This window comes from Rhipicephalus microplus, chromosome 1 (assembly GCF_043290135.1).
Source record: "Rhipicephalus microplus isolate Deutch F79 chromosome 1, USDA_Rmic, whole genome shotgun sequence".
Classification (NCBI taxonomy): Eukaryota; Metazoa; Arthropoda; class Arachnida; order Ixodida; family Ixodidae; genus Rhipicephalus; species Rhipicephalus microplus.
In genome coordinates this window covers 141,925,660-141,989,949 of record NC_134700.1, presented here as the reverse complement: position 1 = coordinate 141,989,949, position 64,290 = coordinate 141,925,660, and the positions used below count along the sequence as shown (strand labels likewise).

At 44.7% G+C, this 64,290-nt stretch overlaps 2 protein-coding genes across 2 annotated transcripts; one reads left to right on the top strand and one right to left on the bottom strand.

Annotated features, from left to right (window-relative positions):
- The first annotated feature begins 5,076 nt into the window (after positions 1 to 5,076).
- LOC119177831 (uncharacterized) lies at positions 5,077 to 36,231 on the top strand. The gene is made up of 7 exons (XM_075887448.1): positions 5,077 to 5,405; positions 7,029 to 7,191; positions 15,589 to 15,707; positions 25,544 to 25,691; positions 30,109 to 30,276; positions 33,608 to 33,766; positions 35,789 to 36,231. The coding sequence occupies exons 1-7, from the start codon at positions 5,206 to 5,208 to the stop codon at positions 35,966 to 35,968; spliced, it is 1,137 nt and encodes a 378-aa protein (XP_075743563.1). The 5' UTR covers positions 5,077 to 5,205; the 3' UTR covers positions 35,969 to 36,231.
- LOC142799707 (uncharacterized) lies at positions 18,179 to 19,351 on the bottom strand. Its single transcript, XM_075887449.1, has 2 exons — positions 19,200 to 19,351; positions 18,179 to 18,748 (listed from the first exon to the last, which is right to left on the bottom strand). The coding sequence occupies exons 1-2, from the start codon at positions 19,236 to 19,238 to the stop codon at positions 18,317 to 18,319; spliced, it is 471 nt and encodes a 156-aa protein (XP_075743564.1). The 5' UTR covers positions 19,239 to 19,351; the 3' UTR covers positions 18,179 to 18,316.
- Positions 36,232 to 64,290: the final 28,059 nt, after the last annotated feature.

Sequence of the window (64,290 nt, the reverse complement as noted above, 5' to 3'; positions counted from 1 at the left end):
TGCTATGGGAGAAGGTAATAAACAGATCCCGACGGACGCCTGACATAGCCCCGAACAAGGAATGTATTCGCAGTTAAAAACATAAAATTTCTTTAGATGATTACGATACCGCCTGATGCGAATTCTGTACGTTCCTTCGTGTCGGAACAAGGGCAATGGATTGGAAGTATTGTCTTTCAGCGAGGTATGCACTACTCTATAAATCATCATTAATCATAAGTACTGCAGCACCTCGTACGCTATTATTTGTCATTAGGCAGATAGGGGATGTACCCACTACACATCTTTAATTTAGTATGTGTATTTTTTTATGTGGCAGGTTGCTGATGATAACGAAAGTTTATGGCTGAGCACTTCGCAGTGGGTGAATACTGTAAACAACACACTCGTTTGGGATTGCGTGATCAGTGCTCGTTATTTGACTCTTCGGCCACTCTATATTACAAACTTCAACGCTATTTTTAGCCCTACATGACTCTTACGGGGAGCATAATTGGAAACTAATTTGACAGACAAGTGTGCCTTTGTGTTGGAACACTCCACTGCTACGCAGAAGCTCTTGGTTCAAATTGAATTTTTTATACTGGGTGTTTTTTCTCTTTTTTTATTTATATATATCGGCTATGCCACCAACGGTGACAGCAACATACAGCAACAGCGACGGCGACGCCCCTTAAAACAGGCTTGACCAGCTAAGAGCTACACTCTCGAAAAAAAAAAATGGCACCACATCCACGGAGTGAATGATGGAGAGTGACGCGAAGCATTCGTCTGTTCATGCGTCCGTCTGTGTGACCGTCCATGAGTCTGTTCGTGCGCCCGTCCCTGCGTTCGTTCATGCATCCACCCCTGCGTCCGTTCATGCGTCCATCCATGCATCTGTCTGTGTGTCCGTTCGTCCATCTATTGAACACTCCAAGTCCCACCATCTTACATCTATTTATCATATATTCCCCATATAGAAGCACCGCCATTCAGTGGACATTCCAAGGACTAAACGAGAGGTGGCACACGCACAGTTTCTTACGGCTTGCGCTTCGGATCTACTTCCCACCTTCAACCACCTTGAGTTCATGGTATATACTACTTCCTGTATTCATGGCACTGCGGCCCAATGCTCGCTAAACCTTTCTAAAACCAAGGAGGTTACGCCCAGCGAGTATAACGTAGCAACCTTTTCCTGTAAGATAGTGCTCAATGTACATGCCAGTGGCTGCTAATGTGAAATGAGAGACAGGAGGATTCAGCTTCTAATTTCTTACGGCTTGCGCTTCGTATCTGCTTCCCCCTTTAACCACCTCGAATTAATTCACGGTATATACTAGTTTATTGTATTCATGGCCCTGCGGCTCAACGCTCGCTCAACCTTTCTAAAACTAAGGAGGTTACACCCAGCGAGTATAATGTAGCAACCCTTTCTTGTCCGATAGTGCTCAATGTACATGCCAATGGCTGCTAATGGCGATCGGGGCGTGCGCGTTGACTAAAAGCCGAATGCTCCTGTCTCTCATTCTCCATTAGCAGCCATTGGCATGTACATTGAGCACTCTTTTTTATTGTTAAACAACGCACAGAAGAAATCTCTCACCGGCACCACCTTTGAGGTCAAATGTTATACCTATTTCGGGTATGTGCCACTGGTGGTTACGTACTACCAGGGACGCAAGAGCCACGCCATAAGGAGCTTCGCCCCTAAAAAAAAACACAATGAAGGCGCGCCGCCCTGTTGTCCACTCGCGTCCCTTGTGTTATTATGTTTAGGTATACATTATCAAAAAGAATTTACCACTCACAATGTTGAGGAGGAGGAGGAAACAACTTTAGTGACGCCAAAAATAGGTCAGGTGAGGGAGGGGGATAGGGACAGAGAAAAAGTAGACAAAGAGACCTCAGGCCGCTCTAGGTGGCCGAAAGTTCATGCGCTTTGGCGACCACGTTGAAGAATTCATACAGCGTTGAGAATTGATACAAATACTATCTCTATACGCTTGTTTTAGGAAGTTTTAAAGTATGAGAAAAGGTTTATTTACAATGTTACACATCGAAACTAAAAACTCGGCTTTATTTAGCATATATGTAATGTTGCCGAGGACGTAGGCTCTAAAGTTTTATGAAAGATATATATCTCGCTTGGTATAGACTTTGCTTTGTACTGTTGTAGATCTGCCTCATATTTTGGCCTATATCACATTCTTACATTTGCAGGTTCGTTCACTCTCATCTGTGTGTTCGAGTACCTCGAGAACATTATACCGCGGAATACGCCACAGTGCACAGATTATGTGTACATCCGGTTCTTCGTTTATTCCTATCGAGTGAACCAGGAGCCACTGGTCTTCGAACACAAGAAGTGAATGGGTGAGCGGTTGATATATTTTTCCAGCATTTTCACATACATACATACATACATACATACATACATACATACATACATACATACATACATACATACGTACATACATACATACATACATACATACATACATACATACATACATACATACATACATACATACATACATACACACATACATACATACGCACTCACAGGTTTTGCCATAATATCTTAAAGGAGTACTGACACAAAGCATTGCCGCTGAGGTAGCCCGTGGGATGGATTCTTGTAAACCTACTTGTAACGTCTACCAAATCTCAACAGCGAATAATACATAAAGATAATTATATATTTTTTGAAGTTCGCGTGCGTATTCTAGTTCAATACGCTGCGCCTCTCGACTTTGACATTATCTAAAGTGACCTGAAGGAAACCTTAGAGCCAGGACCATGTCAAAGATGTTTGGGCGCAACCATGAGGCAGTCTTTGTCGACACAGCACGCTACCAGGAACGTCACCACTTCGAGGCTGCTGTCGTAGACCACACACAACAATGCAAAAGCAGCGCGTCAATCATCACACGGAACGTAGAAACGGCAGAGGAAGTGGCTATCGCGATGGCCATAGCCCACACTAACGCCTCATGCGTAATCAGCGACTCGCAGACAGCCGTTCGAAACTACACCAGCGGCAGAATCTCCCCCGAGGCATTGCGGATTCTTAATACAGGTGAAATTCACGAGGCGGACAAATACGTACACATCGTGTGGTTTCCTGCCCACACACCACTGGGTAACGCGGAGGCCAATCCGAATGAAGTGGCGCACAATGTGGCTCGAGGTCTTACGTTCCGAGTCACGTCAGACGAAGCGGCCACCCAAACGGACCTTTCTGCGTGGGTGTGGGAATGGGACGATCGGCTCACTAAATTTAATGACATAATTCAACACTATCGGCTGCAAAGGCGGGAGTACCCTCCGCCTCACTCTAAGCTAAATCGGGCCCAGTCCGTTCAGTGGCGACAGCTACAAACACGCACATACACGAACCCTGTCATCATGCACCACATATATCCTGACGTCTATAGTTCTAATCTATGCCAGTACTGTACCACCAGAGCCACTCTCGACCATATACTATGGGAATGTCCAGCATTAGTCAGAAATTCTGGGATTGCGGCCTCCAATGAAGACCTTCGGGCGCGTTGGCGGACTGCGCTGCTCAGTTCGGGCCTGGACAAACAACTTTGGGCGATCCAGCAGGCCAAGGAAGCTGCCCGGAGACACGGTCTCTCCGTTGGCCCCTAGGTGGGAGCCCATCCCAGCAATCTGCCGGAAATTAATAAAGTCTATCTATCTCTCTCTCTGAAGGAAACCTGAAAGGTTCCTCGACGTAACCATTGCGGCTGAGCCCCAGATGCGCAGCTAAATTGTGACGTCGACATCATTGCATGTCGGCCACACTTGCACTAGCAGGCTACTTTTCGGCGGCTGCTCACGAGTCCGTAATCCACGGCGAACTTGTCGAAGCCACAAGAAAGTGTTTGGCGATGATGACGACGGCAGTACTAACGTCGTGGTGCACATGCTGCGTGCGAAAGTCCATTCAGGTATTGCGAAAGTGCGTCATAGTTTTCACTGTCCTTCAGCCGTGCCGATGACTTCCCGTTCTCGCAACTCCATCAAAATCATCTGACAGTAGTCGGTAATCAACAGAATGATTTTTTCTCCGTGGCACACTACAGCAAGCGTTGTGTCACGTTATGACTAAAGCATCTACAGAAACATAGCAAGAAAAAAAAGTGAAACAAAAATTGCTGTGTGATTACCCCTTGAAAGCAACCCTGTGCTCAAGGACACATTAAGTTAATGGGAAATGGGGAAATAGAGGAGTTTGAAGTATAAAAAATACATGGAGCGTCAGAACATACAGCCGAACTTTCGTAACAGAAAGTAATGGCAAGCAGTATTCAAAGCTGCTTGAAGCTATACAAAGATACACAGTATCAGTGGATAAAATACGCGATGTCTATGTCCACCGCAGTGTTGTATCCGATATACGGCAATCAACTGTTTACTCGCAGGTCGTGGCTTTGATCCCAGCCACTACGGTAACATTTCGTTGAATTTGAAATGGTATAAGCTCGTGTGCTGCGTGCTATCAGTGCACGTGAAAGAGCAGATGGTCAAAACTTCCGGAGCCCTCTACTACGTAGTCTCTCGTATTCACTTCGTGGTTTAGGGACACGAATTGTCCGTTTTAATTTTTACGAGAATTCAGCCACAACTCTCACCACTTAATATGAAGAAAGCCAGGTTAAGGGTATGATGTGAAAAAGAAATTAAACTATTCTGGAAGTATCAATGAGGATTGTAATGAAAGTAGTCAACATATTTAGAGGCTTCAATATATAAAAAATAGGCGCATAGTTGCCCTTCACAGATTTTCTATGTTTTGAAGGAATTCAGTATTTTTACAAATTTTCGCCAAAAGGTTAAAACAATATCTTAGAAGTAACTTTATGGAATAACGGTGTTTACGGGTGAAGGTCTCAGTTTTTCAGCAACTTTCCTATCAAAAATAGATGTCGTCTTCTATTCAAGGAAAATGATGTCTCCTTTAGCCCGTTGTATTTGGGAACAATTGAAGGCAATCGAACTGCGCTGATGACAGTAGCTATTTTGTATATTTTACTGCCAGAAACACTGACTGGAAATCTGCCGTTAAATATGTTAGGAAAACTTACAAGTGTTTAACGCTGCTGTTCACAACATCCCCGTCTACAGTTTTATCATTGAGCGTTTTCTAATTCTTTTTCTTATTCACCCAGCCTGAGTTAACTGGGGCACTTGAGATACGCATAATATTTCATGCTGGTAGTTTGCATGCTTCTCTGCTTGTGGCACTTTACAGATGGTGCCGCCAGACTGTACTATGATGATACACCCGCGGTGTGGCGCAAGCTCGGCTCGTACAGAGCCCTGGACAACTACGTCAAAAACAGCAAACGTTTTTTTCCTCTCTCGCGCTGGTTCCTCGGCATCTGGGGCAGTACGTTAAGCCGGCTCATGTGAGTTTTGAAAGACCATGTCCTTAAACAGCAGTAGATTGTAGGCTGCCAGAACCTCACAATTTCAGCGAACTTTCAAGATTGCCAGAAAGGCGGCAGTCATGATCCTTGCGAGAGGCTCAGCAAACCTTAAATGAGAAAACAATTCAGCCGCTGCGCGGTATCTGTTAACACAGAGTAGCTGGAAGCCTTCCCTTCATTAGGTTATCGCATTTGCTCTTTTTCAAGTCTTTCAGATATATCACTGCTCTTCGTTAAACTTCGTTAACCTTTTAAGTAGGAATATCGCCACCACCTTTCAGAACTTCCGATTGAGATCTTACATTGACGTGACTACAGTAATGCGCCCACCATTTCTTGGGGTAATGTTGCTTTAGTGCGTTTTTTTTGCAAGTTGTGTATAATAAGAGTTTCTTACTTTCTGTTGAACGTACTCGTTTTGATTCTTATAGTTTTCTAATAAGTTGCACTGATTTATGTGGCTCATACTCGTTTTCTGGGCCACTTTTCCCTATCATTTCGAGTGGACGAGTGGTTAGTTAGTATGTCAAGATCTGTCCAACATCTGTGCCTCACACCACTTTATGATGCCCAGCTGCGTAAGAACGAAATCCCGGGTATATATATAAATGTATCGAAAACGAGCAGCTTCGCGTTAAAAGGTGCAAGAGACTGGTCATAATGCCTGCCGTACAGTTTATATTCATTGGTGGCGGTTGCATGCGTTAGCACGTTGTGTGAATAAATGCAGGTTTTATTCATGTTATCAAAAATAATTATGTGGTGTCATATAAAAAAATAAAGGTTCATCTTTCACAATTTCAGCTGCTATGGCACAAAAATGCTTCAGCTGAGACATGTGGCTCCAGGATATTATTGAAAAACGTGGGTCTTGCTTGCCACTATTTACTGATTCGTCGGCGCTGATTGTAAGCTTGACATATATTGAAAGTGTTCGGGTTGTAGTGTACGCAACATTCGTGGGACTAACGTAAAAAATTAACACTGGAGACATTTACCATCGAGTAGATTGTAGTTTTAGAAATTTTATGGACCTGCAGGTCACGGCATAGAATACCGGTGTGGCGGCTGCCTTCTCGATGAAAGGGAAAATGCTTGAGGCCCGTGGGAATAAACATAGGCGCATGTTAAAGAATCATCGGTAGTCAAAATTTCAGGAGCACTCCACCAGCGTGTCTCAAAATCATGTGGTAGTTTTGGGACGTTGAAAACCAATAATTGTTATTATTATTATCAGCAATTTTGTGATAATCTTTTGTTTGGAATGTTCAAAGTTTCCTTCATTGACAGCATTTGGAAGAGTAGGAAAACCAGCTGCACAGATAGCTTGTGTATTCAGGGGCACAAATAGCGGCAATATAATCGCCGCGAGGTGCCCGATTAACTAACCTATGATAATGCACTTTTTAGCGACTACCTTCAAAACCAACTACCCTTTCTCTAGAGCAGGGTAGCACATTGAAAATTTTCTTTTCGTTAACCCCCCAGAATCCCGAATGCTGGTCCACTAACGTGGTTGCTTTACAGGGCCAGTTTTTGGGATGGTGACGTGTTAACCACCAGAATCTAGTATGCTGGTTCACTAACGTGGTTGCTTTACAGGGCCAGTTTATGGGATGGCGACGTGTTCCGCAGGGCACTTCGTGCCACCTTGCGGAGTAACTTCAGCGAGAGGCTGACAATGAGCGACTTCATTGGCTTCGCCGTAATTAACACCATCATTCAGGACACCAGGATACTGGGTCGGGCAAAATCATTCGGGGAGGTACGTGCACATTGGACATATCTAGTAGGGGTTGTAATAGACAAAACGCTTCGTTGATCGCTCAAGTATGTGTCATATTTGGTAGCCATTTCTTATTTTGTTAATCAGATAGTAGCGGCGTATTGTTATCGTCGTAGAAAAATTGAGCGAAATATGAGCTGCTAAATTTTGTTTCAAATAATAAGTAATGTCATTTCGCAAACTTTAATAAAGAAAAATGTCTTTTCAAAGATAAACTTTTCTCACCATAGTCGGAATTCAGTAACTTCCAAAAGCAATATATGTATTTGTTTAAGCATATGCTAAATGGTTTCCTAAATATTGAGGATCTGCGTAAATTGAAACGTATACAGAAAAGTTACTGTCAACGTGCGTGGTAAATTGGTTAAAATACAGCCCCACAACAAAAGAGAAAGACTAATTTATTTGATCATGTACAATGTTTCTCGAATACAAATAGTTGTTTTAGGTGAAGTACCAGTGGATACGTTTCAGTGAAGCTTGAACAAAAGTACCTCTATGAGTGCAACACGGTTCGTGCGTTAAAAGTGCAACGCATTGCAAACTTTCACATTATTATCCCTAGATGGTGCTATCACTTGTTATCATTATCATCTATACACACACTAATCAGTTGTACGATGATACCTTCCCTATACATCGAGATCAATTAAAATACGACTGATGCATGCAAGTAGTGAGTCTTCTTGGTCTAAAAAGCAAGCACTTAACAAGTTTGGTGTTTCAAAATTAGCTGGACTGTTTTTTTAGAGCTAATGCATAAGTCTTGCATGCTACTGCAATATTAATAACCATGTTAGTGTGGCGATATTCGCCAAGCAAGCGTCTGGTAGGCCAATAAGTACGCAGCCGGACAACTTGATGGTGCTCGATCGCCGATCTCATGCCTTCGACTCGTGGTGGTGATAGTGGAGGTCATCATATCAGCGTCTTCCTTTCTTATAATTGCCCCCGTCGAAATAAATGAAGCCATTCTGCTAAAGAAAGTCACAGCTTGGCCAGAAAGGCAAAGCAATGAACGCGATAGCAACGAATGGAATGGTCAAGCGCCTAATTGAAAGTAGATCAAAACATGCCCCGCGTTGCTCACGCAAAAAACGTACTCACAGATACGGGTGCACGCAAATAAGCGTCTAGTTTGTTACTTTGCTGTGTCTGAAAAGCACGCTTTTTCAAACGGAGACTGCAATGGTTGCAGTTACGTTTGTGTGCCAGGTAACTACAACAGAATCGTTCCTGGTAAAGCCCGAGGCCAGCCAAGGCATACGACCTTCCCCTTCTCGCCGCGCGAGATACGGGCGCGTGAGGGAGCGCCGCTTCTCACGCGCCCCTTGCTGGGCGAAATACGCGTAAGAGATTAGAGCGGGCGTCGCTGCGCGATGTGGCGACGCACGCTCTTGGCGCCATCTTGCTGGTAAGGCTCAAAACACAACTCCCTCTGAGATACTCGAGAGCAGCGGTAAGTGGTAGGTATAAGTAGCTTGCCCTTTGAATTTCGAAGGATGTGTTCCGGGGTGGCTCAAGGATTCTGCTTTCGGCCACGATAGCGAATGGACGCAGGATGCAGGGCTCCGTCGGAGTGGCTTCAGCGGCCCTTGAGGGCCGCGGTAACAGGTCAACTGAAGAGTACCAAGTGATTCTGCCTCATCTGCATCAGGACGCGTCGCCTTAAATACTGTGTTTTTGCAATGAGACGTTCGAGCGAGACCCTACAGGGTTGAAGACTTCAGAGACCCGTTGGGCCCCACTTGAGTGCTAACGGACATCATAGCACTCGGAGCGTACCAGATTAACCACGTCTGGGCGGTTACACTGAACGGAGAAGACGCGATGAAGAAACTGCTGGCCGTCAAGAAACTTCAGGTGAAGGGACACCGGTGTCTCATCGTTGATCCCCAGGACCAGCAGATAAAACTGCGGCTTCATTGGATGCTTTACGGAGTCGCTGATGAGGATGTGCGGACGGCGTTCGCGGCCTTCGGCAATGTTGTCCAAGTGAATCGAGAGCGCTGGAGAGTCCACGGCGTCAGCGACAAAGCGTCGACGACGAGAACCATGCTACTGAAGTTAAAGAGTGGAGTTACGGTGGAGGACCTTCCGCACAAAGTGCGCGTTGCAGGGAAATTGGCCCTAGTTGGGGCGCCGGGCAGGCATATGCAATACTTGCGGGCAAAGGGGACTGGTCATGTACGGCGAGACTGCAGGATGCCACGGTGTTGAATTTCTCGGCGATTTGGACATCGAGACGCTCAGTGCGTCTGGTCATACGCAGCAGTTACGAGCACTGCAACGTGCGATGAGATCGAAGAGCAGACAATGGACGTCGCTGGGGCGGAAGACGTGGCTAAGGAGCAGGAGACGCGGCTAGTTCTCTGGTTGAACGTGGGCCGGTTTCACCTGAAGATTATGATACAGTGTCGGAACCCGAGAAGAAAGAAACGACTAAGGTGGACACCAGCCAAGAGAATTCCCTTGAAGACGCAAAAAGCCAATTGGTGGGCATGTCGACGCAAGCGGCGAGAGGACGCGACATGCCAGCGCACGGAATGACCCGCGGGATCAACACGAGCTCGGCGGTCGAGCGTTCGCTGGAGCAATCTGCGGGCACTGCTCACGAAAGCAAAGTTGAGGGACCACCAGCGAAGGCGACACCGGGGCGGCACTCGGGCCTGAGAGCGAGGTCCAATCTATCTGTGGACTGACCTGTTGGCACTCCGAGGGACCAGCAGATAACTGATGCCGGACCACCGGATGACCCCGGAGACGTCTAGCAGGGAGCTAGACGTACACGGTAAGCACCATGCTCCGGGCCTACCCCCTCCTCTCTTTAGTGAGTAACGATGGCTAGTCACTGGGCATTGAGCTTTGCAACCTTAAATGTCCGAGGTTTGGCCTCCATGAAAAAGCAGGCTCAAGTGTATCACTTGTTAATTGACCAAGATATTGACGTGTTAGCCGTGCAGGAGACAAAAGTGGAAGGTGAGGAGGAGACCCGGAGCATGATGCTGCGATTTGCGTGTAAATAATATGCAATAGTTAGTCACGCAAATGAAACTTCGGCTGATTGTGTGCTTTTTGTTAAAAATATTCCGGGATTAATTGTTGAAAGTCACTTTTCTTGTGACTCTGGTAGAACAGTGACTTGTGATTTTAGTACTTGCGAAATTGAAGGGCGCGTCATTTGTGTCTATGCGCCGAACCTGGAGGGAGACCAAGAAACTTTCTTTTAGTTAATTAAGCAACATTTACGGACACCAAAACAGCTTGTTTTATTGGGGGATTTCAATTGTGTATTGAGAGCAAAGGATAGAATTAATAACCGCCATGTGCGAGACAGAAGTGTTGAAATGCTCTATGACTTGCTGAATGAATCTGACCTGGATGATGTTTTGGAGTGCCTCGAAGCAGGTCGCGAAGTTCGATTTACGCATTTTCAGAGAACCAGTCACGCACGTCTTGATAGGATATGCATGGCAGGGGAGACGCTAGCTAAAAGCAATTGTTACAGAGTCTTACCTGTCTCTTTCTCTTACCATTGTCTTGTACAATGCAACGTGGTACCTAAGCAAAAAGAAAACAAATTTATATCGAATTTATGGAAGTTTAACGCTAAACTACTTCGGGATGACATTTTAATCACTTTGTGATTGAGAGAATTAAGAACAATAAAGTGATCGGTGCCTGTAATGTTGGCGAGGAATGGGAGCTTTTAAAGCAAAGCGTTAAAATGAAAGCCATATCGAGATCTAGTACTTTAAAATATCAAGAAAGAATGAAAGAAAAGGAACTCAGAACAACGCTTTAGAAATTGATAGCATTAAAATGCAAGGAGCCCGGTGCATATCAGGACGATATTCGAACGGTGAAACGACAAATTGAGCTAGTAGAGTAGGAACGCTACAGAGGAGCCCTTATTCGAGCGAGAGCGGAGGCATGGGCTATGTGGGAGACTCCTACCAAGCGCGCACTTGGAGTTGAGAAATCACGAGCGCGTCGTAATCACATCGACGAAATATAGGAAAATGGAATTCTGCTAAATACTAACAGCACTATCGCTGAAGCTTTCTTTCGGTATTTCAAGGGCCTCTTCGCTGCCGCATTAGTAGATGTTACGAAGTTCAAGGACACTTTCTTGAGCCGGATGCCGCAATCATCCCTCGAAACGAAAGAAGCGTTAGAGAGGCCTATAACCGTTTCTGAAATTGAATATGCAATAGATAGTCTCACCACTGGGAAGTCGCCGGGGCCTGACGGTCTCGGTGCGATGTGGTATAAAGCTTTTAAAACAGAAGTTTCACCAGTGTTACAAGCTGTGTTCAAGGAAGCCTACGCAATCAAAGCGTTACCACCTTCATTTTCCGAGACGCACACTATTCTAATACCTAAGACGGATGACAAAGCAAAATTAAAACCAGTTTCGTCATATAGGCCCATTTCGCTAACGAACACTGACTACAAAATACTCATGAAAGTATTGGCAGGTAGATTGCAGTCCGTGATCACCGGAATAGTTGGGGAGCACCAAACGTGTGGCATCAAGGGGCACTCAATATTGATGAACACACACACAATGCGATGTGTCCTTGAGAGTTACGATGCTTTTAATTCTCATGTTGTGATCCTCCAGCTTGATTTGGAAAAGGCTTTTGACTGCGTCCCGCAAGATGTGTTATTCTCCATACTTGAACATGTCAATGTCGGATCGGTGATTACAGAGGGCATAGTTTTGGCGTATAAGAACTCTACTACACGACTAATTATCAACAAGATCCCGGGGTCTCAAACTAGGCTGGAACGTTCTGTACGCCAGGGATGTCCGGCAAGTCCACTCTTGTTTGCCTTGTACATAGAGAGCTTATGCTTGGCCATAATAGAAAACGAGACCATCCGTGGTTGCAGACTGCTTGACGCCCAGGTAAAGGTTTTGGCATACGCTGATGATGTAGCAGTGTGTTGCACCACCAAAGAGAGTGTACAAGAGACAGTTACCGTTGTTAAAAAATTTTGGAGAAATTACAGGAAGTCGGGTTAATTGGGGAAAGTGTCTGGGGTTGTGACATGGAGACTGGACATCAACCCCAGATACCTATGCTAACGTTCACTGGTTTAATGCTACAGTAAATTTTTAGGCGTGCCTTTCTAGAACTACAAACACACCAATGATTACTGGACTGAACAAATAAAAGAAACGCGCGAAAGGACAGCGCAGTGGAATGGCAACTGCCCCTCAATGTTTGCCAGAGTCACTGTATGCAACAAATTTTTAATGAGCAAATTATGGTATGTCATGCAGGTTTTGTGTTGCTCACGGGTGCACGTGCAAAAGCTGCATAGGATATTTGCTGTGTTTATATGGGGGTCTACTTGGGAAAAATGTAGTAGGACAAATCTGTTCCAAACAGTAAAACAGGGGGGACTAAGCCTGTCGCATCTGTTCGTGCGACAACTAGTTAATTGTTTTATTTTCTTTCGAGATGTTCAACACCCCTTCTTAAGAACGGTATGCCAGTTACGCCTTTGTCGTGTTCTGCCTAACTTTGTGGTTAGCACCGTAAGCATGCCGAAAGCTACGCGAGGTTGCTTTAAGGAAGTTGCGGACAGTGTCCGGTTCTTGTCAGTTCGGTTTTCCAATGAATACCTTTTTTCGGTCGGGCGAAAGAACTTGAATGAAGACATATGCGGCCTGATTTTTCCAGTTCCTATGTATAGTATAATTAATAGCGGGGGAGAAGGCAATCATGTTCTTAGGCGTGTTAAGAAAATGCAAATTCAGCATGGAGCAAAAAGCTTCTTCCTTAAATTACACTCCGGAACCTTACCGGTAAAGACTTTTTTAGATGATAGAGGAGTTTATATGCCGTGGGGTTCGAACTGTTTGATCTGCCGAAAGCCGGACACAAAAGATCACGTTTTTTTGCATTGTTGGTAAGGGGTTCACTTCTGGGATGGTTTACAGAGAACTCTAAAAAAGGAACGTCCCTTACATTCACTGGGTATCAGGTTTTTAACAGTAGAAAAAAAGGAGGGACTGCCTTTTGATCTTATAATGCTGCTTGGCCTCCATTGTCTATGGCGTGCAAGAATGGCTGGTTACTACTGTGACTCTGACAGGCGCCCGGCCCGTATGCTTTTCCGCGAAAGCATTGCTCAGTACATTGATCTACTCAAACAACAAGATTTTCTTCCGGAATGGCTCCCCAGGGTTGAACCCCTGGTGAACTTGAAGGAATTTTAGCACTGTAATCACTAATAGTTCCGCGACTGTTTTGTCATCACTTCTGTTTCTATGTAACTGTTTACAGTGACTTATATTGATGTGTGTACCTTGTGCAAAACCGGTAATAAAGAAAAAAAAAATTTCGGGGTGGCTCCGTGGTTAACGCCTCGCCTTGACGACGCAGAGGTCCCACGCTCGATTCCGCGCGCAAGAGTGTTTTTTTTTCTGAATTTTTTCTTTCTTGCATTTTCATATATATAGATACGTATACATAAACGGTGAATGACATTGACGCCGACGCTGGCGGAAAAATTCAGCCGAAAGTGTCCATAAAATTGCTATCGCAATAATATGCAGGTGGGGATAAGCGAGTTGAAGTACGGCTTGAGGCTGTTTACATGAGCGAAATCATGCCAATGCCTACGGAGGACACTCGTTGGCGTAAGATGTTAAGTGGCGTAGTTCGCTGGTGCTGTATGCTCAACCATGACTTAACCACGTGGCAAGCGCCATGGTTGAGCGTACAGCACCAGTGCGAAAGGCCACCGGCATAGCCGTGGCATTCTAGTCTTGAATCACATGCCGGAGTGAGAGCCGACGGAGTCGGTGGAAACAGTTGCTTCATTATAACAATAATACATTGAAAATATACTCCTTGTTCTTGATATTGTGGACATTTATAAGAGGCTTCTTCATCTTCTTTATATAACCATCATCACATAGTGTTCTTCATCTTCATCGTTTGTGGGGACATCTCTTAAGTCTGTTCTGTGCCTCAGGTCTGACTGGTTTTGGTGAGGTCTTACAGGCATAATAGAGCCGTGTAAAGCACTACACCGCAAGTGTCTGGAGGTGCGAATTATAGGTATATGGAAGTATAGTGCGTCCTATTTGGCTCTTTTTGTCGCTATTCAGCAACCTACCGAGTGATAACCTCAGAAAACCTTATTTACTCTTGCTATGGTTCTCTAAATGAATGCATTGTGGCAGTCTGACTGTTACGAGGTGTCCCAGCAAATAAACAAAAAATATAAAAAACGTACTCTAGGTACGACCTTGTATTTCTTCCGCGACTAAGCGGTAACTTATCAATGAACTGTATTTCGCCAAGTTCCTAACCATCGCTCGAATGGGTAAAATAATTATTTTATCGGTACCTGGCTTCAAATAACTGCAGAATCAAGCAGCGATGTTTTGCGAAAATTTTCTAGGTTCTGTTTTCCGTGAATAAACAAATGGTCATGAAACACGCGAAATATAAAATAAACGCGTTCTCGCGCGCCACAACTTGAGCACTCCCAAGCGTTCCTTAGCTGATACATGGCTGTGTTCGTTCGTCACCGCATTGTACAAGGCTTCACGCTCGGAGATGGAAGCCCTCGAGTAGCGACGCGCTCTATTTTATGTTTCGTGTACTTTTTTCTCGGAAGAAACAACCACAGGAATTTCAGCAAAAAAATGAATGTTTTATTGTAAAGTTATTTGTGACTAAGGAAAACATCAATTCAAAATTTTAAGGATTTGAGCAAGAACAAAAAGTTTGTTATTTCAAATAATAATAATTGTCGCTTATTCAATTAAGAAGCAGGACTTCCCTGGAGCATATATTTTTTATCGTGGTACTAGATAGTACGAACTCCCTGTATGTTTTCCCAGGTTGTTGGGACGTTGAAAATGTAGCACTCTGCATGTTCAAGACACTATGTTTGGGCGAACCTGTGCCCATAAAACTGAAACTACAGGAATACAAGCCGTACACTGATAGCAGCAAACGAGGCGTCACCATCGACAACCTGATCTGTTGTAAGGTGCGTCAGCAATTGTAGATATCCCATCCAAGGTTCTAGCGTAATCTCCAACACTTGTGATAGCTCTAAAAAAATTGACTTCACATCTTGCGCGCTTTCCTGGCATACTGATCTCATACAGTTGTGAAACTTCCGGAATACTGCGGTTCTGCCTGTGCCATGCGTTGCAAACAGAGTTTTTGGGTGAGCTATGAAAACATAAAAAAAGAAGCGGGCGTGGTAACATGTATATATATAAAAACCACCCCTTCAAAGACAAGATGGCACAGCGAAAATATCATAGGTGATGTATAAAGTCACCACTTTCGAAAAGCTTCAAGCTTCTTAGTTTCCACCACTCTCGGCGCGCAGGCCTTCCGGGCGGCGAATGAGCCCATCCTGGAACCCGACTGGGTGTACATTCACACGGCAGCCATTTGGCCTGGTAGCAAGGCAGGCGTACCCGAGTCGATGGTGGTCGATGTCCTGAGGTATGTCATCTTGCTTCAGCCTTTGTATGGTTAAGATTTTTGCTTCGTCGATACACAGAATGTGGTTGCCAAGCAGCATCGAAATAATAAAATACGCAGTGTAATGACTTCCGCTTGTGTCTTTTCGAGTAACAGTGGCTCGCGCACAGAAATCATTAAGTTTTTTTAACACGAAAGTGTTTTCAAGCAGGCTTCACCAACACTTCAGTGATGTGTTTCTGTCACGGAAATGACATCGAAAAAATACGCATAATCAGAAGGCGACCCTATTGAAAAAAAACAATGATGAGTATGGTGTGAATCACCACCCACCAATATAGTGGATTAATGCAGTGGGTTAATGCTGGAAAAAGTGCACCATGGTGTATGGTGGAATATGGTGGCTGCTGCAGTGCCGGCAACGCTGGAGCGCGAAATTTCAGAATCACCAAGACGAGCTGCCACAAAAAAAAAATAAGAATAATTTTATAAAAAACGATCTAAAAAACACCCGTAAAAGTAAACAAGCAGGCCATCACTCAGATTTGAACATGCAACCAGCGGATTCTCCTTCGAAGACACTAACAACTGCACTATGCCAACATGACAAAACGTGTGTGTTATATAGCTAGTTCACATACGAGCTGACGGTTTCACTTGAAATTTGTTTGTCGCGTACTCGACATAGGCGGGATCTGCACCTTCTACAACAATTCGCAAATTTATTAAACACAAGCAACTGCTGCCTGTAACGATTGCCACTGCGATAATATCACCAGCGCAAATTTTTTGTTATAATTCACAAGCGCAAGAAAAAAAACCAAGTGGACTGGGGAGCAAGTACACTTTACCGGCGGGGTCTGCCAAGTGTAATATCCGTTTCTCGGTCGTTCTGAAGGTTGACATCTGCTCAGGCTTCACCACGCCTCTAGGCTCATTCCATAGATACGCCCACCCTACTGACTGAGTATTGGGATGCTTTTCGCACAACGTAGAGTGCAGTCGTTCCAGCGCACTGCTGTAGCCCTATCGTTAGCAACAACTACATAACCGCTTGCCTAAAACGAATGCAGTGTGCAGGAAACACTATGCTATCATATTTGTTTAGAAAGCATAGGAATTTCCAAGTATGTATTCTCGCATGAGAGCCAGAGAAGTGCCGGCGCGTGCGACCAGCGGCTGTCGGTGAGGGGAGACGTACGTTCTCTGGAAGTGCTGAAATCACGTTGCAAAGATGTTTGTTGCTTCTTGCGTGGACACCGTACACAATAAAAAGTGTTTTATTTAGGTTATTTGATCCCATGGCTGCACCGTATTGTCATTCTTACTCGTCGAAATTGTGTATTATGAAACGTAGAAGCGCGGATAACACAAGTGTGCGGGCTTGGTCGGTAGGCCTAACCTTTGATGGAAATCATGCTGGTAGAACACAGATTCTAGCTTGGTACATCATATATATTGCCCGCCATTATAAGCCCACCCATCATCTGCTCACTGCTTTCCAGTAATATCGTAATAGTGGGCAGAGCTTCTCAGCTTGGTACACCATGTGGGCCGCCATAATAAGCACCACCCATCATCTGGTTCGTGCTTCCAGCATTATCGCAATGGTGGGAAGAGCTTCACAGCTTGGTACACTGTGTGGCCCACCATAATAAGCACCACCACCACCTGCTTTGTGCTTCCCAGCATTAGCGCAATGGTGGGCAGAGCCTCCCATGATTGCCCACTATCTAGCCGCTACTTCCCACCATAGTTTCCACTTTACCCTTCTTCTGTACATCATGCCAGCCAGTATGTCCCGGCATATCCGTCATAATTTCCACTACTTCCCGCCATATCCACCATAACTTCCACTATACCCACTGTTATCACAACGTCAACACAACTTCGAACTCCAACGTCACAACGTCATCACAACGTCAACACAACGTCAAACCCCAGCCTGTAAGACATGACCCACAGCCCCTTTACTGACAGCCACAATTCTTCAAAGTAACTGCGGAATCTTTCGTTTTTCCAATACTCAGAGTCAATAAGGACTTCAACCGCCTTGTCAAAGTCATGCTGATTTGAAGCACTGGCTACGTGTTTCATGAGTCTCAGGGCCTTATCTGGATCGGATATGTTGTTTTCCTTTCTGTGAAGCCACCTCTGCCATGCCTGTAGTCTATGGAAGTCACAGATAGAGCTTTGACTCTCTGGAAACACTTGCTTGATGGCACTTATTTCTGCCTTGCTATAATCCACCATCCAGTATTGTAGGGACCAGTTGTCACACCACTGCTTGAAAACGTCTAAAACCTCAGCGATACAGTGGGCCGTCTCGAACTGTATGATAAACACACCAGCTGGTGTGTATCTCGACGGTGTTTTCACGACAAGCAAGAAAAGTGGTAGGGCATAGTCAATCGTCTTGTGCGTTGCGTCGAGGCAAACTACTGAGCCTCCGCACTTTTTAAGCATGCTACTCATGAATTTTGTTTGGAAGCAAAACAGCAACGTGTCTTCACACTCGCTGGCAACGCCCTCTTCCACGTTGTCCGAGTCGCTGCTACCCACGAAGCTGCGTGCTGCATACGGCCGATAAACAACGAAGGATTCGGGTTGCTCACCCCTGATCTTTTCAATTAGGATTCTAGCATTCTCTTGATCAACTGTGCTGTGGCGGTCTTTCTTAAGCACAGCTTGGATCTGGTTGCTGATGTCACGAAGTGTTGGGAAAACGGCCCTGCAGCTGCCATCAGGCTTCTCCTTGTTCGCAAAAAGTACGTCGTGCACATAATAGTGAAGGCACTTTTCACATCTGATACAGAAGTAATGCCTTCTCTTGCCAACATCTGAATTCGCTCAGCAACGCTCTTGTCCATGTTTTGGCTGAAAGCTTCCATGTTCTCGAAACCATAGTTTTGATGGGAACTGCAGTCGGCAATCGTAACATATACTCGCGTCTCTTTGGCCACAGTCTGCTGCTCTGCGTCAAGTGCCTCCTGCAGCTCCTTGGCTTTGTCGGCTTTCAGACGACCCTCTCTTAATTTGCCGCATGGCTGGGGCACATCCACCTAGAAAGCAGGCACTGTTAAGTACACAGATCATATTTTATGGTTTCAAAAAGTGCGACAAGATGAGGGCGAAGTCAAGATGAGACATAAAACAGCGCTGAACTAATAGCTGGAAGCATATTTCCACTATTGCCAGTATATATACATGTGGGAAATAGCAAAATGAGAGCGCAAAGCACAAAACGCATACAGTCTTGGCTTAGATGCCGAGACTGTATGCGTTGTGCTCATTTTATCTTTCACACTCTGTTTATCTTGCTATTTCCCACGTGTATACATACTGGCAATGGTGGAAATATAGAGCGCTGTCTTCTGTCTCATCTTTACTTTGCCCTCATCTTGTTGCGCTGCTTGAACGGTGTTGTGTCGGATTGCACAATCATAAATGACATAATAAAGTCCCAGAAATTAATCTGGAATGATTTTTTACATGTCATTGCACATTACATACCTGGAAATCTGGGTACAACTCAATCCACTTCAAATTCATTGTTGCTGCGAACCCCTTCTTCTTTATGCCTTGGAGGTTCACCCGCTTTTTCTCGTACACCTCTTTCTGCCAGTCAGTGGTACTTGAACTCTGTAAATGAAGTTAACAATATTTATTTCTCGTGTACACTTGTAGTAACTTAAAGTAAATCTTCTTTACATTGCCTACACACAATCTTTGAACTGGAAGACTGCTGGATATGTGCATGAGATTGAAAGTTTTTGGAGTGCATCACCATGTAACATACCTGTTCTTTTCTTTTCTCCTGAGTTTTCTTGTAGTACTCCGTTCCAAATATGCACACTTTGATGGTTTCCTTGACGATTCCGAACGGCACATTGTCCAGAGAGATTCGAGATCCGCAGTGGATCATGGAGAAGACGACATTGGTTGAAAATAAACAATAAAGATGATTTAATGAAGGCACCTAGTTTTATGCATGGCAGAGGGCAATATCAAATCTTGTTTTAGTTTTTGTGAAATGGCAGCAAAAAAACGTTAAGATGCGCTTCGTCTGGCAAGAATTTCTGGCTTTGGTCAACCAGAATGATGAATATAATTATCATTATTATTATTAATATATACCCAGACTTTTCATGTGGTTTTTAAGTTACAACTTACAAGCAGCACCAACACGTTACAGTTGGTTGGGCCTTGGGATTTTAATATAATTGGGCAAAAAATCTTGACCCTGACCCTTCAGCTTCTCATATACAGCGTTCAACATCAGGGCCGCCTTGCTCTAGACGTCTAATTTACACTTCCTGGAGGACCACGGATGGCACGCACGGCTTTGCCACAATTAGCTTGCTAGCGTGGTGCTAATCATGACTAAAACTGAAAAAATACAGTTCAGTTAAAACTGAATATTTTGGGGCACTAAGCAACGGGGACCAAAGAAACACGCAGACACAGACAAGGTGCCAATTACAGCTCCAATAACGTTTATAGAATCTCTGAAGATTGGGTCATGTCCCGGTAATCCGAACAATACTTCACTCACACCGAAATGAATCGGTTCTAGGGGAACTGTGAACCAGTAACGAAAACAATGATACCTAACTCTAACTCCAAAAAGGCGAAAACCAATAACCGCAACTGAGAAGAAGCCTGTACTGCCGTGTCCCTAGCTGGTTTAAATCGCTACTGCGTGTTTCAATGCTAGATCTACGCGCAGATCAATACATTAAGAAGCAATCGAGACATCCTCACATTTAGACGACTTGCTCAGGTCTCTTGATGTCCGCACAGCATACCTCTTGTTGACGGCAGCCAGGGACCTCTCAAAAAGCTTTAGCTATTCGTCTGACTTCAGGTAGCCATGAGAGTAGCCGTCGTCATGACGTAATCCTTGGAGGTACTTTTCGATCACCTTCTGTCGGTCAGGAGGCTCGCTCATCGTTGCGTTCCGATTTTCCGGCCACTTAACAAGACATTGCACGCTTCTCGCTCAAGTGGAGTGCACGCCACCACAATGACCGCGTCGACCGCGTACCGCGCCGTCAAACGGAGAGAGAGAGAGACAGAGAGAAAAAAAAAGATAATGGTGGCGACGTCATCGCGGCGAGGCCCCGCCCTGCGCGGAGGATTTGTTGCGAGAACAGTCGCACCCGCACTTATATGTAACACTCGTCGTAAAAAAGTTTCACGTGCTCCCGAGCCTACGAAGGGACAAGAACGAAGTGGACGCAGTCACGAGGACATAAGCATGCAGGCCTCGATTGCAGCCACCAACCAGTTAGCCTCCTCCTGGTTATTTCTACCCTTTTACAGTGCATTTTGCTTTCACTGTCCCTAAACCCCAATGCTTTGAAAAATTCGGCGTCATTACATTCGACTATAGGATGGAGCCTTTTACAGAGCGTTATAAAATGTTCAGCCGTTTCCTCCTTGTCTTTACACACACTACATAATTTTTGTGTGTCTTGGTATTTTGCTCGGCACTTGTTGGTCTGCAATACACCCGTTCTAGCCTTGAAGAGCAGTGGACTGCCCCGACAATTGTCGTCAATCTTTCCCTTGGAATTTCCTGCCTAAAAGTTCGGTAGGTCTCCAGTGATGATTTCGTAAGCATTTCCATCTTCCACATGTCCCTATCTGTTTTCTTCACCTCCTTCTTAATCGATGTTTCCTTTCGGCTTGGTATTCTGCTGTTATCTAAAAACTTGCTTGACAGTTTTAGAGTTCGCTTCCTCCATTAGGTATCAACATTCTTCAAGTATAAGTTGCAGAAAACTTTCCTGGTGAATGCTTTTCTCCCATTTTTCTCAATCGCTCCTCAAATTTTGCCTTGCTGCTAGCTTGCGTGCACTCGAACGATGTCCATCCCATGTCACCCTGTACCCCCTGCTTTTGGGTATTCTCGTGTGCTCCCAAAGCAAGCTTACCTATGCCACGTTGTTTATTTCCAATCTTGCTAGAACTTCTGATTTCAAGCACAAGACCGCATTGCCGAACGTCAAACCCGGGATCATAACACCTTTCCAAATCCCTCTCACAACATCATACCTGTTGTAGTTCCACAGTGCCCCATTTTTTATTACAGCCGCATTCCTGGTGCCCTTAGTCATTACCTCTGTTTCGTGTTTCCTGAGATACTTAGCCCTGTTATTTACCTATACGCCTAGATATTTGTATTTATCCGCTATTTCTAGCATGACTTCCTAGATCTTATGCTCACTGCCTTTGTTATTATTAAAATCATGATTGCCATTTTCGCTTGCTGAACGTCAGACTTACCCTATCTGTCTCATTACCACAGATGTCTATCAATCCCTGCAGATCTTACTTGTTGCCGGCTAATATTACTATATCATCTGCATACAAAAATGCTGGTAATGACTGTCCAATGTGTTTTCCTTGCTTGGCAAAAGAGCGGCTGAATCCGAGTCGACTCCCCTCTAATTTGGCTTCTAGTCCCTGGAGTTATAGCATAAATAACAAAGGTGACAAGAGACATCTCTGTCGAAGCCCGCGTTGTATCTATATAGGTTTAGATACCTGTTCTTCCCATTTGATAACTATCTTGTTACTTTTATAGATATCCTTTAAAAGATTAGCTATTCCATATTCCACATCTAGTGTGTTCACTATACCCCACAATTCTTCTTGAATCACACTATCGTAAGTTCCATTGATATGTAGGAATGACAGCTGCAGGGGCCTGTGTTCTTTTTTCGCGGCTTGAGTACACGCATCAATGAAAACAGATTGTCCTCCAACCTTCTTCGTTTACGGAACCGAGTTTGTAGTTCTCCCAGAACCCCCTCATTTTCCACCCATGTCTGTAGTCTTTTTTTTTACTATCTGCATCATAAGCCGGTAAACTACTGATGTCACTGTTAAAGGATGACAGTTGTTTATATCGATTTTACCCCTCTTTCCTTTAGAGATCATGCTCATCTCCGTTAGTTTCCGTTAGAGATCTTGGTTAGTTTCCACCCACTTGGAGCTTCACCATTGACTATTGCTTTTCTCGCTGCATCTCTTAACGTTTGCTTAAAGTTTGGTCCTAGTTTCTTTATTGCCATGATCGGCATGCCGTCAGGGCCTGTTGATGAGCTATTCGGAACCCTTTTATCTGCCCTTTCCTACTCTTGTTGTCCCAGCGGAGCCACTAAGCTGAGCGGTCCACCCACATCTGGTACGGTGCATGCAGCGTTTTCTCGGTGTTTAAATTTTTCTGCCATTGTTTTTATATATTAAATTGCCTCATCCCCTTCTAGCCTGACTCCTTGAACTGTGGTTATTAACCTCTGTTTCATGCTTGTCTTATTACTCAGAGAATTGACATGGTTTCAAAACTTTGCAGCTGCCTTTCTATATTTTTTGTTTACTTCCGCCATTCATTGGGCCCCCTTTCTTCTAATCTTGTCTCTGAAAAATCAGACACTTTCCTTCAGCAGCTCAAAAAGTTATACCATTTGACTCGTACCTTAGAAAGCTATAACTGAAACAATCGAGTTAGAGTTGTGTACGCCCACTTTGTTTCAGTATCCTCGGTGATTACTTTCTCAACTCTTTATTTGCTATTTCTATTTGCTTTTTTGAATAAATATTATCGGGTGGTTGCTCGTAATGCCACCTTTTCAATTTCATTTCTCTGCCAAAAGTCAGCTTGATACGTCGGTAATCACTACCTAAGCTTCTGGACCCACATTCATCTATGTTTATCACCCTTAGCCGATCATACGTCCTATGTGACATTATTGCGTAATCTATCATCGACTGCAGCCTTTCCACCTCTCAAGTTATCTGCCATTCGCATTTCTCGGTGCTCTTGCAAATCATTAAATCATGTTTTTCACACATATCATTAGATTGTGCCTGTTGGGTTAGTATATTCATCCATATCTTTTATGTGCGCATTCATATCTCCTTATACAATTAACTCGCATTCTTCTCCTAGATTGGCAATAGCATTTCCTATGCACTACACCATTTGTTGATTGTCCTTTCTGTTTTTTGCCCCTGTCCACAAGTATACAAAACCAATGAGCATCATTTGCCCTGCCACTTTCTCTTTTAGCCATAAATGCTCCTTGCACTCTTCTTGACCCTTTACCAGTCTGTACTTTTATGAATGAATGCCCTCATACCACCCCCCTTTCCGCTGCCTTCTCTTCTATTACAATATTGCCATGCGTAGTCCAGATTATTAGGCAGTTGTTCCTTGTCTCTAAGATGTGTTTCTACAAAACCATTACCATCGGCATCTCCTCCCTTAGCTGTTCTTCTAACTATTCCCACTTCAGTCTATTCCTGCCACCCTTCATATTAATATACCCTACATCTGACTTGCATCAGCTCTCGTGGCTACGTCGAATTCTGCCCCGGACTCTATGTGTCTTAGATATTGGTGCCACTTTGGAATTGTGTCTGTCTATACCACCTGTCAAAGAGTCCCCCTGGTTTTTTTCCTCGTTACTAGCTATCCTGCACTCCGAAGGGCCCCCTTGCCCCCCAAAAAAGCTACTGCTTGTCCTGCAAGTCGCCGACCCACCTCATGACCTAGCCGCCAATCGAAGTGAATTCTGTCTCGTTGAAAATTACCCCACCTATGCACCTCTCCGTTTATTTCCACCATCTCAAAGCGATTCTCTCGACTCATCCGCCATATCTCTTAGGTTGTGTTGACAACCGCTCTTTGCAGGTCGCTGTCACGCGCACGGGTACCTCCGGTATTGTGCATATCGCTACTTGTACCTGAGGAGAAATTGTGCGCATGTCATCGACCCCTTTCACCAGTCTTGTCGCTAGTCCTGCCGTATCTTCATTTAAGACATCGTTTAAACCACCTGCAGTTACCACGATGTTTCGTCCATCAGCTGTAGTTTTGAGTTTTGCGCTCACTTCCCTCAGCCGCTTCTTTGTGCACCTTCGCTAGTGCCTCCTGGGCGGACTTGAGCCTTTCTCCCATATCCCTCGTTTTTCTTGCTCTGTCGCCAATGAAGTCTCAAGCTCGGTGATTCTCATCAGCAGTTCACTTTTGGCAACATCCTTTTCTCTATTTTTTCCTTGATTTAACATTGCCTACACTTGGCATCAGCCTCCTCTTCATGCACATCTGCACTTCTGCCTAAGTTCAAACCCACCCCGACCCTTGAACATTTTACAGTCTTTTTAACCATGCCTTTTTCGACACCAATATTCCTTATGTATTGTCTTACTCCATAATTACAAAACATGGCGTACGACGAATCCTGCCCTACGAAAAGAAAAAAGTCTAAGCTGTACTATAAAAGTTGTGTGTTTGGTGTACGTGCACCTCCCCCATGGGTTGGCAAGAGAAAAAACACAAACAAACAACACACACACACAAACAAGTAAATACCTGGTGAATAACCTCCAAAAGAGCCGTACAATGCAATAAGCGCAAAATATATTTAAACTGCTGCATAATAATTAAAAAAGCAAGCTCGAAACATGCAAAGCCGTTAATCTGCGCAGTCGATCGGTAGCGCTCAAAAAAACACTTCCATGTACTGTGCCAGTTTGAATTCAAGCGCCTCGGTTGAGGGTGCTCCATCTAGTGAGCATTTTTCGAATGAATGGAGAGGCGACCAGAGTGGTACCTTGAACGGCGACCGGGGAAGTGTACACTGGCAGCACTGGTCACAACGACGGCGCTGCCAGCCAGAGCGGAAGCATTGGTGACTTCACCTGTAGCGGACACCAGCCTAAAGACAGGCGCTCAGCCACTCATTACGTGTCACTGTACTTACGCGTGTACATTCATGAGGTCTAGCACTCCATACCGTGTCTTTTGCTTTCTTATCATCTCTTGTTCTTGTTAACATCCGCAGGGATGCCGACGTAGTCGGGGTAAGCACGAGCAATACTACCGACGAGAGCAACATAATCTTGGGACGAGCGGGAGGTAACGTTTCTCCGTACAAGGCTGCGTCCCCGCCAAATCCCCTCAACGCAGTCGCTCCGGGCACCCGTGGAATGGTAAGTAAAGCGTCCTTTAGTCGTAACTGAAGATCTGCTCGCACGGCGCTTTCACAGGAAAGGTGTAGTCAAAGTAGCAAAAAATTTAGGCAGCTTCACCCTAGCTTTGCTAAACGTTCAGGAAGTGCGAAGCCAGGTAGCCTTTATTTGTTCCGTTTATTTTTCTCTTTCTTTCATCTCTTTTAAATTTTCACCTCTTTGCCAGTGTTTTCTGTTTTCTTCTCTTTAGTTCTTTTTCCTCCTACCTTTTTTTCTAGTTTTCCTTTCATTCCCTCTCTTTATATTTCTTCATTGCTCGCTGTTGACTCTATCCGTGGTTTGTGTAGTGATTGATGATTGATTGCAACCTCGGAAAGGAGCAGCGCTTCGAGATAGGTAATAGTGCACTTGAAGTTGTAAAAGACTATGTCTACTTAGGGCAGGTAATCACCGCAGAGCCTAACCACGGGATTGAAGTAACTAGAAGAATAAGAATGGGGTGGAGTACATTCGGCAAGCACTCTCAAATTATGACAGGTAGATTGCCACTATCCCTCAAGAGGAAGGTACATAACAGCTGTATCTTGCCGGTACTTAGCTACGGAGCATATACCTGGAGACTTACAAAGAGGGTTCAGCTTAACTTGAGGACGACGCAGCGAGCAATGGAAAAAAAAATGGTAGGTGTAACCTTAAGAGACAAGAAGAGAGCAGAGTGGATTAGGGGACAAACGGGGGTTAAGGATATCATAGTTGAAATAAAGAAGATGAAATGGACATGGGCCGGGCATTTAGCGCGTAGACAGGATAACCGCTGGTCATTAAGGGTAACTAACTGGATTCCCAGAGAAGGGAAGCGGGTTAGGGGGAAACAGAAGGTTAGGTGGGCTGATGAGATTAAGAAGTTTGCGGGTATAAATTGGCAGCAGCTAGCACAGGACCGGGTTAACTGGCGGAACATGGGAGAGGCCTTTGTCCTGCAGTGGACGTAGTCAGGCTGATGATGATGATTAATATTATGATTGATTGATGTGTGGGGTTTAACGTCACAAACTGCCATATGATTATGAGAGACACCGTAGAGAAGGGCTCCGGAAATTTCGACCACCTGGGGTTCTTTACCGAGCACCAAAACCTGAGCACTCGGGGCCATAACGATTCCGCCTCCATTGGAAATGCACCGGTTTGTGTAGCGTTTTGCTAGCTGTAGCAGGGGCGCTATGCAGGCTAGGCCGAGGTTTGCCCGACTTCGTAAAACTCTGGATCTTACATACTACGCGGGACCAATGGGTGCCGCTATAAGGAGCTTCGCCCCTAAACATTGGCAGCATATCCACGGAGTGAATGATGGAGAGTGGGGTGAAGCATTCGCCCGTCCATTCGTTCTTGCTTCCGTCCGTCCACGCGTCCGTCTGTGTGACCATCCATGCTTCCATCCGCCCTTCCGTGCGTGCGTCTGTTATTGCATCCGTCCTTGCGTTCGTTCATGCATCCGCCCCTGCGTCCGTTCATGCGTCCATCCATGCATCTGTTAGTGTGTCTGTTCATCCATCTATTCAACCCTCCAAGTACCACCTACTCGCATCTTTTCATCATATACTCCCCATATAGAAGCACCTCCATCCAGCGGACATTTCATGGACTAAACGAGAGGTGGCACACACACACTTTCTTACGGCTTGCGCTTCGGGTCTACGTCCCACCTTTAACCACCTCGAGTTCATGGTAGATACTAGTTCACTGTATTCATGACACTGCGGCCCAACGTTCGCTAAACCTTTCTAAAACCAAAAAGGTTTTGCCCAGCGAGTATAACGTGGCAACCTTTTCCTGTCAGATAGTGCTCAATGTACGTGCCAATGGCTGCTAATGGGTAATGAGAGATAGCAGAATTTGGATTTTACTTTCTTACGGCTTGCGCTTCGTATCTACTTCCCACCTTTAACCAACTCGAGTTCATTCATGTTATATACTAGTTCATTGTATTCATGGCACTGTGGCTCAACGCTCTCTAAACCTTTCTAAAAGTAAGGAGGTTACACCCAACGAGTATAACGTAGCAACCCTTTCTTGTCAGATAGTGCGCAATGTACATGCCAATAGCTGCTAATGGGGATCGCAACGTGCGCGTTAACTAAAAGCTCAATGCTCCTCTCTCCCATTCCCTATTAGCAGCCATTATTATGTACATTGAGCAATATTTTTTATTGTTCAACAACGCACAGAATAATTGTGTCACTGGCACCACATTGGAGGTCAAAATGTTATACTTGTTACACACTACAACAGCTATGAGGGACGAACAGGTGCCGCTATGAGGAGCTTCGCCGCTAAATAGCCAAGGAGAAAAGAAAAGGCCGTTTTAAGTCATTCCAAACCCTCATGTCAAGTGCAAATCACTTGCAATGGGTTCTTTACCAGAAAGGCGTGCAAAGGCGTTCCTATTATTCACAGTTATGTGGTCATCCCTCGCGTTTTTTGGCACTTGTGTTGTGATTTTCTTTACTGAAACGAATCCTCAGTTATTTCTTGCATGTTAGATTGTAAATAAAGATTCTTTGGTTGCAGTTGGCAAAGGACCCCTCAAAACCAGATTTAATGTGGTTGCGGCGTTGCAGTTGTGCACGAGTCCACAGGGATCGATTTTGTTGGCTCGTTGGTCCATCTCTCCAAATTCTGTTCACTGTGTTGCTATGTTTACGCTTAGCAACACAGTGAACATGTCGTTAATATACCTCTTCATCTGTTCTAAATAGCTCTTTTTACAATTTAACAGAACCTGGTATACAACACTGGTACAAAAATTCACGTATCTGATCACAGCAACAAAGTGAACAAGATACTGTCAGATGGCTTCCTATCCTTGCATGGCGAAATATGCAGGGGCAACTCATGCTTTCAGGATACTGCCATCGTATGTAGGAGTGTGTGTTAAGTGACACGCCCTATTGCAGAAGCTGAATGGATACATTTGGCTGGTATATGGTAGTGCTTGTGCCAGCAGTCCGTCTACATTGCGCTCCTAAAAAAGGATTTACAGTACATGCGCGTAAGCTGGAAGGTGCGCAAATTAATTTTGTCTTATATTGTGCGATGGGGTTCATTTCCGTGATTATCGGCACAAGAATATAAAAATCATGCAATGTTGCGAAATTGCTTGTGCTCTCAAACGTGTTAGTTGCAGCTGTGTGCATAAAAGTGTATAAAATAAACGTAGGTCTCAGATATAAACCATTTGTTGGAAGTGTAGCAATGCATGTGTTTCTCTGTGTTTTGTGTGTGCCCTGTTACATTGTGCTACCTTTATTATTCAAATATGCCGTACCAACAAGCCAACATTGCAAGTTTACTTTCTATGTAAAGCCCCGCCACGGAGGTATAGTGGCCAAGGTACTCGGCTCCTGACCCGCTGGCCGCGGGATCGAATCCCAGCTGCGGCGGCTACATTTTCAATGGAGGCGGAAATGTTGTAGGGCCATGTGCTAATATTTGGTCTCACATTAAAGAACCCCAGAAGGTCGGAATTTTTGGAGCCCTCCACTACGGCGTCTCTCATAATATGGTGACTTTCGGACGCTAAACCACATATATCAATCAATTAATCAATTGCTATATAAAAGGGTCCACTCATGCGTCTTCCAGGGTACGAAAGCGCTTAGTGTTCAAAGGGCACAGCTGAAAACGCAGCAGATATCAGAGTCGAGGTCGGCATGAACGCAGACATTGTTAAAATTTCAAGCTAAATGTGTTATGGTGATATAAAAACTTTCATTTTAGACCCGCTTACGAACGGTTTCGGAGCGATCATATTCTCAGATTTGGGTGCAAGTTAAAGAACCCCAGGTGGTCGAAATTTCCGGAGCCCTCCACTACGGCGTCTCTCATAATCATATGGTGGTTTTGGGACGTTAAACCCCTCATATCAATCGAGCAATCATATTCGCCAGTTAACGTGGCCGTTGTGTATCTATAAGCAAACGGTTGATAATTATTCTCTGGACGTCCACGCATGAAAACGGTTATGCTGATGCACTAGACGTTATAATGACCTTATCAATCCACTTCGCTGTGTACACAGATCGCAAAAAATTCGTACGACGGGCAAAGCTGGCGGCACCCATGTCACTCACGTAATACTGTGCGTACAATAATTTATAGAAGCTTGCAATAGATACATTAACGCCTTGTAAAGCGACACCGGCTAAGCCGCAATTATTTGCTCCCATATCTCTAAACTCACTCGTACAGCTGTTATAATCATCATCATGATGACTGCGAACAGTGTGTTCAATAGCGAATGTCAGAGGCGGTGGGGGTGGGGGGGATGCTGAATACTGGTGGCGTACACACGGAGCAAAGTGTCTGCTATCTTCGCAAAACACCCAGGCCTTAAATACTTTAGCTAACGTCCCGTCGTCTCTTACTTTATCTTTCAAAGCTGGACATACTGGGGGAATTCCCGCGCTGGAAGCAGGTTTTGAACCGCCGATCTCTGTGCTTCTCCCTCACAACGTCCATCAACTACATGCGCAGCAGCGCCGATCCCATCGACTTCGTGAGCGAAGTTCACAACGATCCGGACGTGCAACGATTCGGACGGCTTAGGGTAAGTGTTGCTCAATGTATACATAAATTGATTGATATATGGGGTTTAACCTGCGGGTCAGCAGCCGAGTACCTTAGCCACTACACCACCGTGGCCTGGTTCAATATACATAAAGCTCACCAATCTGTGTTGTTTTAATAATGATGTTCGCTGCATGAATGTATCAACCAAGGTGATTATATTGACGTTTCTTGTTTACACGCTCTCTAAAACAGGGTTTTTTTTTTCCTTTTGGCCGGGAGAGCTAGTCCAATGATAAATTCACGAAAAGTGGCTGCAACCTAGCTCCATGAATGAATGCGCCCTTGCTCTCAGTCTCGCTTGTGCAGACTTTCCTCCCACCTCACACATCTTTTGTAATGCTTTATGTCTGTGGGCTATATATTCTTACAAATGTACACGATGTGGTTAATATCATTTTCCGTGAAAATTATTAAGGCATCTTGGCTGACCTTGAAGTTGACGCACATTCGACCTTTGTTTTTCTCTAGTTTAGAGCCCAATATCGATTGCTCCTGATCAAAGTTATGGAAAACCAAAGTTATTTAAAATGAACGATAAAAATTCTCATATTCATTTTGTGTTGTGTTTTATGAATAACAGCTAGCGACACTACTATCGCTGACTTAGCAGTGGCTAATATTCGTTAGCATGCTAGTGTTTGCTAAGTTATTTAAAACGTTGGCTAATTACGCTAAACTAATGGGTGATGTGAAGTGTTATTACTTATACAAACAACACCGGCAGTTGAACTGTGAAGAGAATCATGGATTGTCTGCGCAGAGAGTGCACAAATATAGCATCGAGCCGGTGTCGTCGGAGCAGTGGAATGAGAGGCACGGTGTCTGGGGTATCCCAAGCCTTTGTACCTATTCCAAAAAAAAAACAAAGAAAGGAGGCAAAATATTTATTTCTTGAACCCACGATATCTTGAAATCTGCTAAAACAAAAGTTAACATGGCTTGTATTAAGAGCGTGAGAAGCATATGTATTTTTCATATCTCTTATACAGGTACTGATAAGTTTTCGCTGGATCCACACGCGGACAGGTAGGCTTGCTGGTGCTACCTAACTTATTTGATCAATCCACTCAGTCTCCATCTTGTTTCACCAGCATAGCGACCTTCAACGTATCTTTTTCAGTGCTGCCCACGCTAAGGTTACTGTTTTTCAAACCCCTTGTTGGGAATGAGGCATTAGATGGTCAATGTATGCTAGGCTATGCACCATGGGCATATTTAAATGCACTCATTGAGTCAATACAGTGTATGGCCGAGTTTTTTGCCAATGTTGCCAATGTGATTCCACATTACGGGTAGTACATTCAATTCGCCGCTTCGATGGAAGCAACACGAATACAATAAAAAAATTAGCAGATCCCACGTACAGTGGGAATCGATGATATGCAAAGCACAAATAACGAAGGTATATATGCCACTTTAAAATCAGCACAACGTTACGAGGTGGAGATGAATGCTGCCGTGCATGACTTTCGTGTCGTGATTATCATGTATGGATGTATTGTTTACCTTCGTCATCTATTCACGCCACGTGATACCAAATTTAGTATATATGAAGCGAGCCAAGCGACCGCGAGCATGCTATGAACGTGGTATGTTGTCATGTACTTACATGACACACATGTAAGGATTATCATGTTTGAATCAGTCATGTACTTTTGTCATTTGTTGGCATCACGTACCACAAAATTTGATATATGTGGAGCTAGCCAAACGGCTGCGAGCGCAACATGAAGGGCCCAATATACTGCAATGTAGCATTGACGCGTGCCCACGCTGGGCACAGCGACGCTACGTTAGCAAAACGCGAGCATTCTATAGTCTGACGCCTGGCATGACCAGGGTCTGTCGGCGTGACCCGACACCAACAGGCGCGAAATGCGACATGTTGCATTTCGCACCGATTACACAAGCAACACTGCGTCTCCCTTTTTTCGTGATGCATTTCGCAACGAGTTACACAGACAACACTGCGTCTCCCTCTTTTCATGACGGAGGGATGCCGGACGCGGTGGAACGCGCATGCGTCAAAGCTACGCAGTGCGGCGGGCGCCTGCGAGTATATGGCAGGACCAGTGCCCCGCGTGGCAACGCTGGCGTGACCGGACGAAATGAACGTCGGTGAGCACGCGCACCACGTCACGTCGAAATGTATTGGCGCCTTGACTGCGGCATGTAGACATGTTCTGACATGACACGAATCTCAAGAGTATCATGTTAGCACTAGTCAGATACTTTGTCATCCTTTGATGTCACGTAATACCAAATTTGGCACATCTGAAGCTAACGATACGGCCGCGACTGCATCACGAGTGTGGCATGTAGTCATGCTGTTACATAACACACCTGTCACGATTATCATGTTTGTATGTGTAATTTGCCTGTCGTCATTTGCGTCGTGTAATACCGAGTTTAGTACATATGATGCTATCAGATAGGCCCTGAGCGCATCATGTGTGAAGCTTCTTGTCATGTTGCTACATGACACGCATCTCATGTTTATGATGTTTGCATCAGTATAATACCTTCATCAGCCAATCGCGTCCTGTAATACCAAATTCGGTATAAGCGGAGCTAGTGACATCGCCACCAGGGCATCATAAGCGTGGCATGTCGTCATGTTGCTATACGACTCGCACCTCATGACTATCAAGTTTGCACCAGTCACATACCTTGGTCATCCATTCACATAACGTAATACTGAATTTGGTGTATGTGACGCCAGCGAAACGGCCACGAGCACATCAGGAGCTTGGTGTGTAGTCATTACGTTACATGACATGAATGTCATGACTTTCATGTTAGGATCTTTCGCTTGTGTTCGCCATGTAATCATGCAATACCATACCAGTTTTGCAACATGCCATGAGAACGAAACCACCGCAAGAGCTGCAGGACCATGAAATGTAAATCATGACATTAATGACCTTTATGTCATGATTTTCATGGTATGACTTGTCACATATGTTATTCATCTAGTCATGTTGTGCCATACCAGGTTTGGTATCGATACCATAACGAAACGGCTGGGAGAGATCAGATAGATAGATAGATAGATAGATAGATAGATAGATAGATAGATAGATAGATAGATAGATAGATAGATAGATAGATAGATAGATAGATAGATAGATAGATAGATGCAAAGTCGCCCAAGTTCCTTCAGGCTAGTCTCTGCTCCGTTTTTATGTTGGTGGCGTGCATGCCAATGTGCCTCTCCAAGAACATTTTCTGGCATATGCATTGCGCTTGCATTGTGCGCATTGCACTTGTTTCATTTGTTTTTGTCTGTGCTGCAATAATATCTGCAGTTCACAACCCGGGGCAGCAATAACAAGTACCCGGTAGAAGACCTGCCGACGATCTACCACTTTGACAACACAACGTACTCCCATTTCTGGCGTTACATTCGCAACGGCGACTTGTTAACCCTCTTCGCTTACGACACTGGTCCCACGCTATCGTACAAGGTATGTTGCACACTCCACCTCCGAAGTAGACGTTTTTGAATGCGTGAGTATTACAAGCGTCTTTACCAAGGTTGTCGGGGAAACTGTGTATGAATTAATCGTCGGCAGAAGTGGCGTTTCCAGGGGGCAAGGAGTCGAGAGGTAGCATTGATAAATATTTTTTTGGACTTGGCAGTGATATAAGTGCTTGAGTAAAGCAGATGAGCTAACAAAAAAAAAGAATGATCTTTTAGCGCTAACCTTGTGGCCATAGAGCGGTCTTCGTTCTATATAAAGGACATCCTAACGGATAGAAATAGCCATTCCTCCTCGTAAACCATAACGTTGAGCCAACCATAAGGTGACGAATAATAACGTTGCTTTATTTGCTTTGTTGTTTTTGCATTGCACGCAATAGAGCGAACGACACATTTAGAAAAAGCTTGGAATGACATATTTGCCAACTCTATTGTCAGTGGTTGCTGGAGATAATCACAATTCATAACATGTTAAGGTACTGTTGTCTTTATTAGCACAATACGTCGATATAATGGGGGCTTGCCAAATGTCTAAACACCGTTATAACGGAAAAACAAGAACTTAAAGTCGAACAGGCAAAACAACACCATCGCATGAACTTTGAAGGAAAGAATGCGACACACACAAACACACGCACATGCACACATGCACACGCACACACACACACACGCGCGTGCACACGCACGCACGCGCGCATGCGAACACACGCAAACACACGTATGTTTATCCTGCACACAGTCATATTGTAGTAAACGACTGGAGAGAATGCTTGCTTCATACAAACACATGTCGACCTTTTAGCATATGTAGCCATATTATGAATGATTATTCAGTGCTGCTGGAGATCAAGTAGTCCTGCTTAATCAGGCAATGCACAATCGCCGCATATGCCTGCACGTATTGTAGGCCCGTAGATATTCTAGGGACGCCACTGTTATTTTAAAACCAACCAGTATACATCCGTCAGCCTAATGTAACACTGTTTACGCTCAAATCATATTTAAGGTGAATAATAGTGCTTTTTTCAAACGACAACTGCATTATAGAACAAGCGATCTTCACATACCTATCTTTAATGTTTCTGGTAATGAAATCTGATATTTTCTTTGCTTTAAATCGCCTCAAGGCTAAGACATATTGTAAAGACACCACTATTACTCTAAAGCCGCCAAGTATTCATCATTAAGCCAAATACAGCATCCTTAGTGCTCAAAAGATCTTTCTTTTGATAGATAGATATTATAGATAGATAGATATTACAGATAGATAGATAGATAGATTGATAGATAGATAGATAGATAGATAGATAGATAGATAGATAGATAGATAGATAGATAGATAGATAGATAGATAGATAGATAGATAGATAGATAGATAGATAGATAGATAGATAGATACGCTCGAAGTCGCTGAAGTTCGCTAAGAAATGCTTGGCATTTAAAAATTTCTCACCCCTATATTTTCTGATCTTCGTTTTGGTAGAGGGTTTTTTGCTAAGGCACAACTGTTACTTTGAAACCGCGCGAAATGCGTCGTTCAGCTCAATATAGCATGCTTTTTACTAATAAATATAATTGATGGCGTTCAGCGTCCCACCACAAGGATGGGGTTATTACTGTTACGTGGAAGGAGGGCCGGAGAAATTTTTGCCACCTGTGGTTTCTTAACACGCGCCGAAATATAAGCATAAGGGCTTCGAGCATTTTGACTTGCAATAATAATGCAGCCCCCGCTGCCGAAACTCAATCCCGGGAGTTGCGAATCGGATGTCGAGCACCGTAATAAATAGGCCACCAACGCGGTAGTTTAACATGCTTAGCGTCCAAAAGATGTTTAGGGTAAATAATAATGCTTGTTTAAAAGAGAGCTGTCTGAGAAGAAAACTTTTCGCTCCTACTTTTACTGATTCTAGTTGTGAAAAAAGAATCTTTTTGTTGCTTGAAATCGCTTCAGTGGTGTGAAGTGGCTTTCATTACCCTCTTATGGCGCTACATTCTCCTGCAGCTTAACCAGATGCTCAGTGCTTACGGAAAAGACAAGTGCGTCGTCCTCGATGACTTGTCGGATGACAATGTAGAGCGGACTTTCACCTACCGAGGCCAGACTGTTCATTTTGGCAAGTTCGAGATACTGACAGCCGTGCAGTCTCTGATGACGAGGCTCTACGGAGGACCATTTCCTTGACGAAAGTGAATGTACTGGACATTTTTGACCCCGCACAATTTTCCAGTGACGTCACCCGATATTCAGCTTTATTCTAATAACGCGCAGTGGCTATCTATGGCGAATGCCTTTTAAAGGCAACCATTTATTGCACCAAAAGACATGCGCTGTACCTCAAGTAGTCGACGACTGCTTCGTGGTGTGCAATGTTTTGGATATTTGGGCATGAGTGCTATATGTATATTCAATTTCGCAACCTATTTTCAATATACATGCACTACCTAGTGAGGCCTTCATGTGTTTATTATAAATTAGCCCTCTATTTATCCTAATTTGGTGAAAATCACGCACCTAAACTTCTATAAAATATAATTTGACAACACATATTTCTATATTATTGCCATTTTCAAGCTCTCAATAACTATCAAATGAATGTTTGCAGCGTATACTAAATAGTGTCATTATTATTCAAATTGGCTTCTGTGGTGTTTTGCAGTGACCGAGTGCTGTCTTTTTTATACTCTGTATAGTTTTCTGAATTGAACATCCTTAAACAAATAGAGTCAACTGAAACCGATAATAAAAAAAAATTCGAACTTTCGGGATGCAGCGCTGGGAAACGTTGGACGTGAAACGCATAGTGGATGCAACGGGTGCTGATGTGCAACGGATTGGACTTCACCAGTGCACACATATGTGCCATTATTGCTCAAAAGTCAATATGACAATAACGTTAGCACACCTTTCATCATTATGTCAGAGGCTGAAATAATGATGAAAGTTATTTCGAGGGCATTAATTGTCGGTTTCACTAGCGCACCTTGGTCACTCATGTGTTTTAGTTTTGCTATGTTAAATGGTCTTTTTTGAGGTGCTCATCTGCTGTGCTCATAGTGCTCTTTCATTCTTCCACGCATGCTGCAGGTAAATTTCCGCACCAAAAAATTGTAACACTGATTTATTATTGCGGTGTGCCCCATTCAGAAAAAAACGTGATTTTCACAGTCATTTTCAATTCATTATGGCACAAACACTTTTTCACTGGCGAAGGCAAAAAAAAGCTGTAAATCAGCACCTGTTACGTATACTGTTTTTTTTTTGTTTGTGTGTTTCGTTGCCCTGAAACCCAAAAGTTTGACCATGAATTAACTCGTCCAATTCAAAGTTCTCTTAGATAAAAACTTGATTCCAAGTATTTATAAGGCACGGTGTAAATACTGATTTCATCAGGAGCGGGACATGTGACTATGCCTCGTGAAAGCCAGAACCAATAAAAGTAGTGAACACTCCAGTGATGGAAAGCACAAGGGGCATTTGCTGTTTTCGGCGGGTTGTGACTATAACCCAAAATGACAGTAATAAAAATGAGCGCGCCCTTTCTACCGGCGGAAGGTGAAAAGAGCTCCTCCCTCCACACACGCACTATTCTATAATGAAACCAACGTGGAATATATGTTTAAAGTTACAATGTAACATCAGTCGACGATAGGTATGTGGTGTTAAACGTCCCTAAACCACCATATGATTATGAGATACGCAGTAGTTGAGGGTTCCAGAAATTTACACCGCCTGGAGTTTTTTACGCGCACAAAATCTGAGCACGGGAGCCTACAGCATTCCCCATCCATTGAAAACGCAGCCGCCCTAGCCGGGATTCAATCCCATGACCTGCAGGTTCACAGCCGGATACTTTAGCCTGTAGACCACCACGGCGGGGCAGTTTAACTTCATTCATTAACATCGTTCAATATAATAGAACTCAGCCATACACGGTTTCGACTAGATGTGTTCACTACCTTTTTTTTATTGCGTCTCTTGACGTAAGATACACTAACAACTATTTTTGTTTCACTATATTGAACTTACACCACGTGTTTGGAAATGTATGGTACGAGTTCATTCTCACTCTTCATAAGGTGATAATTCTCAATGCAAGATGCTCAAGTTCGCATGTTGAAGTTTGCTAAAGAGAAGCTCCGTAACAATGAACATTGATTGCAAAAAAAAAGCTTCTATTTATCATGCATTTGGCATGCCACCAAACGCATAGTTCAGAATTGTTCGGGGCAATATAAATGTGGCGTCTCTTATAAGCTTTAGTTAATGTGAAAAAAAGAAGTGAATATTTGAGGGCTCATTTCCAGTTAAACACATAATGTTGATAAGAACAGACAATGACACAAGCGACAGCATAAAGTGCAAATAGTTGTGTTCGGGAGAGCGTAGGTGCGTTATTTGTAGGTCGCAGGATCGGTCGGTGCTGGCATGGGGTTATTTTTTCTCATCCAATTTTCTTTTTTAGAGGCGAAGCTCTTTATAACAAAACCCATTAGTCCCTCGCAGCCATTGTAGCGTGTAACAAGTATAACATTTTGACCTCCAAGGTGGTGCAGGTGAGAGATTTCTTCTGTGCGTTGAAGAACAATAAAAAATAGTTCTCAATGCCATTTTTTTTCACATTTCTTAGCGATTACTAATAACATGAGCTATTGTTTTCTCGGAATCGTTGTCTGTTAGTTGTCGTAAATATTGGGGTAATGTGGTTACATAAACGCTGGATCTAGATTTGAGTGCAGTGATACAGGATCGTTGGGTGAATAGCTTTAGTATACGATCTACTTAATCAGTAACCATGATCATATCATAGCGTGCATGCGCATTTTTCTGTTCCCACTTTGGAGTTCAGCGAAACTATGTCAAGGTCCTTTATACACCGCTTAAAGCTGATGAACCCCAAGATTACGTGTTGATATCCTGTCTGCGTGAACCAGAAAGCATGTTTCTTCATGAGCGTTGAGCAGCAACAATAAATGTATTGAGGACTAAGTGAACGTTATGCACAAGGGATCGATCACGCGTGGTAGCGATTCCAGCGTAATGGAACCGTATAAGTTCACGTTTGATATAAATGACCGTGCTCTTACTTATTACTCATTTTGTAATGGGAAGCATTTTTTCGTGTACTGCAGGAACTTTGAGAGCCTATCTAGGTATCTATCTATCTAGCCGCTCACGTATAGGGTAAACCAAAATTACTACGAGAGGGAAAGATCATTTCACAAAGATGACTCTCTGGTCATGACATGAATTATTTCTCAATCACGCCGCGTACGTCGTTAAACCCTCTCGGCCAGACGTGGGGCACATACCCGCGTGGCCATATGCGCCACACGTCTGATATGCGTGTTTTTACACCTGGGAGTCCAGACCGAACGTCATTGTCTCTGCAAAATCAATCTGTGTCAACGCCAGTGAGCGAGCCCGCCTGACGCCATCACCTCAACGACATCTAACCCGGCAGCGCCAGTGTGTCTTACGCAACGCACGGCGAGCTCCCTCAACCCTCGGGCCCAATAGCAGGCCGATGATGCAATCGGAGCCATCTAGTCTGGCGAGTCTTACGCAATGCAAGGCAACATCACTCGTCCATGGGTGCAACCAAGTGCGACACAGCGGCAGTTCCTGACTGGAGGATTCTGACGTCACAGTCAGCGGCGGTTCTGATTGGGCGTTTCTGGCGTAAGAACTCACCCGGGGGACCTATAACAAAAAGTCAAGTGGCGCATCACCAAGCAGCCGACCTATGCGTCAGAGAGAAGACGACAGCGTTAGAGCATTCGAAGACATCTCGGCTCTTCGAGTCCATAAGCTGTCGGCCCCACTGCCGATAATGTAACTTCTCTATTTTATGCTGTACATAAATCTTGCTTTACCTCACAGTAGTTTGGGCGCTCGTCTATCAGCTCTGCGCACAAGCAGCCGTGAGCTGAGAAACGCGCTACCGAACTACCTTGACGGCCCCTGACATCGGCGCACTACGCAACAGTGTCGGCGGCGGTGCGAGCCGTTTTTTTATTGATATGATACATAAGGAGAAGTTGGCGCACCATTATGGCGCCGGCTACTCCTTAGCCGTTAAGTGAAACTTGAACACGTATCTTGAAGCGAAACATACAAAGCAGTCCAGGGAAAATAGAAAACTCGGGCACAGATATGAAAAGCCACACTTAAATGCACATATCACAACATAATGGTAAGGAAATGTTCGAAAGTCAATGAATGAAGTCTCTGATAATGTCCCTCGTTAATATTCGGTCCACCAGCACAAAACAGCAGAGCACACGTCTGGTCATTATAAAGATGCATTCGCTCGTATGTACATAATAGTCGACACGTCATTCATTTCACAATACACACATGATGGGTGTCACATGATAGTGTACATAATAAGTACATGTGTTACAAATGAAAGTTCGTTATTTCCTAATACTTGTCAGCAATCCCGCTGTCTTGTAAAAACGTGTTAATGCTTTGAAAGCGTGTGACTGTAAAGCTCCTGTAGGCCACGGGCCCAGAAGTTTCTTCATGTTAAACGGTCTGCGGTCTAATGCCAACAGTTTGGACTTGAGACGGCGTCTCAGCGTGTCATGATGTGGACAGTCTATGAAAAGGTGACATACGTCTTCATCTATAAATCCACATTCGCATTCGCGAGTTTCAGCTCTACCGATTCTGTGCAAAAAATGTTTTGTGTATGCGGTGCCTAGCCTCAATCGGTGAATTAGAGTTTCCATGCTTCTATGTAATGCCAGCGTAATTTTGAATTCAATGAACGGATAGATGTGATATATATCGCAGCTCTTTGTACTTTGGTGGAACCAAGCAGTTTTGCTCATTCTGAAAGTTGTATTCTTTATAATACTACGCAATTCATTTTTCTAAATTGGTAAAGAAACAGTAACGTCTTTACGATGTGCTTGTCGTGCCGCTACATCCGCAGCTGTGTTTCCAGGAATGTTGGAATGGCCAGGTATCCACTGAAATTTGATCTCATGTTGCGCTTTCTTTGCTTTAATGAGCTCTTTCAGCGTTTCGTATGTCATACTATCACTTGTTATTGTCGTGTTTGTACTGGAGAGTGATCTTAATGCGGCCTGCGAGTCACTGAAAAGTACCCATTTTCTAGCGTCTGCTGCCTAGTTTATAAACTTTAGAGCATACAGAAAAGTGAAGAGCTCAGATGTAGTAGATGACGTCATGTGACATAATTTAAACGATTCCTGAATATTGAGCTGCGGTATTTTAAATCCCGATGTTGAAGACGTTGTAGTACTTGAGCCATCTGTGTAATTGGGTATGTACCCTGGATACCGCATGTGTATCTGATGAACCGCTAGTTGTTGAGCAGCTTGGATGAACATGTCTCTCTTTCTGATAATGCCATCCACTGAGAATTCAATGCTTGGTATTGCAAGCAGCCATGGAGGATAGTCCATTTCAGAGCTCCAAAATTCATTTCTGGGTAATATACGTACATTAATCTGTACATCGTTATGAGCACCGCTTTTATCTCTTAGTGAAATTTCCAGTGCCAATAGGTTGTGTTTGTGTTGCGTCTGTAAGCGAAAAAATTGGCGGCATGTTTCACTTAATGTTTCAATTGTTCTTTTAACTGGAAAGGGTGGTTGTCGAGTCTCTGCTATGACAAGGCTGCTGGAAGTCGCTCATGGAATACCTATGCAGACGCGCAGTCCCCTAGCTAATAGTCTTTGAAGTCGCTCCTCTCAAGTGCGGGACAGGCCGTGTAAGACTGCTGCAGAATATGCAACTTTTTGTCGTATTCAAGCATTGTGAACAGCGAGCATGGATGATACAGATCCGCCCCATGATGTCCCAGCAATTCTGAGGGGTATATTGACTAGCGTATTTACCTCGTTTTCGAGTTTCTTTATGTGAGGTGCCCATGAGAGCTTCCTATCAAGTATTACTACGAAAAACTGATGCTGTGCTACAATCATTAGTGGTTCTCCTTCTAAACTGAGATTAAAGTTCTTTAACTTCTTACGGGTGAAGGGCAATGCAGCTGTCTTTGCGTGCGATAGAATCATTCCTCTTTCTTTTAAAAAGTTGTTGATAATAATTATTCCGTCTTGCATAGCAATCTGAATTAACCGTATGTCCATGCCAGATGCCCAAATGCACACATCATCTGCATATAAGGAGTATTTCAACCCGGGAGGCAGTCTTTTAGCTAAATCAGCCATAACACAGTTGAAAAAAAAGGCTGAGTACGCTTCCTGGTGGCACTCCCTGTTTGATGTCGTGTTCTGCACTTTTTCCTTCGCTCGTCTGAATGAATATTTTGCGACCTGATGAAAATTTAGATACCCACCGCAAAGACCTGCCGGACTGTCCGAGTTCCAACAGACTCTGCAGAACATGAATGTGACTAACTGTCAAATGCCCTTTTGATGTCCAAGAACACTGCGACCGTCAAACTACCGCAGGCGCGTTCATGCTCCACATACGTTACTAAGTCCAGTATTGCATTCATTGTGCATCTCTGTTTCCTAAAACCTGTTAAGTAGTTGAAGAATACACCAGTTCTGTTGCACCACCATTGAAGTCACGCATCAATCATTTTTTTCCATTACCTTACATAGAGAGCTTGTCAGACTGATTGGACGGAAGGATTCAAGGTTCAAGGGCTTCTGAGCCGGTTTTAAGATCGGAATGACGCGAGCAGACTTCTAAGACTCGGGTACAGTTTCTTGCATCCATAGAATATTGTAAATATCTAAGAGAATAGTTGTGCCTGTGGGCATAAGGTTATTTAGCATATTGTACGTAATGCCGTCCGGTCCAGAGGCCAATTTTTGACGACATGATGCTATAGCACAATGCAGCTTAACGTAAATACAGGGTCTAGTTGAGGATGCTGGGCCCAAAAGAAAGCATTAATTTTCTGGCTGGCTAACGAAATTTTCTAGCCGTCTGCGCATTACACTGTGGATTTTCTGTGCATTTTTATATGCTTCTAAAATTCCGCTGCGTCGATATTCCCTTTCTGAACGTCGTCTGATTGATGGCTCTTAGATGTTCATACTCTACATCGACTGCAGCATAGTCTTTTGGAATCGGGACTTTCGTTGTAGATTTATTCGCATTATCTTGCAGAAATACAGTAAAGCTTTCAACTGTCGCGAGTTCACTATTTTGGTTTGTTAGGCGGTACCGAAAAGCTTTCCAGTTCGTCAGTTTATTGTGGCATCTGATGTCGTCATTTCGCAAGTAGTGGTCATTTATTAGAATGGGAAAATGATCACTCCCACGTGTTTGTACATCCGTTGTCCATACCACACCATTCACTAGATCTTGGGAACACGTGGTTACATCGATGCAACTTGTGTAAATATGGCCTCGGAGAAAAGTTAGGGAGCAGTCATTTAAAATTATAAAATTGCATTTGTCTGCGGCACACTCAACAATGTTCGCACGTGCATCACTTTGATCACTACCCCAGATTATGTTGTGCGCATTAAAGTCCCCACATATAAACGTATATGAATTAGAAATGTTGAAGATATTTGTTAGCTCTTCCAGCGAAATGCGGCTTGAAGGTTGTAGGTAAAAATTGATCACTGTTACGCACTGCTCACCAAAGGATACTTTGCAAGCGACAAATTATGGGAAGCCTTGAGTGAACTTGGTGAGACGGTAGGTCCTTTCTGACGCACAAGTGCACTTTGCCAGGACCACTTCGACAAGGTGACTTATATATCACGTTGTTGGAGAGGCGGAAATCATCATTCATTCCTGCTTCTTGGATGCAAAGTATTGGAAAGTTATACTGCAAAAGGAGTTTACGGAAGTCAGCACACTTCCCTCGAAGACCATTGGCATTCCACTGGTATATGGAGACATCTTTGTAGCGCTTATTCATTTGTTACTTGTCGCAGGTTCGGGCTGGATTGTTGACACAATAGTACTTCCAGAGGCAGCAGGGCTTTTACTTCTGGCAGGTTGTTTGCTTCCGGTAGAGCAGACAGGATTGTCTTAAGTGATGCGAAAAGCATTGGTAGAATCAATTGCATGACTGATGCAGAGGCACGGTCTCCATTGAATGGTTCATTTTCTGAGGCCTGTTGAGAATGACTTGACGTTTCGATGTTGTAGTTGGGGCGAACTCTGGCACTGTCGGTTTTGCTACTTTCCGGAAGAGGTCACGTGGGCGTTCGCAGCTTTGACGCGTAGGTTGGGTTACTTGAAGGTACTTCTCGTGAGTGGTATCTCGAGTGTGCTCTTGGCGGTTCTCTTGACGGTTCTCTTGGCGTGCTTGTCGGCTGTTGTTGCGGTGGCCGCTGAGGTGGATCACGTACAGGATGAACAATCTAAAGGTTTGGAGATGGTTCATTGGGGCGCGGTTTTCTTCCATGTATGAGCTCATGCCGACGCATTTTTGCAGCAGCTTTACTTTGCGGGCAGCCTGAATATGAGGCAGCGTGATTACCTGCACAGTTTGCCCACTTAGGCCGAAGAACTGACTTGCACTCCTTATGATGGTGTTATTCTGAGCAGATCTTACACCGGCGTCTGTTACGGCAACTTTTCGCCAGGTGTCCGAATCGCTGGCAGTTACAGCACCGAAGTGCTGGACCAAGATATTCTTTCACTGGGTGACTGGTGAATCCTAAGTAGATTCTTCCTGGAATCGGGCGGTCATCTCGAAAAGTCAGAATCACTGAGTGAAGTGGACGCGACGTTACTCCTCCATCTTCCTGGCGGTAGTATTTTATTTGCCGTCGCGCCGATATAACCCCTGCATCTCTCAAGTACTCAAAGAGTTGTTCGTCTGAATACTGCACAGGAACATGTTTTACTTTCCCAAAGTTCCGAGTATATGACTCTAGGATGAAAGGCTTAACTTCCAGGCCACCTACATTCGAAAGCATCAGAAGAAGCTTGGCTGAAGCTAAGGAAGCAACGCTGACACTGAAGCTTCCATCTCTGGTCGTTCTGAATTACTACACGTTTTCTTTAGCAGCGAAAACTACTTCGGCTGACACTCAATTGGGGTTCACTTTTCAGAAGCTAGCACCTTCAGCTGTTGGAAGAAAGACGACTGGGGTGCCCTCTGCTCGTTTCTTCTTATAAGTAACCAACGTAAATGATTCATCTATGCCCATGTCTTCTTCATCACTTAGGTACTAGGTTGACGTTTTATCGTCGAAAGGGTTCTCTTCTAAGCGAAGCTTTTTGCTCTCAGCTTCATCGTCTTCCGTTGCTGCTGTGCTCGCTGGAGCCATTTCGCGGTTGTGAATGAGCAAACGGGCCGGCTTTATGATTTTTGGGCGCACCTGTAAGCCCCCAGGCTTTTCATTGTGTCCTGCAGTATCACTCATGTGGTTTAACGCACATGAACGAGCATAAGACTTGTGGTGATGGCTACCAACCACCGTAGTGGTCGCGTCTTAGCCAAGTCTTTGCTAAAGGAACCTCGTACCTGTGGGGCGCCGAGCCCTCAAAGTCTTCACCCGACGTCTTGTTGGCACACCGCGAAGAAATGGATGTCAGCGTAATAGTGCTAGAAAAGAGAAAAAATTGAACAGTGCACAAAAACAGCGACCGAACAGATCCACTTCTTCTTCTTCGCCCGGTGCGAGCCGTAACAGGGTATATGCCACAGGTGATTGACAGTTTGCTTATGCCCAGAAACGGCAAGATCACACGTTAGTAATTTTAACGCGTGAGCGTAAAGAAAAATTGGCAGATCGCAAGTACAGTGGGAATCGGTGATATGCGAAGCACGAATGAGGAAGTTTTATATGTCACTTTCAAATCACCTCAACGTTACGGGGAGGGGGGAGGTAAATTGTCATACACGACATACGTCTCAAGATTATAATGTTTGGATGTGTCGTTTACCTTCGTAACCTATTCACGTCACGTGATATCAAATTTAGTATTTAGTATTTAGGTGGTCTAGTGGCTAAGGTACTCGGCTGCTGACCTGCAGGTCGCGGGTTCAAATCCCGGCTGCGGCGGCTGCATTTCTAATGGAGGCGGAAATGTCGCAGGCCCGTGTGCTCAGATTTGGGTGCACATTAAAGAACCCCAGGTGGTGAAAATTTCCGGAGTCCTCCACTACGGCGTCTCTCATAATCATATGGTTGTTTTGGGACGTTAAACCTTACATATCAATCAATCAATCAATTATTGTGTTGGCATCAGTCATATATTTCGTCATCCTTTGACGTCACGTAACACCAAATATGGTATACATGTGAAGCTAGCGAAACGGCCGCGAGCGCACCATGAAGGGCCCAATATACTCCAATGTAGCGTTGACGCGCGCGCTTGCTGGGTACAGCGACGCTACGTTAGCAAAACGCGAGCACTCTAGAGTCTGAGGCCAGGCGCAACCAGCGTCCGTCGGCCTGGCCCGACGGCAACCGTCGCAAAATGCGACATGCTGCATTTGACAGGCACTGCGCCGTGTCGCCCAAGGGGCTGACAGAAATTAGGTGCCTTCTTCCTCCTTCTACAATCACTCAACAACAACAACATTTGGCACCGATGCATTGCCTTGACAGCACTGCATCTGCCTCTTTTGGAGGCGGAGGGACGCTGGACGCGCTGAAACGCGCATACTTCAAAGCCACTCAGAGCGGCACGCGTCTGGGTGTATATAGCAGGACCGGCGCGTTGCGTGGCAACGTCTGTGGGACGCGACGGAACAAATGCAGGCGCGCGTGCGCGCCGGGTAACGTCGAAGTGTATTGGCGTCTTTACGGTGGCATGTAGTCATGTTCTCACAAGACACGCATCTTATGATTATCATGTTTGCACCAGTCACACGCCTTCGTCATCCATTGACGTCGCGTTATACCAAATTTGGCATATGTGAAGCTAGAAAAAGGGCCGCCAGCGCATCATGAGCGTGGCATGTAGTCATGTTGTTACATGACACGCATCTCAAGATTATTATGTTTGCACCAGTCAGATACCTTCGTCATGCATTCACGTACCGCAATACGAGATTTGGTATATGTCATCATCATCATCATCATCAATAGCCTGACTACGTCCACTGCAGGACACAGGCCTCTCTCATGTTCCGCCAGTTAACCTGGTCCTGCGCTTGCTGCTGCCAATTTATACCCGCAAACTTCTTAATCTCATCTGCCCACCTAACCTTCTGTCTCCCCCTAACCCGCTTCCCTTCTCTGGGAATCCAGTTAGTTACCCTTAATTACCAGCGGTTATCCTGTCTACGCGCTACATGCCCGGCCCATGTCCATTTCCTCTTCTTTATTTCAACTATAATATCCTTAACCCCCGTTTGTCCCCTAATCCATTCTGCTCTCTTCTTGTCTCTTAAGGTTACACCTACCATTTTTCGTTCCGTTGCTCGCTGCGTCGTCCTCAATTTAAGCTGATCACTCTTTGTAAGTCTCCAGGTTTCTATATATGTGACGCTAGCGAAATTGCCGAGAGCGGATCATAAACCTGGCATGTAGTCATGTTGCTACATGACCCGCATGTGATGATTTTCTTGTTAGGGTCGGTCGCCTGTGTTTGCCATGCAATCATGTCATACCATACCATTTTTGCAACATGTCTTGTGAACGAAACCACCGCAAGAACAGCGAGACCATAAAATGTAAATCATGACACTCATGACATACATGACTATATTTTCATGTTATGACAAGTCGACTATGCTCGTAATACAGCCATGTTATGGCATACCAAGTTTCATATTGATACCTTCATCCAAACGGCTGGGAGAACTAAAATTCGTAGGCGACTACATAGATAGATAGATAGATAGATAGATAGATAGATAGGTAGATAGATAGATAGATAGATAGATAGATAGATAGATAGATAGATAGATAGATAGATAGATAGATAGATAGATAGATACGCGCAAAGTAACTGAAGCTCGCTAAGAAATGCCTCACATTTAAAAATCTGACAGCGGCAGCATTCACCCTACACTCTAAGGCTAAATTTCCCGAAAAAGAAGTAACGCAGCCCAATAGGCGCGCGCAATGAACAAATAGACCGTTGGGGAGTAACCACGGAGGGATGCGTGCCGCGTGCAAACCACGTAGTCTCTAAAGGGATGAACCGCGAGGGAGATACGGGCCGTGCGCAAACCGTTGTCTAGGAAACTAGACGTCGTCCTCTTTCCTAACTCAGTCTTCTCCTTTATTTTGCTGATGACGTTAGGTGTTGTGGCGCGCTCGCAGAGCTCGACAATCTAGGAATCTCGCCACTGTGCTTCGTGTGTACTGTATGATGAGTGTTGGATGCTGCTTTTAAGTTTCGGCACATCCATGTAGTCTGGAGAATGAAGTCGCCCCGCTGCATTGTATATGTCTGGCTTAGTCAAGATGGTCCGGACCAACTTTTGACAACATTGGTGTGGCGGCCGAAAAACTGCAGGCCTATCGGATACATTATTTCAGTCTGACTCATGGCAGAAATCAGCGCTGGATTCTTTCACAAGTAAGTGATCATTCTTTATTCTGCCGCACTTGTCGAGTGTGCGATACGGATAGCGCTCTTTTAATTGAATCTATGTAAGGAGATGTTAGCGCCAATGCGTGGCGCCGGCTACTCCTGTTCTCTTGCACAAAAAATCAACATCGCACATTATGTAGCAAAAACAATGCTACACATATTACATAGCACAACACTTACAAAATGAGTTCACGTTTTTCAACACTGAGTGTCCACACCACACAGAAATGGGTCCACACTGCATAAAATTGTGTCCGCACCACACTGAGTTTGTAAAAAAAAGAAAAGTAATCACTCCAATTTAAGTGTTCACACAAAAACGTGAAATTTCAATGAAATGTCTAAGGTGATTTGTCGCTTAAATACTCAACTGTTTTCAGAAAGGTTTTCCCAAAAATATCGTAGTGAAACACAAAAAATACTGTTTTGAAACATACCACGGTGAACAGTGAAGTGCATTTGTTTTTTTTTGTTTAGTACTTTTGAGCTTTTTCTGATTCCTCCAGATAGTGAACGGCTGCATGCGCTGCAGGGGCTTGTAGCTTTCCTTTTGGAAATGGACCCAAAATTTTTGTAATTGATGGAGGTCGCTTATCCAAAGAATTGAGTTTTTGAAAAAGGTTATTTTGAGGTACGTCATGATTTTTATAATGCAGAAGAATGTGCTCCACGTCTTGTTGAGCTTCTCCACATGAGCAGGTAGGACTGCGAGCTTTCCTTATTCTACCGGGTGTTCAAAATTAAGCTTTATGATTTTTTTAAAATTAGGCGCTCGAAGGCACGTGAGAACCACTTGTGCAAATAAGTTAAGCGGCCAGGGGGACAGAAAGTTAGATGATAATTATCGCTGTCAGCAGCCCAATTAACTAAAATTTAATAATTAACTTTTTACTGGCTGCGGTAAGTTGGCATGTTTATATTGAAAAAATGTAGGCAGTGGTGTTTGTACACAGTTTCAGTTGGAAGATTTTTTCTAGCACGCCTGTGTTCCGAGATATCCGGCTCCAAAGTTTAATTGTCTTTCGCACGATTACGCATGCAAGAGGGTGAGGGTCCGCGCAAAGCTCCTCCCTAAAGTGACGCATCTGTTGCGTGTGGTGTTTAGTGTGTGAAGAGGGTGGAAGCGTAGGCATAGGTGATAGCAATTACCCTTGCCCTCTTCGGCCGTCGAAATCAAAAATCGAAGAACGCTTGCAACCAGTGTCGTAACACGCAACTGCAGAGCCTCTAACGATAGTGGCAGATACCATGCCGAGATAATGGTGCGAGCGGAGAATCTGGATGCCAGTGCGCGTGCGTAATAATCACTAGAGAAGCATGCGTGGTCGTTGCCTGGGCTACGCGAATAGCGTGACTGCTGATGTCCGAGTACTGTAACTTTTATTGAAACAAGAGCAACAACTCCACCAATAATAACTGAAACAGTTTTATCCTTGCTAACGCATATTTCCTGCTGCTACATAAGCATATTTCGGTCATGCACAAATCTCATCGAAACTCTTCACCTCTCAAGACGTCAATGCCCCAAAAAGTGTTCAAAATGCCTGCCTTCGGCAGCAACGCAAAGCATGAACCGCTGTCGCGTCGACTCGATGACTCGGCGCAGTACTTCTGCAGGAATACTCGCACAGGCAGATGTTATCCTGTCCTTCATGTCATTAACATCGCTGGGCTCTGTTACGTAAACTCGATCTTTAACGTAGCCCCAAAGGAAAAAGTCGAGCGGAGAAAGGTCAGGTGATCTTGGTGGCCAAAACATCGCTCCTGCGCGCCCAATCCACTGTTGTGGAAAACGTCTGTCCAACCAGTTCTTCGCCCTGGTAGAAAAATGTGGTGGTGCTCCATCGTGCTGAAACCATACTTGGCGCAGGTCATTCAGGGAAAGACTGCAGACAAGATCATCAATGACAACACCTAATATTTCTTCTGTGTACATCTTTCCGTTCAAGTTGTCCTCAAAAAAGTGAGGTCCGATGATCCTGTCCCCGAGTATGCCGCACCACACATTCACACTCCAGCGAACTTGATGCTTGTGCTGCCTCAGCCAGTGTGGGTTTTCTTGTGCCCAATAATGGGCGTTGTGAAGATTAACACTTCCATTTCGGCAAAACCGAGCTTCATCAGTCCAAATTATTCTGTGCAAAAAGTCATTTTCTTGATCAGTTTTGATGAGGCCCCAATTGCAGAAGTCAACTCGCCTTTCAAAGTCCGCCTCATTTAGGTCCTGATGAAGGTAAACGTGATATGGATGGAACTTGTGCTTTCTTAAAACATTTGTGACTGTTCCGATGCTGCGACCGCACTGATCGGCAATCTGTCGGATGCTGAGCTCTGGCATCGAGGTTACGCACGCGACAACGTCGATTTCAAAGTCTTCATCGACGATTGCCTTCCTGGTCCGTCTCGGAAGGTGGACAGAGCCTGTTGTGCAGAAGCGTCGAAACAGGTTTGTGAAAGTGGGCCTTGTTGGAAGGGGACGGTGTGGGTGGCGAGACGCGTAAAGCTCCATTGCTAACGAAGCGTTGCCATTCATTTCAGCCATTGCAAGCACCACGTCTACTTTTACTTTGGTAGAATACCTCACGCCAGAAGCAGCCATATTAGCTCGAAAGGACTCCACGTGGATTTCCTTGGTAGACCTTCAATGCAGAGACGCTGTGCTCTAACCGGAGGCACCCTAGTGCAGGACGGTCCTGCTAACGCGTTCACAAGAAGATGTCTCAGTGTGATCTAAAGTCACGAAAAAACGTCGCGAAAAATGGTCTCCTGTTATCGCGTTCATCAGGATCATGCGTAAGGCTCATGGCGCACCGCGCTGTCACATTTTGATTTCGCCGGCCGAAGAGGGCAAGGGTAATTGCTATCACCTATGCCTACGCTTCCACCCTCTTCACACACTAAACACCACACGCAACAGATGCGTCACTTTAGGGAGGAGCTTTGCGCGGACCCTCACCCTCTTGCATGCGTAATCGTGCGAAAGACAATTAAACTTTGGAGCCGGATATCTCGGAACACAGGCGTGCTAGAAAAAATCTTCCAACTGAAACTGTGTACAAACACCACTGCCTACATTTTTTCAATATAAACATGCCAACTTACCGCAGCCAGTAAAAAGTTAATTATTAAATTTTAGTTAATTGGGCTGCTGACAGCGATAATTATCATCTAACTTTCTGTCCCCCTGGCCGCTTAACTTATTTGCACAAGTGGTTCTCACGTGCCTTCGAGCGCCTAATTTTAAAAAAATCATAAAGCTTAATTTTGAACACCCGGTATACAGGAAAGCCTTTGTGTAGGCCGTACCAAGTCGAAGCCTATGGATGAATGTTTCTACCGATCGGCTAACCTTTAAGGGAATATTAAATTCTATACCGGGATTAATGTTATACGACAGAGAGCTTTGCGCACCATTTTCGAACCAGGTTTCTTTAGACAGTTGACAGCTCAGCTTATTTATTAGACACCGTGCGTCACTCATCGATAGAGTTAGCAGTGATATATTATTTTCTTGATGTGCTGCATGTGCAATGTGATCAGCTATGTCGTTTGCTGTAATTCCACAGTGGCTTGGCACACACTGGAACATTATGGTGTGGTTTAAATATTTTGCTATAGCCTACCTCCTCTGTATTTCATATGTGAGCTCATTAGCTTTGTTGCCCAAGCAGACTCCTCTTAAAGAAACTAATGAGAACTGTGAGTCACTGATAACTACCCATCGAACTGGACTTGGCTGTAAACATATTAAGCGTAAAGCACAGAGTATTGCATAGAGTTCTGCTGTTGTGGATGTTGTGAAATGGCTGCGTTTATAAGCTTTTCTCGCTTGGTATGCAGGTACAAAGAATCCCGACGTAGAGCTTTGATTCAGACATGGTTCGTCGGTGTACACGAGAATATAGTCTTCATAATTAGTATAAAGGTGCGTTAAAGGTAATTGCTTTATTACAACTATGGGCATATCATTCTTACAATTTATTCCTGGAATCGAATATGTGAAATCTGGGACCGAGAGTCGCCATGGTAGGTGGGATGCACATGGAGGCCAATATTCGTGCGTAGGCAGTAAACTATTGAATTCTACTATAGCTTTATGTATTCTTGCAGCTGATCTCTCCTGAATAGCTCGGTATAGGGGATGATTAGCGTGTTGAGTTACCAACTGAAGATAATGCCGACAAGTTTCCGTAACTCTCATAGCATGGAAAGTCGGTTGACAAGACTCCGCAATCACTAAAGCACTGGCAGACGCTCGCGGTACACCAAGAGATATACGAAGGCTTCTGGCCAACAATCTTTGAATCCTCTCCTCTAAATTACGTGATACCCCATGTAAAACCGGGGCAGAGTAAGCTATTCTCTGTCGAATGATTGCTGAATGTACACGCAATAAAGAAGAACATGAACTACCCCATCTCACTCCGGTCAGTTGACGTAATATATTGATTAGGGAGTTGACTTTGTCCTCTATTACGTTATCTGTGGTTTCCAAGACAGATGTCTGTCTAAAATAACCCCTAAAAATTTGTGCTGTCGCACAAGTTGTAAGCGCTGAGAGTCTATCTGAAGTTTGAATTTCTTAAGGCACTTCCTTGTGAATGGAAGTACAGATGTTTTCTCATGAGAAAGAATCATGCCTCTACTCTTAAAAAAGTCACTGATTATTGTCAGCCCATCTTGAAGTTTTTGCTGAACTGCCTGAATGCTCGTGTCTGATGCCCAGATGCACAGATCGTCTGCATATATGGAATATTTCAAACTAGTAGGTAAGACATGGGATAGTTGAGCCATAACGTAATTAAATAAAAATGGGCTTAGTACGCTACCCTGTGGGACTCCTTGTCTAACTTCTTGCTCTTTACTTTTACTGCCAACCGCGCAAACAAAATTTTTGCTGTCTCTTGAAAATTCTGCAATCAATATTAGTGTTTTGCCTACTATTCCCAACTGAATTAAACCATGTATATGAGCGTGCTTGGTTGTGGTAAATGCTCGCTTTATATCTAGAAATACTGGAACGACGATTCTTTCACAGCTTCTCTCAGGATCTACATAAGTTACAATGTATAGAATGGCATCCATGGTGCAGCGGCATTTACGAAAGCCTGCCATAATTTCTGGAAGCACGTTCGTTCATTCCACCCACTACTGTAGTCTAGCGTCTATCGTTTCCATAAATTTACAAAGACAGCTAGTCAGGCTGACAGGACGGAAAGAATCTATGGATAAAGTTGTTTTTCCGAGTTTGAGAATTGGGACCACTCTTGCAACTTTTCAGGAGGGTGGAAGGCACTCTGTTGTCCATGCATCATTAAATATCTTCAACAAAGTATACGTGGCCACATGACCCAGGTTTTTTAATGCTGCATATGTTATCCCATCATGACCAGTTGCTGTCCTCTGTCGGCACGCTGCAAAAGCATTATTTTATTCTTGCAGTGAAAACGGATCATCTTGGCCATCATGATGTCTGTTGAGAGAAATGTTGTTCAATGCTTTAATATCCCCAACAGACTTAATGTATTAAGGCGTGTGCCCGGCTGCACTTGGTCGCGTAATATGCTGACAAAATTCGTCCGCAACGGTCGTTTCCGGTACATTCTTGACTAAGCTAAGGCTCTAAATGGTTGTTGATGTGTTATTGTCCCACTTAGAGAGCGTAGAACATTCCATAATTTTGACTCGGGTGTAAGTGGTGTTAGCGAAGTGCAGAATTCCCGCCAGCGCTTTGTGCCTAGTCTATCCAGTTGTCGTCTCATGCGGTCACGCGTTTTTTTTACAGTCGTGGTAACCTTCAAGTAAATACAGACGCACGATTCGTGCGTCTGTATTCTTTTTCAGCTCTGCGGCGAATGGCCTTTAAGTCTTTCGTATTCAGCGTCTACTCCAGCGTAACCTTCAGGAATTTCAATGAACTCGGAACACTGATTTAATTTATTTTCTGTGAGTGATACTAAGCTGTCAGTGTCAGTAACAGTATCAGCTCGGTGTGATATATGATAACAAAATGCTTGCCAGTTATCTTTGCTGAGGGCCTATATTTAGCAAAGCGTAGCTTTGAACGCTGTATTAAGTTAGGTAAGCGATCACTACCCGTTGTTTCAATGTCTGTTCGCCATGAAGCCCCAGATGCAATATCGTGTGAGCAGAGCGTGAGCTTTAGGCAACTCGAGTAATTGAAACCCCGTAGGAACGTCACAGAACCATCATTTAACAAGCATAATCAATTATCCTGAATTGCTTTTTGTAGGTCCATTCCGCGACGATCGCAGTAAGCACTTCCCCACATGGCATTGTGAGCATTAAAATCTCCACAATATATCACAGCTTTCGTGTACGTCTGGAAAAGTGCTGTTAGGCCGCGTTCACACTGAGCATTCCGGCCGCCGAAAGTGCTTCGAATCTGGTTCGGCGGCGGCGAGATCCGCCGAAAGGGCCCTCTCCGCGCCGATCGCTCTCGGACCAATTTTTGCGGCGTCTGCCGCCGAATCGGTCACCGCGGACAAATAGGAGTGCTAGTCAAGGAATTTTGAAAAATGGCGGCCACGCCCTACTCACTTGTTATGCCTCAGTGCACGTAACTGAATGTTGAAACCAAAGTGAGTTTAACCTACTCTGTGCCTACTTCGCTTTCGTATTTCGTGATAGAGGTGACCGAGCTTGCTGTTGGCGTGACCGAGCTTGTTGCGGTCTTGCAGAGCAAAATGAACCCACCAACGCCGCTGGCGTCGGTGGTTTTTCTGCTCTTCGTGCATTACAAGACAGCCACTTGCCAGCAAAGTAAGCAGTACTGTCTTTTCTTGCTTCTTGCGTACGAGAATCGTCGAAGTGTACACCACCGGATAGCGTAGAAGCGTTTGCGAGCCGCGACAACAACCGGGTGACAGCGCATCCATCCCGCGTTCGCCCCGTAGTAGATGGCATATTCGACGGCGCGGGGCGCGTCCAGTGCGAACGACGCTTCGTTTCGGCGGCAGGGGAATTTCGGTCGCTGTAGAAAGCGGATGTTTCAGTGCGAACTAGGCATTAATGTAGAAAGCGATATATTTGTGGAAGGTTGGAGATAAACGCTGACTACCGTTATATTTACTCGACCAAATCTAACCTCACATGCTACATTTTCAGGATAATTCGATGATGTAGCATTCAACTGTATTGATGGCAGATCTTTTCTCACACATTTCATCGCTCTGCTCGGTCCTGGAGATCTAGAAGACATATACACAACGTAGGTTCGATAACCGAAAAGTAGTGTCTACCCCGACCTCTGTATTACATAACACTTGAAAGGGGCTCTAAGCCACAAATTTTCTGAAGTCTGCACACTTAGGGCAAATACTATTCGCATTTCATTGGAAGATCGCGACATTTTGATAACAATTATTCATGTATTCCCTGCGCAGTGACTGTTGTGGCTAATTGTAACACTACCTGTTCCATCAACAAGATCGCTTTGACCTCAGGAAGGTTGTTAGCCTGTGGGATCGCGGCTAGTATGGCTTTTAAAGCCGGGAATAACATTCGTAAGACCATATCAGCTATCGACACAGAGGAGTTTTCTGGTTGCGTTACACTTACTGGACTCGATGTGCTCGTGCTTTCTCGGATGTTAACCTCGTGGTTACTTTTCTCTTGAGGTCTCTCTTGAGACTTTTGTCGAGCTTGCTGATGGCTTGTTGATGTCCCCTCACTTTTGCTTTCGTTTTTCTCTTGCAGCTTGAGCTTTCATTTTTCTCTTGCAGCTTGAGTGTACGTCATTACATGGTCCTATCGTTTAGGTGCCTGCGGTCGAGGAGGCCGTACAGGGTTCATGGTGTTCATGTTGGGCTCAGGCGCGTCATGCTGTTGCGTGCGACCGTAGATGATGTCATGTTGATATTGAAGAGAAGCCGCCTTGTTCTACGGGCATCCAGAAAACGATGCAGCGTGGGGCCCCTTGCAATTGGCACACTTAGGTTGTGTTATTGATTTGCAGTCCTTGTGATGGTGGTCTTCGGCGCATATTTTGCAGCACCTTCTTCATAGGCAATTTTTCGCCAACTGTCCGAACCTCTGACATTTACAGCAGCGTCTTGCTGGGCCCAAATATTCCTCTACTGAATGGCTTGTAAATCCCAGGAATACTTTCTCTGGAAGAGGTCTGTCATATCTGAATTGTAAAATCACACTTCTCAGTGGGTGTGATGCTACAGTACCATCTTCTTGACGTATGTAACGAGTCTGGCGTCTAGCCGGTATCACACCTGCCTCTCTTAAATATTCTGTAAGTTGTTCTTTTGTGTACTCTAGAGGCACATGTCTGATTTTGCCTACATTTCGCATGTAAGACTACGGAATGAATGGCTTCACGAGCAAGCCAGCCACCTGCGCACAAGACAACAAGCTTTTGGCTGAAGCAAGAGAGCGCACGGTGACTGAGAAACTTCCATCTTTGTTAACTCGGAAAGAACGCACTTTCTCTTTAGCAAGTGCAACAATTTCCGAGGCTACAACGTTTGGGTTTACTTTCCAGAAGGTTCTCGTTTTCTCTGTTGGTCGGAATACCACGGGAATTCCCTCAAAGCCACTCTTTTTATATGTCACTTGAGTGAAAGAATCTGCTTCCTCATCAGATTCAATATCTTCATCAATGAAGGAGTAGGTCGATGTCCCCTCCTGCATGTTGTCCGTATGCTCTTCCAGTCTCACCTTTTTCGCAGAGCTTATTTCGTTCGACATGTCCTCAGCTTTCCTGATCGCCTCCAAAACGAGTGTTGGTGCCCTGATGTAAGAAAACCAGGTAGAACCCGGTTGATTCACATGCTCGTTGGTTCCGAAGCCACGCTGTGGTAAAGGTGGCCCTTGCCACGCTTGCACATCCTGGCTGGTTCCACCCGCTACGGTGACGGTGAAACGTTGGTGTTCATTACCGTCACATCACTTTCTGCTGTCAGGAGTCACAGCTGATGCTGTCCTCAACATTGTAAATAGTTTTTCACAACTGGAAAAACTTAATTTGCAGAAGCACAGAAAGCAAAGAACGCTCTTCTGCCGGCAACGGGCTCGGACATGTTGTATATTTTCAATCTCCTCAGCAATTTGTGGAAATCAGTGGCATTAAGTCTCCTATTTCAGCTGTCAAGTCGGGAGTACCCCAAGACAGGATCCTGTGGCCCTCTTCTGTTCCTTTTATTTATAAATGACCTTCCGAATGAGATTAGGCTAATCAGACGATTGCATCATATACAATGAAGTCGACACAATAAGTGACCAGATAAAATTACTCGAAAATTTAGAGAAAATAAAAATATGGTGTGATTGTTGGCAAATAGTGCTGAACCCTCTAAAAACAGTAGTTATGACAGTCACTAGGAAGAAAAATTAGTTAAAATATACTTCTTATATTGATAATCGTGAACTAAAAAGAGTTGAAGAACGTAAGTACCTTGGTTTGAATTTTACAAGTGATATTCGCTGGAATCATCACATATATTATGTGTGCGCAAAATCCATTAGAGCCCTATAGAGTCTCAGGCGCCATTTGCCGTTTGCGCCACAAGCAACTAAATGTTTAGCTTGCAAAACACTTATTAAACCAATAACTGAATACGCAAAAATTGTCTGGAATCTATTCACGATTACAAACATATCAAAAAGTTAAAAACTTCAGCGTTTAGCAGTCCGTTTTTTATTCATTAATTATCGTTCGACAGATTACCCATCTCAACTGTGTGCACTAGCGGAGCTACCCTGGATTCAAGCTAGGATAAAGACGAAAGACTTAAGCATCTTTGCCTCATTATTAATAACCGTGTTCATATAAGGTATGCTGAGTGTTTTGATATTTTTTGTACTGACACTTCTGGACATCGCCATTCAGTGTTTATTCCTGCACCTGCTGTTTCCACCGATTGTTTTAAGTATAACTTTTTCCCAAGAGTTATCAATGGATGAAATTCGCTGAGCGATGAAGCCGTTTCAAGCTCATCCATAGATATGTTTTAAAACACCTAGCACCTATCCTCGTTCGTAATTATTATTGCCCTATTTGTGTCTGCATGCTCTAGTGCATTCAATGATTAAGTTCTTGGTTGCGTGATTGCTTGCGTTTTTTTGATAACTTCATTCTTGTCCTTTAATTTGTTACTTCTGATTATATATGTTAACTATGTTGTGTTCTTAGAAGGATTGCTATTTTTTCATGTACTTTTTGTCCACTCCTGTAATAGCCCTAAGTAAGGGCTGATAGTTTGTGTAAATTAATAAATAAATATTATCGCCATGGAGAAAGGAAATATAAGAGCAAACACCTGCGGTCCTCCTAGCGGAAAAATAGATAAACAATTCGCGATTTCCGGCGAGCAGCCACCGCGGTGGCCTTGAATGCTACGCCGGCGGAGTAGTAGCTGGTAGGTGTTTCCTTCAGGCAGCGCTTCAATTCACGAGTACTGCTTCTTTTGCGTGTTTTTCAGGAAAGCTGTGCGATGCCCAGCTGTAATGTATACTCAGTGCGAAGCGCGTGCGCCACCGGATGTACCTGGTGGCACTTTTCACGTATGTTCGCTTCACTGTTGATCAATAATGCATGGTATTTGCATGCGGCGCTCTCAGCTGTACGCTCCGTCGGTTCTTACTCATTGTGTCATCTGAGAACACAAGCGAACTTTCATTTTTAGTGTTGTAGGCTTCGTGTCGCGTTTGTAGAAGTTGTCGTTGACACGGATGGACGATAAACTTCTTAGTTATCGGGCTAAATTTGTATGCGTGTGCGCTCGCTGCGTGTTAGTTGTGTGCGCACTCAAATTACCCACTTTACGTGCGCGATCTTGTATACAATAAAGTGGTGCCTTCTTACCGACGTGAAGTAGGTCAAGCACTAGGCTGGCGTTGCACGGAATAGCTACGAAGCAAGTTCTCGAAATTGTGCATTGCCACACACGAGCAAAGAGCCGCTAATAGGCCCGTAGACCGGGAAATCTGGCAAAAAAAAGGCCTTACGGTGAGCAGAACGCGCAAGTCACTGCTGGGTGAGTTCGAATACGATGATATAGGGACTGAATGACTTAGGTTACGACACGTACCGGTGCTGTATGCTCTTGCACAAAAACACTCCACGAAGTACTTCAGCACGCCACGCTCGGGCCTGACACGCACGAACAGTCTTGGAAAGGTGTGCTCGCAACATTTTACTGCGTGCAAACCATAATATACGCGTTAAGTGTACGCCGGGGCTATTAGTGTACGCCGGGTCCACGCAGAAGCGAACAAGCGCTAATAGCACGCTGCGGAGCGTCTGCTGTTTTGTTCGCCTCATACCGGTTTGTTTGCCCCATAAATTTGACGTCACTTCTGCCACACTTCTCGCAATGCATTGAGATAGGATAGGGCCTCTCCTCAGTTTTTCCTTCCTCCATGTATATTGCATGCACGAAATGCACCATGAAGGAATGCTTGGGCGTCTGCAGATCGCCTGTGCTTTGCGACTGCCTGGAAATTGGCCGCCATTGCTGTCGACCACCCGAACACTCACTCATCGAGTGCCCAGCTGTGTTCGTCACCGTGATGAGCTCCGGGCTCACGATATTAGGCAGAGACCTTGTCGCTGTGTTGCGAGTCGTCCAAAATACGTCGCGCTTGGTCCAACGAGTCTAGATGTATTGCGTCGCGCACTGTAGCTGCACCAGCACGAGCTGGCGGGGCTTTCACTAGCGTCGCAACACGGTGAAAACTGGTAGCTGTTGCAGTTGGCTCCCCCGAGAACCAGTCACAAGCAGCCCGGCGCCGGCCATTGGCGGCGGCCGCGGCGGCGGACTCACGTTTGCTCGCTGCACTCGCAGTCACTCGAGTTTGTGGAAAAGGACCGCATTCGAGACAGTTCCCTTGGCGCTAGCTACAAACCAGCTAGGCGCTGTTCCTGTCGGAACCCAACCTACCTCCGCTCTCCTGTTCAGGGTTCGCTGGCGGCAGACGTTCCGCGTGCAACGCCGCATTAGGGATAGCGTTCGTTTGCTCTAGCTAAACGTCGTCGCTCGCTTGGAACTCGCCGACTGGGTGGCACGGTGCTTCGTGGTGCCTCAGAGTTTTGGCTCCGGCCACTGCGCTTTACCTGATGCGCTACGGGGATCTAAAGGCGTCTTAGACGATGTGTGACACCACGGTGAAAGTATTCGCATGTCATATTTGCACGTTTGTTTTAGGGGTGAAGCTTCTTAAGTGGTGGGTCATGCGTCCGTGATGTATGTAGTAGTATTAGTAGTAGTAGTAGTCGTAGTAGTACTAGAAGAAGTAGTAGTAGTAGTAGTAGTAGTAGTAGTAGTAGTAGTAGTAGTAGTAGTAGTAAGAGTAGTAGTAGTAGTAGTAGTGCGTCGTAGTAGTACGTAGCCAACTCCACAGGTAGACTAGAGGGGCGGTACTAGCACACTCTTTTGAACAGAGGAGGCAATTCACGCACGTTAATGATAAATAAAAAAATGACAGCATATCCACAGAGTGAATCGTGCAGAGGGGGGCGAAGCAACCGTCCGTCAATTCGTTCTTGCTTCCGTCCGTCCATGCGTGCGTCTGTGTGGCAGCCCGAGCGTGCATCAGCCCGTCCGTGCGTGCGCCTGTTCTCGCGCCCGCACGTCCATCTGTGCGTCCGTTCCTGCGTTCGTTCATGCATCCGCTCCTGCGTCCGTCCGTGCGTTCATCCGTCCGTGCAGCTGTCTGTGTGTCCGTCCATGCATCTGTCTGTGTGTCCGTTCGTCCACCTATTCAACACTCTAAGTACCACCATTTCGCATCGTTTCTTCATATATTCCTCATATAGAAACACCGCCATCGAGCGGACATTCCAAGGACCGAACAAGAGGAGGCACACGCACACTTTCTTACGGCTTGCGCTTCATGTCTACTTCCCACCTTTAACCACCTCGAGTTCATGGTATATACTAATTCACTGTATTCATGGCACTGTGGCCTAACGCTCGCTAAACCTTTCTAAAACCAAGGAAGTTACGCCCAGCGAGTATAACGTAGCAACCCTTTCTTGTCAGATAGTGCTCAATGTACATGCCAATAGCTGCTAAGGGGGAATGAGGGACAGGAGAATTGGGATTTTAGTTAACACTGTGAATGCTTATTGTTCAGCAATTCGCACGCTGCGAATTATTTATTGTTCAACAACGCACAGAAGAAATCTCCCACCGGCACCACCTTGGAGGTCAAAATGTAAGACTGGTTACACACTACGACTACGAGGGACGAACGGGTGCCACTATAAGGAGTTCCGCCCCTAAAAGATAGTTGTTTCTGAATAATAGACATACAGAGACGAGTATCAGTGACTTAATCGGTAATAAATTTTGCCTTGACTATGAAGCTTACTAGAAAAACGTGTATCAGAAAGACGCACTTGACGCACTATGCGGTTGCCACGTTGAACTAGCTGGGCGTAACCTTCTTCGTTTTAGCAAGGTTTATCGAGTGTTGGGCCGCCGTTCCATGAACTGGAGTCGGCGAAAGGTGTGAACTAGACCCAAAGCTCAGGTCGTAAAAATTGCGCGCGGGCCGCTCCTCTAGTCCAGCGGTGCCGCATCTCGTTTAGTCCTTGGAACGTCTGCTGGATGGCGGTACATTCATATGATAAATATATGATCAATATATGGTGAAAACATGAGAGATGGTCGTACTTGGAGTGTTCACGAGATGGACGGACAGACAGAAGCACGAACGGAGAGACAGACAGATGTACAGATGAACGGATGCATGGATGAACAAATGCACAGGCGGACGGACGGCTGCATAGATGGACACACGGAAGGACGGAAGCAAGAACAAATGGAAGGACAGCAGCGCAGACGAACCCACGGGTGCTTCGCCCCACTCATCATCATGCTTTCTGCGAATATGCTGTGACTTTTTATTTATCTTGCACGTATTTGCCATATTCATGCATATTCATCCTCTTTCACGTGTGGCTATTTTTACAATCCTATTGTGCAGCCTTGGGCCCACTATGCAGAGGGCTGTGAATGTGTGCGCCGGGCGTCTGCAACTCCTGTGTCTATCGCTTTCGTCGGAGCAGCTTCGGAGGGACTGTACGAGACGTGAAGGCAAAGATAAAGTCGTGTCATATTTTACGTGTATGTTTTACATTAACTTGCACGTACTTGTCATATGCGTGCACCTTCGTCTTTAGTCACGTGTGACTAAACTTTGTCACACTCTTATTGTACAGCCATGGGCACTTATCATGCAGAAGGCTGTGCGTGCTGGCGTCTGCAATGCCTGTCATCTATTGCTTTCGTCGGGGAGCTTCACAAGTACTGTACAAGATGTGACAACGAGGCTGGACTTGTACATTTCAACATTCATTGACTTAATGTAAAAACTTCATGTGCGAATAGAAAAATGAAACATTTCACTGCCTCACTTTTGCCTTTCGTTGTTGCAGTGACTATGAAAGTCGTGACACGAAGGTGGGTAAATAATCTTTTGCGCGTTTTATAACGTGCCATTGGTTGGTCAATGCGCGGAAAAACAGGCGAGAAAAGTAGTAGGCCTGGCAGAGAGTAAATAGAAAAAATTTGCAGATCCCACGCACAGTGCGAATCGATGATATGCGAAGCACGAATGAGCAATTTTGAAATGTCACTGTACTATCAGCACAGCGTTACGAGGTGCAGGTAAACGATGCCGTACATGACTTCCGTGACATGATTATCATGTTTGAATGTGTCGTTCACCTTCGTCAGCTATCCACGTCACGTGATATGAAATTTAGTATATGTGTAGCAAGCGAAACGGCCGCGAGCAGGCTATGAGCGTGGTATGTTGTCATGTTCTTACATAACACGCGTGCCAGAATTATCACGTTTGCACCAGTCACATATTTCGTCATCTATTGACGATACGTAACACCAAATTAAGTATATGTGGAGCTAGCAAAACGCCCGCGGGCGCATCATGCAGGGCCCAATACACTCCAATTAGCGTTGACGCGCTTGTACGCTGGGCACAGCAACGCTACGCTAGCAAAACGCCAGCACTCTTAAGTCTGACGCTAGGTGCGACCGGTGTGGCCAGCGTCCGTCAGGACGGCCCTATACGGCAACCGGTGCGAAATTCATGGCGATTCGTCACCCAGAAAACACTGCGCCTACCTCTGTTCGTGACAGAGGGAAGGCCGGACACGCTGAAACGCGCATGGGTCAAAGCAGTGCAGCGCGGCGCGCGCCTGCAAGTACATGGCAAGATCGGCCATACCGGTCATTAACTATGTTGTCCATTGGCGTCACGTAATACCGAGTTTGGTGCATGTAAAACTAGTGCGAGCGCATCATGATCGTAGCATGTAGTATTGTTGTTACATGACACGCATTTCATGTTTATCGTGTTTGCACCAGTATCATAGCTTCGCCATCTATTCACGTCCCGTAATACGAAATTTGGTATAAGTGATTGTAGCGAAATGGCTGCCAGCACATCACGAACATGGCATATAGTCATGTTGTTACATGACACGCATCCCATGATTATCATTTTTGTACCAGTCACATACCTTCGTTATTCATTCACGTACCATAATACCAAATTTGGTATATGTGACACGAGCGAAACGGCTGTGAGCGCTTCATGAGCGTGGCATGTAGTCATGTTGTTGTATGACACGCATGTCATGGATTTCAGGTTAGGGTTTGTCGCTTGTGTTCGTAATGCAATCATGTCATACCATACCAGTTTTGCGACATGCCATGTGAACGAAACTACCGCAATAGCTGTAGGACCATGAAATGTAAACTATGACATTCATGGCATACATATCATGATTTTCATGTTATGACTGATAAAATATGTTCTTCATACAGTCATGTTATGCCATATCAAGTTTGGTATCGATACCATTATCGAAACCACCAGGAGAACTCAAAGTCTTAGGCGGCTAGATTGATAGGTAGATACATTCAAAATAGCCGAAGTTCGCTAAGAAATGCTTCGCGTTTAAAAAGAATACTTGAAGTTGAGTCAAAACGTTCATCCGTTAGAATTATTTGAGTGGACCAACCGTT

What these genes read in the sequence shown, in the direction of transcription:
- LOC142799707 (XM_075887449.1), bottom strand. Translation starts at nt 19,238, where the DNA reads ATGAATTTGAAGTGGATTGAGTTGTACCCAGATTTCCAG. An exon ending in AGTTGTACCCAGATTTCCAG is followed by an intron (nt 18,749 to 19,199) that starts GTATGTAATGTG and finishes CCTGCTTTCTAG; the next exon opens with GTGGATGTGCCCCAGCCATG.
- LOC119177831 (XM_075887448.1), top strand. Translation starts at nt 5,206, where the DNA reads ATGCTGGTAGTTTGCATGCTTCTCTGCTTGTGGCACTTTACAGATGGT. An exon ending in AGTACGTTAAGCCGGCTCAT is followed by an intron (nt 5,406 to 7,028) that starts GTGAGTTTTGAA and finishes GTTGCTTTACAG; the next exon opens with GGCCAGTTTATGGGATGGCG. An exon ending in GGGCAAAATCATTCGGGGAG is followed by an intron (nt 7,192 to 15,588) that starts GTACGTGCACAT and finishes CTCGGCGCGCAG; the next exon opens with GCCTTCCGGGCGGCGAATGA.